This window comes from Magallana gigas, chromosome 5 (assembly GCF_963853765.1).
Source record: "Magallana gigas chromosome 5, xbMagGiga1.1, whole genome shotgun sequence".
Classification (NCBI taxonomy): domain Eukaryota; kingdom Metazoa; phylum Mollusca; class Bivalvia; order Ostreida; family Ostreidae; genus Magallana; species Magallana gigas.
Genome location: NC_088857.1, coordinates 4,199,518 through 4,271,606, shown reverse-complemented (window position 1 = coordinate 4,271,606; position 72,089 = coordinate 4,199,518). Strand labels below are relative to the sequence as shown.

Genomic DNA, 72,089 nt, shown 5'->3' with positions numbered 1-72,089 from the left:
CATAGATACAGGGGGACCAAGCGGGATAGGATGCCGTGTCGGCTGAAGCCTTGCTCATTTCTATAAGAGCACGTAAAACAGCAACATGGCGACGTCATGAAGGAACATACAAGAAAGCTCGTAATGTTCAAATCGAAACTTTTGGTCGTAAACTATCCCTGCGCATGAAACCTGTGTCGCTCAAAAAATTATTATTTTAATTCGCAATACATACAAAACGGTCCCACGCAAACCACAAAGATCTAAAGAACAAAAGACCATGTTGTCTTAGTGAATTTCGCTGCACAAATTCATTCATTACTGCTTTAGTTTATCAAAAAATTAACATACTGCTTATTAAGTCGTGAAATAGGAAATAAATCTACTTCACCACATGAATTGAATTGTATTCCAAATTCCAGGATAAGAAAAGTTACTCAGATGGATTGTGATCAAATATTTTGGAAGCGAGATGGATTTGTATTTGAAATGATAGTCATCTTCAATTTGGTCAATACACCAAGGCGCACATTATATTTACATTCTGTTACAAAGTCGGTGAGGCTTGTGGTTTTATATTTCAATAGCTGTTTGCAGTGAAGGAGTGTAAATTAACCCCCAATGGTGCATACATACTTTATCTTGATTCTGTTGTAGTTTCTTGGGTATCTTTCGATTTAACATCCATTTACTTAAAATGTACACTTAACGAATTCCTTCAATGAAAGAAAAATCGAACTGGTATCTTTATGCATATTAATACCCCCCCCCCCTAATTTGTTGAATTTCAAAAATAACGCAACCAAACAACAAGAAAACTGAATAGGGTCTCTCCAAACATAAGAAATGGTTCTTTGGTGTACGTTTCGTTTTATATGCAACTGCATGATACAAGATATACAAGCGTGTCATATTTCTGAACACTCAAGCACCTATCAGTTACAACAAGAAGCTCCTCATAACAATATCAGTTTTAATGCAACAGAAGACATTTGGCATGAGGCTCTTGACAAAAGGACTTGTACATCTTGTGTATACATACTTAATGACGTTTATTTTTCGCCAGAGATAAATATAGTAAAGCAGGGGGGAAGAAGAGATGGTCTTCAATGTTTATCAATCAAGTTTCCGGGTCATGCAGAGGCCATAATGAAATGAATATATATAATAGCAACAGTATCAATCAAAGTAGCAACACGTATTATATGGTGTCCATTACCCATCAAGCTTCTCGTGCAAGATCTAAGAGGAATAGCACCACTTTCAAACATGTTCTGACCAATTGCTCTACCAGTGGGGTCCGCCTGATATATTTTTTGTAATCACCCAATGTGACATATACTAGTGGCATTATTTACTGACGGACTGTTCCTTAGATGTTCCGCCGATCGAGGTCCAATAAAGCCGCCATCATAACCGGTAATAGAGACGTGCCGTGTGTGGTCACATGATGTACGGCCTGGCTAGTGGAGAAGTGTGTAAAACCTACACCGTACATGTAGTGTCGTCCCGGCGACATGTCTGTTACCTCTACTGTGACCCCTGAATGGACTGCCGCCTCTCTCTCTCTCTCTCTCTCTCTCTCCCTCTCTCTCTCTCTCTCTCTCTCTCTCTCTCTCTCTCTCTCTCTCTATCTCTCCGACCACACCTCAAATGGTGATGGAAGAAACCGCGATCGTCACTATTTAAAACCAAAACTAAAAATATTTCATTAATTTAACACTTAAGTTGGTCGTAAAATTTTACAGTTCCCTTTTTATTTCGGAATTAATTTTTTTCTGTAAAAGAATATAAACATGTTATTCAGTCATTAGCGAGTGTTTGTTTTACCATATTGCAAGCAATATACAGATCAAATTACAAAAATACGTGATTTTAAAATTAAATAAGGGTTACAATGTTGAGGTTGAAACAATACAATTAGAGTTTGTGCAAAACTATCATTATAATATCTATTATTCTTTCATGTATTTTTTCACTTGTCGTCCAAATTTGAATTTAAGAAATATGCTTGCTTGCAGAAGGTGTTTTATTTTTTTTTTTTTTTTAGAATAATACATGGCTTTAAACATAATTATAAGACAAGAATTTAAGAATAAAGGGATAGATTGTATAAACTAATAATAACTTTTCAAAAGCTGTCAAATTTTGCACGCAATGCATGTTGTTATTTTTTTTTGTAAAAAATATTACAAATTTAAAAACGATATTTACGGAAGATATACTTGTATATCTACGGCTTTTTTTTTGGTCAATCAAAAACGCTGAATTGATTTTATACAGATTAGTTTTTGTGAGTCATATTCTACAAATTTAAGTAAAAAAGAAAATAGTTTATATTTATCATAGTGACCTATGTATCTTTTACAATAACAAATATATGTATACATTTACATGTACATAAATCCAATACCCGGCCCATTGGACTGTTTACACCAAGTTATAATTTTTAATGCACTTTAAAATCTCTAAATTTTCTTTTTTATAAAACAAAAGTGTTAATGTAAATTCAAAAATATGTATACAAATATATAAGTTCAATATTAATATTTTTTTCATTCACGAAAAAAATGATGTTCAATGGGATAACTGTGATTATTATCAAAATTTTACAATAACAATAAAAGAGTGTTTATTGATTAATACTGTGCCAGTACAGTGTGTCAGATTTGTCACCAGTAAATTGTCAATTTTTGTCTCAGTATGTTGGGCTCCTTAATAGATCATTGGTAAAAGCATAGCATACATGGAAAATAACTGCCTCTTGTAGATTTATTAAACTTTATTAACAACTATTTATGACAGTTTAAAAAGAATGAATGTCTGTCAGTTGTATCGCTTTTCCCCCTCAATTGAAAAAATAAAATAAAAATGACTAACGAAGACCGGTAATATGGTCAAAAATACTTCGAAAAAAGTGTTTAAAAATGTTCTTATGAAAAATATTATGTATATTCAATATGGCAAAACTCTGATTTAGATAAAATCTCTTTTTCACAGACGAGAAAGTCGCCAGCTACATGTACCTGTAATATTTTAAAAATGCTGACATCATCCAAATTTCTGCTGAAGTAGCTGCATTTCAAGCATTTGTCCAAAATAATGTCAACGCTTTTGGTCGTGGATTTCGCTTTCTCTGAAATGTAAGTGTTCATGCCTTGTATAATGATCTGTCTTTACTCGGTGTTTACATGTTTTTATCTACCTTTGTGTAACTTGAATATAGACAAAATTAGTTTAAAATGTTAATATTTATTTGAGGAGTAAAATTGAAAATCTTAATTAAATTTTTATTTGATTTTTGCACTGCTGATTTCGTGTTTAATTGTAGATGAAAGACAAAAACGCCATGTTTTGACAGAAAAATCCTATCAAATAAAATCTAAAAAAAATTAGCAAATAATATATTTTGCGATAATTTTTATATGTTAAAAACTATAAATTTCACATTCTAAAAGAATAAAAACTACTGTTTCAGACACAACCATTTATTTTTATTAATGAAACAATAAAATAAACCCGCTCCAAGATATTTTAGTTAAGACGAATGACGTCTCAGTAAACGGTCAGACGGGAATCCCGATTACTGATCACGTGATATGTTTGGTCTCACTGTTATGTCCATCTGTCTATTGCTCACGTGTCTCAGTGCTGTCGACATATCAACTTCTTAAAATCAAGTTAATTTTTCTCTTTGGATTACTGTTAATTAGAGGGATGGGGACTTAACATATTCAAAACTAAGCCTGGGGATTATGGACCCTCTAATCACTTTCTTTCTTACAAATACCAGTCACTCTGAAAAAAAATCGAGCAGAATAAAATTCTTTAAGTTCCCTTTCTTTACAGACTTACAAACGTTTAGAGATCTTCAGTTTCCCGAAAATTAATCATGAGCAATATTGATATCTTTTGCAAGATATCAAACAACTTCAAAAGCCACACCGTGTTTCGCACATCATCAGCTACAAAGCAATTCAAAGAAGCCTGCAAAGGCGTCCTGCAGCCACAGCATATTCCTGGGACGCCTGGATGTTCTTTTTATTCAAGGCCTAAACAGCATTTGTTTCCTGGGCTGTCAGTTAGGTACTTAAACCCAGCTTGGTGTGGATATTTGAACAAGACAATGGATTTTACAGACCTATTAAACAGAAAAAAGGAGATCAGAACAGAAAATTAAAACGAAACAGCACAGACATTTTTAAAATATAAAAATTATAATTATTAGTGATTACGGTTATTAATTAAGGACAGTACAATACGTTTCTATCATGATTGCATAACATTGTAAATAGAACGGAGTGTAAATCTCACTGAATCAATATTTACATAAATTGCCATTTACCTTTCTATTTTACAAATTCTCTGTATTTTTGATTAGTTTGTTTGCGATCACGTCCATCCATCATGCATGTTTGCTGTTATGTTTCAAAGACTATTATCATGACAAATGACTTATCAAAAGCTATGTTAATGTTTTTATTTATAGAAGCTATCTTCTCTTTAATCTGGCTTTGCATTGAGTAAAACCACTACAAACACCAAACAAAAAATGCAAAAATCATAGAACATTAATACGCATAAAATTAATATTAATTTTTACCATGAATAACATTTAAAATTAAATAAATGCATTATAAATTGAATACATGCATTATAATCAAGATTATTTGAATTTATAGTTCTATATAAATACACGAGATAAGACTCAAGTGTTTATAATTTTTGTCTGTTAATATGGAGGCGAACTAATTTGAATCATCTGTGTAAGACGCAACACGTGCGTTCTATTGTCCGCTGGACATAAACGTCAAAGCACGTGATTTACGTGTACAGACCAAAGAGCCCGCTTCCTGGAAGTTGGGCCTCCGGAAATCGAATGCACGGATTTTATTTCTTTTTCTGAAAGGATAATTTCTTCAGTTCGGAAATAGACAGTTTTATGCTGTTTTCATTTCCAGTCAGAAGACACCGTAGACCGAATAAGAAATTATTCCAGAATGTTTAAACATAGTTATGAGGGAACGGCGATGAAAGGGAGGAAACTCCGTAGTTAAGTATGTTATATCCGCAGGAGTTACCCACCCTTACACGAGTAAAACTGGTTCATTGAATAATCAATAGTTGGGGGAAAGAATTGGAGAAAGGAAAATTTAATTTAGAGATAAGTATAGATCATTACTGTGGTTATGATTTATGGAAATACTGATAATAAAACTATCACATCGGGCGATTTCCCAGTGGCCGTAGAAACGGGATCGATTTAAAGTCGGGGTGTTCAGCATGATAAGAGGTCAGTCGGTACTCCTATATTTCCAAAGCTTTACACGACGCTTTGATCGCGCTGAGTACGCTCCAAGAATAGCCATAAATCAGATTAATGCGGGTGATAGGCGAATTCCCAGCTATAACCGCGTATACTGCTTCCAAAATTTTAAAACTGTGGTCAAAGGGAAGCAACTCACGGAATTTCTAGATTTTAAACTTGCATACCCTAATCGTTTTTAACGCAATGGATAATGAATTCAATGGGCCCATTAACATAATAATGCGTTTAGTTTATTTATTTCTATCTTCAATTTTTAAAAAAAATATATTTTTTATTTGTTTGGTGCCTGACCTCTTTCACTGAGTGCAAATACCAAACATCGTCCTTTTTGACTGCTACTTAAGAGGTGTCGGCTTTTTTTGTCAATGGTTCGGGGTGAGACAGGTAATAGACACTTAGTTATCTCAGCATCAACTGTCCTTTGAAGTAGCCTGTAAATTTGTTCGCCCTCGCTGACCCCAAGGTCAGACCTGGCCGCCTCTGTCAATCAAACTCTTCTTACTACCTACCATAGCTTATAGCCATAGATTATGTGCCTGTAAAATGATATTATTATCAAACTTTTATAGGAATAGAAAATCCTATAAGAATTGACCCATCTCTTTTCAGATCCTAAAGTACTGTGACTTACATGTTTTTATAAGTCAACATTCGTTTTAGCGTATTACTGCGCAGACTTTTGTAAGTTTGAATCAATGTAAAAAAAAAATCCAAGTATAAAAATAAATACTTTTTTGAATTGGGAAACATATTTCCTGTTTCTTGATTGCTTTTTTATAATTGCTTTTTTACAATTTGTTTTGCATCTTCTAATATCTACAAAATTTGTTGGACAATGTTCAATCTATCAACTTTTCTGAGAGCCGTAACACGTTCTACACTTCGCCTCAGCGGGTTACATATGCAAACCATTAAAGTGTAGCGGTAACACTCCATCCTGTATATCAATACTGTGCCTGTTGTCGACTTGTATTAAAGCAGAAAAGAAAAGCTCTTGAAAAAATACATCAATTGTAACCTAATGAAATAATATTCCAGATTCCGCGGCGTATTGCCAAGTGCCGTCGGCAAACTTCCAAGGTCACGTGAGTTGTCAGTGTCGATCAAGGTCAGTAGACGACAATTCCGTTGACGTCATTGACATTTCACGTTCATTTTTTTTTTCAATTATATATTTCAAATTGTGACGCAAGTTTGGTAAGATCATATATATAACTTAATTTTTAAAAATGATATTCAGTAAACAAATGCTTTTCTAAAATTAGGAAAATTATCCATTTGTAACCTCGTGACATTCACGTTGTTATGACATCATGATATGCAGTTTACACCAACTGAAAACAAGAACGGGTTTTTCCACCTCTTCATTACATAGTTTGAAAAAATAAAATGATTTTATTTAAAAAAAAAACAGTTTACAAACAAAATTAAAAAAAAAAAACAAATACAAAGCAAAAAGACAAACAATTAATTATAACCCACCCCCTTAAAAATCAAATCCAATCCCAAAAAACACTCCAAAATCTAATCATTGAATTTTCCCATAGGCATGTTTGTCAAACCTCATTACTTGATCCCCATCACTTCACAAGTTTCTGTGTTAATTCACAGATAACACACAATATCTTTATTAATTATAAAAAACAATAACGTTAGGATTTAAAACCGGCGAGCTGTACTCCTTATAGGCAAGAATTTGGCTCATTGGAATAAGATATGTAGTAGATTTTAAGGTATGAACAAAGATTTGTATTTTTTTTAATTAGTTAAGAAATAGTTAAATAAACAGTTTAAGAATAAAATGATACATAAATATATACACAAATTATACCTTTTCGAAAACGTTATACGGTTGCATAACCTTCCCCTTGCTAAAGGATGCACATGTACATATGCATTATATATGTGGTTTAACCGTGGCCATCTGGTTAAATTCATCACATAAACGTTTTGTTGTTAAACGACAATATATCATGTTTAAATACATTTACAAAGAAATCATTTCTGTATTCAAACATGCATTTCATCCCTATAAAAAGTTTCTTCTCCCAATATATTTTGCATTCAAAGAATATATCAATACGTCAACAAAACTACCATTAAGATGACGCGATAGTACATCTAGTTGTTCGTAAATCACGCGGAGGATCTAGAACTACTCAATCATTTTAAAATTCAATTTGAAGCAGGTTTTTTCTTGGTCATTGAAAATCAAATAGTGGGCTCTTTGATGCTGTTTTTATAACTTTGAACACTATTGCATTTTTCATTTGATATCAATTGGGTCGTCTGATGTCGAGGCTATCTATACTATTTCCTCCGTAAGTTGAATAGAAAGATTTGAATCGGTTACCCAATATATCGGCAATGAGTGAGTGATCCAGTCGGTGAATCCGTTTGCTTGTCTGAACTGGGTTTCTGTTCTATATATATTTTTACTGTACGCTGTCATTCAGTACAAGCAACTCTTCTGGAGCTATGGATTTCTTCCATATGACAAATTTCCATTGCAAGTAGTTGCTTTCCCCCAATATACCATGATGTAGATAAGGATAGCGACATATGTACGATACTTGTACAAAGAAGGACCCAGCACCATTGTGTCAGAACCTCACAACAGCCGCTATTGATTTGTGAGTGAAGGATGGGGTCTCGTACAGCAACATCCTCAGATTTGCGTTTTTTATTAATTTCCCTCTTTACTTTTTTTAAGCGGTAACAATCCATCAGCATGGGAGTGATTAGACGTTGATGGTTATTGGTAATTGAAAGGAGCTGATCTATATGCTGTTACCATTGTTCTACCGTCTCTTCACTCCTGTCAAGAGTTCGGTAAAACAAGCAAAAGTAGATAATCAAAATCCGTGGGTGCAAAAAACTTCATAACACCCAAAATGTGTTATCTATAAATGTGTGATATGTAAGACCTTGTTATCAAGAAATTGAAAGAATTCGGTGTAAGTTTAGGTGAATTCACTGACTTTGTTTTTTATGCAGATATACTCAACTCAAGAGTCAAAATCTTATTTCGTGCATTTCCTGCAAATCACTACATGTAAATGAAGTAAAAGTGTTATAAATCGATGTAACCTATGATATCTCAAGCAATTTATAAGCGTTTCATTAAATAAATGAGTCTTTTATATTAAATACAATGTCTCGACAGTTACATATAAGTAAACGCCTTAAAAGTTCAAGTTTCTTCATGGCATTGTATTTTACTTGATTCTTTATGCGGTAGATAATAGGTTTCTTGTATACAAATGGACAATAAGTCAAAAAAGCTACTTGTTCACTAGTCCCAAGACACTAAAATATCAATCTATTACCATTAGGATCTGATATGGACATGTATATGGAATAGAGACTGATGGACGCATGGTTACAACAAACATTGATGATGTCAGTTGGTATCTATTAAACACTTAAGACAAAGAACTACTTGTTTTCAGCTCGAAAATGGAAATGATGAATCTTACTTTCGTCTGAGTATGAGGGTGAAGTATTAAGAAGATCGTGACTTTCAATATGCTCGCTGTGACGAGCACCATCCTTAAAGCAACGTTCCAGTTCAAGAAAGAATGTGTTGATGTTTCGGCACATCCATATAAAAGAGTCCCTCTTTTGATCAAATTTTCAAGCTATATGTACATGTTTCATGCGGGTATGAAGTTAGTGAGCCTTGCAGAAAGAACAATTTACCCGCGTTAGCGGATCATTATTTTTCTCTGCAATGATTGCTACCCTCATCGACCATACAACAAAGAAGGAATTTACTGTTTTTAAAATCATTTATCTTTATCTAACAATAGAAAATGAGTAAAGGTGCGTACATCGTTGTACGACCAATCAACACTATTAACTGATGAAAGCCTTGGGTCAATGCGTGAAAGTTCTTGAGTTGTTGTATCTTAAATTATAATCATTCCCCAAATATTACAAGCATTGTAAACGTAAAAAGTCCAGAACAGAAACCAATGAAAGATGTGACCATTATTCATTATAGGTATTTAAATAAACTTTGAGATTAAATTAACTAAACAACGCATTCAAAACTAGTTTAAAAAGTAATGAGAACTCTTACCTATTAATAAGCTGACGAATTGATTTAAGAGAGTCAGTTTTGATTGCTATTTGAAACACAATCGACTTTCTTAAGAGCATTGTAATTAGAGCATTTATATATAAAAATAAAATAATTTATCTGGTTTATATGACGTCATAAACAAATGCATTTTCTACATTTTTCAACCAAATTAGCATTTATTTCGTCTATTAAATTTCAGAAATCATGATCTGCATGCGTCGACCAACATGAAAAATACATATCGTTTTGGTTTATTAAACTATTAAAAACCGTAGTCGACCCAATCGTCGATTGTTTTCATTTCAAGAAGATGACCTTCACTTAGCTGATATTCATCGCAATTTTTTACGGATAAATTGTCCATATTGATGGCGGCATCTTGTCAATGCAAGTATTAAACTTGGTAGTTTTATTCTCAGTTCTATTTTTTGTTGTTGCGAAACTAACTCTGTGGTTACCTAATTTAACTGATGAATTAAATGATGTTCAAATTTCAAGGCCAAAAAGGTTATTACAGTACATATTTCTTCGGGAATCATTTTTAGTTGGCCTTGTCCTACTCAATAAATTCCTAATTTATAATCGGGGCTGAATTTCGAAATGACATGCATTTTTCAACAAAGGATCCATGCGTAACACTTAAAAAACCGATCCAAACCGTTGATCATCGAACTGATATGAAAACTGATCCTGCATATTGAGTTATTAAATTATAAAGAATTACACGTTTTGAACAGGTCAGCATCAATAGGAGGCTTAAATGTCTTAAATATCGAAAATCGTTTTTAGAATATAATGTTTGTGCATTAATGTTTTTTTAAGTTTATCAAATGCATAGTTTGATTTCTTTTAAAACGAAAAATCATCAAATGCCCTTACAGAGACCATAAAATACTATTGGTTCCTCGGATTACTGTGTGAGTTATGAGGATCGTGCTGTGCGTTTTAATCCATTAACCAATGACAGAGATGCAGACATGTAATTGCGCACGGAAAACAAAAATCACACTACCTGTATCACGCTAAAAGTACTCGATTTCGTCATTTCCAATAAAAAAAAAACTGTCGCCCACAGTACATGAATCCCACATGGAATGCATGTGGGCTAATATAGGTTGCAAGTACCGAAGTAAAATCCTGCTATTACTAAAACATTTGTAATCAGCCCAACTTGTAGGCAGTAAGGTTTAAGAACACGGTTTTTCTTGAACGTTAAGAGTGTTCCAATATCCGTTAATCAATTTAACTAAACCTTTCTCACTTGTGAATTTCGTGCTTCCGGTTATAGAGCCCGTATGTACGACCACTTAATTTTTTGGCATCCGGTCTGTTACCCTTTTTTGAGATGGAATTTGAAGATTACTGGAAGGGATGATAGGTCGAGACCCAACCTTCTTGTTCAACTTCCTTTGCAGTGAATTATATGTGATGATAAAAAAAATTTGGCGCTAACTTTTAGATTAATTATTGACTCATAATCTGATAATTGACATAACATAAAAAATTGACCCATAACATTGATATTTTGATTCAAACAGGACAGAGGACCCTTGTATTGTTATATAGTTGTATGTAAGTATCTATAACCGTACCTCGTTATATTATTGTATACTTTAATCAGCAGGTGTTGTAGGTTGATTTTACGTCTTTTGTGACTGGCAGAGACCGTTTCCTGGTTGCAGAGTTTTGTATTGTTTTTTCTATCATTGTGGATTTAATTGTAAATGGAATGCAAATTGGGTCTGTCTTGACATAACAAGGTTGCCCATACCTCTCAAAACGTGAGAGACGGACTAAAACTTAATGAAGTGCTGGTATCAGCAGAACAAGAAACCAATAGTTAATGGAATTAGATAGTTTGCATGCATATCAGAAAATTAATTAATCACTGATGTAATACATACTATTTTTCAAGCGTTCAGACGACTGTGACAACTTGGATTGCACACAATCGCAACTTCTCGGGCCTTTCCGGCAAGCTCGGAAAAACACCTCGAATGTATTAACATCACCGGATGTTAGAATTTTATACAAAATGGAGTCGCTTCCCATTAAAATAAGTATCGGCTAGTCAGTCTTGTATGTCGCTTCTGTGTTATATTTTAGTGTATATCGTTTACTTTAATGAAGTATAGCTCACATCTCAACAGATCGTAAAATGTGTTCTATTTATTTTAAGTTTTACAAAAAGGGGGGTTGTCATGGACGCCTAGTTAATACATTCGAGGTGTTTTTCCGAGCTTGCCGGAAAGGCCCGAGAAGTTGCGATTGGGATTGCACACTGACTTTTCTGGCAAACCAAAAACCAGAACGTCCAACCTGTATGATAAGGACAAGAACAAGGAGACTACTTACTCGGTAGAACAATAGAATTATCATCTTATTACATGTAGTTATGAATTTCTTATTGTGAATATTACTTTTTCACTAGTACCCATTTGAAGCTTACCCTACTGGAAAAGTTTACTGTAGTGGCTATTAATAGAATATCTCAGTAGAGTGGCAGTTCTAAACTCAACATCAATTTGTGCCCGTGGTTTGCATAAAGTACACAAGTAACTTACAAAACGGGACTTATCTATTAAAATAATTTCCAGATTACGTAAATGTAATCGCATTGAATATTAGATTAATATATCCGGTTAACATTGCAATACATATCAAACATTGTCAGATCAAATGATATTCAGGAAATATCTATACTTTCATTTCTTTACAACGCACAAACACTGCTTGTTATACCGGGAATCTTACAACGAGCGTGTCGAAAACAACAAATGTAGGCAATGTTCACCATGCATATCGCCGTAAAAAATATCGAAGTACATTTATAAATTGAATATCAGTCCGTTATCTGATAATGGTCCAAACGTTTTCCTATATTTGTATGTACAAAAAGACATGCATGTGTGTGAGTGTGAGTGCGAGTGGAGTGGTAAGGGATGGGGCTGGTTTTGAGGCTTAGGAAAACGATGTTTAGGTCCTATCTTAAATTTACCATATATGCATTTCCTAGGTCTGAAGTTTTTCCCTGAACCCCCCCCCCTCCACCCCCAGGCTTCAACCAACCGTCTCGCCCTTTGTAGAAATGCGCACGGTGACACTCCAATGAATAGAAAGTGTTTGTTAAAGTTTATCTTCAATATTCAGATTTTTTTACTCATTAATTTCTTGGGGTTTTTTTCCGTTACCTAATGATGCGAAAGAACAGATGCCTGGGTTTTACCCCGTCTAAGACAAATCAAATTGGCCATAAATCGATGGGCGCGGTTTGGCAGATATTTGTAAAAACAATTTATTGCGAAACCCTTTCTATACATATACTGATCCTATACATTTGCGCAAAAAACATCTATTCTTTGATATATATATAATAGAATTAAACTTGCTGATAAAAAGTATTATGGGATTTAACAAATAAGAATGAAGGCATACACAGCAAAGTATGACACGTACGTTTTACATTTGTTAGAACTTAATACATACGTATTTCACATGCTATTATAATACAAAATTACATATGTGGCACATTTTGCTGTGCATATTTTAATAGAGCATTTTAACTTGAGTTTCCTTTTTTAATTAAAAAACACCACTTAAATAAATCACTCTCCCTTTATTGTCTCTATATTAAACGTATATAATACCTATTATTTGATTAGAAAAATTTACGAACGAGATAACAAAAATACACTTTTTGGCTAAAATTCAGTGTCATGGCACAAACATGTTGCGTAATTACGCGTTATATTTACAAACCGTCGTCTGCATGTTTTTTTTTCATCCATATCAGATTAACTCCTTTTTGTTGAAATGTATATATAAAGGTATATTAATGCATATAACTGCTGCAATTTAATAAAGTCAAATATTAATTTAATGTAATAAAAGAATTTATTTCAAGAATTGCATGTACTGTATGTCAAATATAGAATTAATTATAATTAGCTGTATTTAAATGATATGCTTCTATCAATAAATAATAATTGCTGTTACATATATATGTACATTCTTGAACGATTATCCTATTAATTCAATATGTTATTAGAATTTGCACTTCAATAGACATTTAATTTCGTGGATCAACTAAAGAGGCAAATCTCTCAAAACTGGTATTCAACGAAAATTGATAAAATTATGGTATCACGGTACTTGTAAATAGTCAGAAAGTGGTATCACTACTTCACTATCTACGAGAAATAAAGTTAACTTTATTTTAGAAACTGATTTTAATAACTTTATATAATTATTAAATATAAGCATTAAATCATTTACTTTTGACGTCACTGTAATATATGATACCAAATATGTAGCAAAGTATTAGTAATAACAGGAAAGATACGTTTTTATTCGCGAAAGTTATGCAATAAAACGTGTTTAATTATACTAATTAATTGTGCAAACATTAGCTCTTTGGGCTTTACTCTGTTCTATCTCATCGTGTCTTTTGAATTCGTCTCGCTGTCTTGTTGTTGAAAATGTCCATTGATTTTGTTTGGTTTCTTTCTTAAAGCTAGATCTTTTTTGGTCATTTACTGATGGAGCTGATATACATAATGATACATTATCTGAATCTTCATTATGTTAAAGTGTGTGAAATAATGTTCCAAAATGGTCCTTACTGTTTGTTATACTCCTTTAATTAGTGCAATAAGTTTAATTAATTTTTACACATCTGTTGACGCAGATTTCTTATAAAAACTCTGATATCTTGCTAAACGATGACAAGTAGAATGGTTGACATACTAATCACGCCCAACCTTTGACAAACAAAACTACTTCCCTTATTCATCAGTGTCTACCGAGTTTTGTCTCACTTCTACTAAGGACATACAGTTGACAACATTTAAATATTCATCAGAACCAAAAAAAGAGTTGAATTATTTTTACATGACATATAGACTGCTGATTTACCGACTTTATATTTAACAGCATATTTTGACCGAATCTTTACATGCACATAAATTAACAATTCTACAAATAGGTTCAATAGATGTCAGGTAATTGCTTTTCACGGAATTTCAGATAGCCAATTTAAAGGACGAAAGCTTAAAGTGATTTCACTGCAAAGGATGAAGCAGTCCGACTGACCGGATGTGACGTCAGTAGTATCCGGTGCTGGACTGCGAGCAACTAGTTCCGCTTCATTCTCGGAAACTGTGCGCATTCTGGCAGATAATTAGCGGTGTACCACAACAAAGATCTTCAATTTCTTTTATATAATATATGCAAGTCTTTTAATAATTCGATCTCTTTGATCAACAATTACTTTTATCATTCACTCCAAATTTCAAAGAGTACATCTAATTAAAAACAAAAACTGCATACAAAACACCTGCTGGTCTATGTCTTTGGAATCAACATCCTATTTTGGGTTTGTCACTACCTGGTACCATTCCAAATGAAGGGTTTGACGCTGTGACATTTACAAGGATGGTGGTATTCATTGACTTTGGCATTTTGTCTCTTGAAATTACGAATTACAACGTTACTTCACACTTAATTCTAGAATACAATACAATGCTATTAAGAGAATAGATTCTGTGTCTAAAATTACACTATCGTAACCTTTTGATATTCAATACATAAGTACTATATTATATTTAAGCTTAATGTATACTATTTGATGATCTTTAGATAGGAAGTCTCCTTAATAATTTTTTATTCAAGTACGAATATAAACATTTTCTTTTTTAAAGAATAATAGTGACAATGATCGACTTTATGTATTGCTTAGAACATAACATTACGCAGCACTTAAACATTATCTGTTCACCAGTTAACCACGTGTTTATTCTTTTCCCATAAATTTGACATTTGTTTTAGCATGCAAATGGGGATATAAAATATGTATCTTGAAGTAATTAAGTAGTTTATTTATAATTAGTTATTTATTATCTTAATTCCAATTTGTCATTATTTGCAATAAACTTGATTCAATATTATACGACAGTGCTTAGAGTGCTTCTCACAATTTCTGATCAAATTTTTTTTTCATAAATGCCAGAAGTGAACTAATATTTAAAAAGGTGTACAAAATATACATCATGATATGGTTTTAATAGTAATATACGTTTAGCTAGAAATTAGTAGAAGCCATACAATGCCATACGTTCCAGTTTCGTGTTAAAGAAATTAATCTATTGTACTATTCTTAGGTCTCGGCTTTAGAGGTCGTATCTGAAGTCTTTATAGTACAGTATATTGATATTCAAACCACTCTTTTCAATCCACAATTATCATATTTTTTTTTACCATGGAATCATTAGAATTCGTAAAGTGTCAAGGATAGCGTTGCTCCCCTTTAAGAACGAATTAACATTCTCAAAACAAAATTAAGACCCAATTTATCAATTTATTTATCAATAGAGAAAGTCAATAAAATTACGTACGTGAAACGAATCTTTGAAATGTTAAAAGCAACAAAAATTGGCCACTACAAAATTAAATGATTTCACAGCTGATAATTATATTTAATTACATTTTTATTCTTATTCCTTTTAATGTCTGTATATACTTACAAATCTTTTCCGTTTTCGCTTTGCTCAGCAATTTTTTTTCTATCATATAACTAATAACTAAGCAATTATTACAATAAACACTTATTACAACTCTATTTGCTGTTCTTAGGAATATTGCATATAAGGCATTTGGTAAAGTCTTTTAAAGTACATGTAGAGTAACTTTACATATGTAGTCCGAGACATATTATCGTTATTTTTTTTTTACGTAACATTAATATTTCAATTTGTTTAGGAAAGTCACCCCGACCCCCCCCCCCCTTCCTCTTTTAAACCCGCGAATGACATATCTAACTGTATCAGATCAGTCAACTCAACAAATGTCGCATCAACTTATCTTCCTATTATTTATTTCACACACTTTTATTTGTAAATGTAACATATTAATCTGTTAATTCAACACATTTATCAATTAATTTGATTTACACATTTTTTCGTAGATTTATTCTTAAGTTTGATCTTACAAATTCAGAATTTCTGTAAATTTTAATTAACATAATGTAAAATGTTGATTTTAGATATTTGATCTCTGAAATAATATGAACAGGTTAAAATAGTTATCACAGGTTTCTAAATTACGAAGCATTTTACCTTTTTTTTTTGTCTTCAGGATCATAAAAACAACTCGCTATTTAGTAAGCCTGTCACTTGGTACTGTGACGTCATATGCGACCTTCTTCGATCAGCTGATTGCTAACAAATAGTAGGATTATCTTCTTTAAATCTTTGACATTTAGTCGCCATGGACGGCTTTTGTTTTTTATTTTGACTAAATTAAAATGGGGGAATAAATATAAAAAGTGCAGCGCTTGTACGTTTATATACTGACATTATAGCTGATATCTTTCATTTTATCATTGATTATTTACGACCGCGCATCTTATAGGCCACACAGTAGTTCTTCTACTGGATGTTCCTTAATCATCTGAATACTTTAGCGACATCGTGATCATTGGTTGATTATCAGATTCTATTTTTAACTGAATTTAAAATTCTAGCTCTGGAGGGAAAATGGCGTGCTAGCAATATCAAGCCTTCATTAAAATCTTACACATATTTATCTCAAAAAGTACATTAACGACGTTATGATTTATAACATTTGTTCAAAGTTGAAATTACTTATATAAGTTCTGTGTAAGGAGAAAAGAGACGTTGATTATTTGACGATTTTAAGTCCATCGTGGGTTTTGCAGAGATTTTTTTTGTAATGCGGAAAGTAAAGATTCTGATATTAAACACGTTAAACTCTTATGAATTACTTACAAACTATTCCAAATGTCCCGCAAACATCTCAGAAACAACAAATTAGACAGGTTTTTATTTTTCTACTTAATGTGATTATAAAACTTTAAAGATATATTATTCATTTGCAAAATATTACGCCTAGTATGATAATATTGTCAACAAATGTTTTCTGTATTTCATACAACAACCATTTCTAAACTAAAGTTAGATTTGGTGTTCTTTTTAAAACCTAAATGCAAACTTTGTCTTTAGGTACTTTCAATACTTTGATTATTTGTCATGTACAAAAAGTGGGGTTGCTCTACGGAAGTGCGGATTGGATTTCAGAGCCATAAAGATTTAAGATGATATAGGTAAAATTATTAAAGGGTTCTTGTATTTCTAGTTTAGCTTCTGTGTAATTCCGGAAGCAGTGAATAATAATCTAGAATAACTACCCAAATATTTCATTCCCACTCTCAATAGACAATTTCGACAGTCAGCGTGTCTTGATTTCACGGAATCCGTAGAACAGGGAGCAATCAGTTTGCGGCATTATCCGAAATAAATACCTCTGCATTTAGTGTATGCGTTCATTTAACGAGTAAACCCATGGAAATAGATTTTGCCGTAAAAAACTATTGGGATATTCTAATCACTTAAACAATATTAATCATATGTTAAGTATTATTCTATCTATTCATTTCAATTTTTGGAACAGGGAGATAAAGAACTTTGTTAATTTTATTTTACTTCGTAATTAAGTTTTTTCTTAATTAAAGCATATATAGGAATCTTTGATGGTAGCCTAATGTTACCAAATACCACAAACAAATAGATCTATATGAAGCATACAATTTACAGAGTGTTCATGTAGTTTGAAGGCTCAAATACGTTAGATATATGTACATGTATATTAGAATATCAGCTGAGTCCAACGTAAACACCAACATATATATCGAACTAAGTATATGTCATTAATGTCCATCTTTTCTTAGTGCTTACTAATAGAATCAACGGTAGGTATGCGGAATTACCAAAAAGCGATATGTTTCCTAAAACGTCCACACATTGCACATCGATTGAGGGAGATTTATGGCCGTTACTCGGCAATATTTTCACACCACAACCTTCAAAAACGCCTTGGTCAGCCCAGGGACAGTTTGATGGCCGCCGTCTGACACCGGCCCAGTTTGGTCATGATGAAGACAAATCAGATTGATATGGAAATAGCTCGTCATCGTCCCGGCTCTGGCCAGGTGGAGCTGCACTCGATGGCCCCCGACATTCCAAGGTAAAGTTTTGTACATCTGTGTGTAAGCTTTGATCTTCTGATCTCCACCGTTATCAACAGTGAAGTATCCCTCACCGCGCGGCTCCTAGGGCAGGGTTCGAGTCAGGGTCCGCTTCGCCTTTCCAGGTAGTCAGATTGCCAAATTGTCTGCACAGTTCCGGGTCAAATTTTATATTTCACTTCTCCACAAGTTCTTAAACTTCACAATTTAAATAAATCAATTAATATGTTCAATCCCCGGTTTGAGTCAGTGACCCGTTTAATAAATGACCTAATCCTTTGGACGCCCAGAGCCAAATCTATGTGACGTCACGACGATATCAACTATTAATGTTTTGCAAATAATTAAAAAATTTTCATAAAATTATGGAGGAAAAAGTTTCCTTTGCTCTTTACATAATGTTTTTTTAAATTGATATCGCGAGCAAGCAACTCTGTGTTACAGTGAACTACGAACAAGGAGGGACAACTCTTACCGTTAACTGAAATAAAATCTAAAACACGTGCAGATTATCTCAGGATATTAATCATGTCTACAGTTTCAAAATAAATGTGAAATAAGAAAGATTAATTGGATCTTGTAATTTATCTGGACCTCGTGGGGCGAGGAGTTAGAGCCAAAATCACATAAATAATTCTTCTGGCGCACCAGAAAACGTCGAAACGTCCTATTTCTGCGCACGTGTTGTCGAACAGAAAGAAAGGATTAAATTCTCAACTAGTAAGTTCAAAATCTCATCCAAAACATTTAATCGAATCCATCCTTGTGTTAGCTTTAAATCTTTTTCGTTTTGATTCAGGATTTTCGGTAAAATGATGTATACAAGAATTTTACTTTTGCACGCAAAACCAAAAAAAAAAAAAGATATAAGGAATCTTAAATGTTTGCTGATACAGCCTTTACACGTAAATCGACAGTTTGGAGACTGGTGAAATTAAGTTCTACTTGATCATAGTGTCACAGGACATCATTTGGGTATTTCCTCGACACACCCGTACATTTACCCGACAAAAGCCGACCACCGGGGATTAATCCAGATAAATGTTTACAGAAAACACACCCTGTTGTCGTCCGAGACCGTTCTATTATTATTCAATATCAAGATGAACAAAATGGTCAATTGTCCGTCTCCTTGTGGGCTATCTGTCATCACTGACCATCAATAGGAGAACCTCCGGGTCTTTTTTCTCTCGTGTGGTAAGAAAATTAAACAATTTCAAGGGGACCGAAACCCACCGGGAGTGAGCGAAGGGAATTCATCATTTACTCACAGGTTTACTCTGAATAAAATAATGTTTTTTCCAAGCCTGAACAAATTAAAGTCAAAGGAAATTCTTCTGAAGTGTCCCGTCTTATTTATAAGGATCCGAAAAGAAGGCTTTGGTCGCAACGGACGGATTCCGTGCGAAATTAGCTGCGAAATAAAATTTGAACAAGTCGTAAACATTTCACTTCTAGAAAGAAAGTCAGCGCAAATGGGCATTAAACACCCATTTTAACTATTCTTTTGTCTTTTAATGGACGATAAAACTTCAGGGACACTTTTGTCCCTCACGTCTGACCAAGGCAATGACAAACCCAGATCCCGGGATCAGGCGGTGGCGGTTTTGTTTCTAGACGTTTCTTCCTGGGAAACCGGCCATTATGCTTCACGGGAACTCTTTGAGAGTACTCATAATTTCAACTTTCTCTTTATGAATTTGTCGACTCTTTTCGCCTAAGATTTAATTTACGATCGCCCCAATTCTTGGTTTCCAAGACCGAAGAGGCCATAAATTTGACAGGAAGACATGTGGAAAAGCGGCCTTACTTTGTTTTGAGAGAATTACACTTGCAGAAAATATTTTGAATTCTTCATCTGAAAATCCTATTTTAACAAGAATTTTACTGACATTTTAAGGTGTGACCAACCTATTTTTCGAAATACGGAAACTGACAACATACACATAAAATGGTCAAACTTCCCGGAAAGTTTAATTCGTTCTCTATCCGTCCACGACACATTTACAAATAAATAAATTAATAATTTAATACAGCTATAATGATAATTTTAGTGCAATAATTCGAACGATTTTCAAACAAAATTATTTCAAACAAAATTAAATATTAATACTTGCATACATATACATGTACATATTAACATTTAAAATGAACAATATTTCTTTATTTTTATTATTATTTTTTAAAATTATTTCATTGTCAAAAATTCGATTTCGTTATATTCGTGAATTGCTTAAAAAAATTCAAAGTTTTTCCTCAAGTTAATGATTTAGGCCTTGATTTATTTTCATAGTTAACTCCAAGACAACAGCCTGAATATAACATTAATTTATTTCAATTTTAACTACCTTTTTGTCACCTCGGCGTAAAGAGAATGCGAAAAATGATAAATGATATTATTTTTATTTGCATTTTACTTGATGAGTTGACAAGCCGTTGTTTGGTTCGCCACTATCCTTTCTCTGAAATCATAATTTCTAATTTATCATTATAATGAGTTATTCAAATCTGTTTACACATAGAGCCTAGGTGAGGACCGGTCAGGTTTTATGCTATTTCGGGTTGGGGGTGAAATATTTTCATCGAATCGTCCTGCTGACTTCCTCGCTATATAATAATAGTTGCCCTAATAACAATTCATGCATCGCATGTTCTGGGTTATTATATTTACGTCTTATTAAAATATGTAGAACAAACATTCCGGAGAATAATTGTTGGTTTTTTTTCACTTATTCTTTTTTTATTTAGCTTTTTTATTCTGAATTTCGAAACATGAGGAAACTTTTTTTTATAAATCATTTTATACCGATTGTTTATTTCCATTTCCATTTCTTCTTTTTAAGTCAATTGAAAAAAAGATGTTTTATGCACTTTTAAAAACATGGTTAAACTCAAAAGGCATCAAACTTAATAATTTCCTTAGAATTAATTTGATTTATCCATCCAAATGATAAAATGAAATAATGATATATCACTAGATTGATTTCATTCGATAAAAAGGACTTAATCTCCTGTCGTCAGGATAAGAGATCATCAAATGAAAACTTTTGATTATGGTCTGGTTCTGTTTTAGTGATTCACTCGTCAATTCGAGTCCGATGGAATTCAGGAAGGACTTCAGTAACGACGTAGACCTGTCGTAGGCTGTAGTTTCAGGTAATTAGCCTCCAAGAGATTTGCATAGAATTGTTCACTGCAAATAGACTGCATACTTGCTCCACAAATAAAGTTATACAACTATACAGTCATATATGAATACTTGCTCCACAAATAAAGTTATACAACTGTACAGTCAAATAGCTAGCATATGTAAGGTAAATTGTAGTTTAAGTTTGCTTTTATTTCCGTTAGTTCTCAACATTTTACAATTGAATAAATTCAAAGATCTCGCTGAATAAGATGCTGATGAAAATTGTACTTGTAATATACATATTTTTAGAATAATCCAAAATGCTTAAGGATACACACATGATTTGTTGTAAAGTTTATCTGTATCATGCATTATCATGCATTGAAGAGTCAGTCAGTATTTTAGTTACGTACCAAAATGCCATTATATCCATGTATCAATTTAATGTAACATTATATAATGCGTTCACTACACAATTTTGGCTTTTGTTTATGTACGCTTCATTTTCGCAAATATGTCGCTATATCGAGCTACAACATATATCTAATAGCAAATATGTCGCTATATCGTGCTACAATTTATATCTAATAGCAAATATGTCGCTATATTGAGCTACAATTTCTATCTAAGAGCGTCGTCACTGAATTCCATATTCGCAAACAATATTTTTATATATAATTACAGACTTCGCTTTAACAAGCTATCGGTATATAGGACGAAAGACGTCATAATGATTATTTCATATAATGTGTTCTATGTCCGTGCTTTTCCACTAAGATCATTGCTGAAATTTTGCGATCCGTGCATAAAATACCATTCCAGAGTATTCATATCAAATTGATTTTATATTTGTATATATACATACTGTACATACAGCAAATTTAACTTTTTTTCATTGTAGTAAAAGTCTTGGATATAGAGTGCCAATTACTCTTTGTGACCATATATAAATGCATTAGGCTGAAAACAGAGAGAGAGAGAGAGAGAGAGAGAGAGAGAGAGAGAATTTTATTGATTTATTTTTTGATTTCTTCTCTCCGTCAAAAAGATTTTGACGTTTGACATTTTCTATACAATTACAGACAAGTAGAGACTGCGTTCGTCAATAGCATCTAATTTTGTTAAAGCGATCCACCATCTTCCTAGCTGCGCCATTGGATTGTCATTCCATTTCTGTATATAAGTAGAATCACCCCGAACAATTTATGATGACAGCCGATGGTGTATCAACCTTTGCTTTATTTACAGGTGTTAATTGCAGGTGATTTATTCAGCAACATTTCATTTCGTTTCAGTGACTTCATGAAAGCTGCAATTTGCGTTTTGTCGATGCCCAGTCAGTGAATCGTACAAGACTTTGAAGTTTTCCAGGCCATGAGCCTCCATACACTTAGCGAGGAGATTTCATTAAAGAGCGGGATCCAGTTCCCCCCAACTCACTTCAATCGCGTCCATTCGGATACCGCAGAATACCGGAAATGAAAAAAAAGAAAAAAATATATATTTAATTCTAATGGAAGCATGCATGTACATGTTCAGTAGGGAGAGTAGCTAAAGGGAATCGCGATACAACATGTTTTTAAAATTCCAAAATGATCCTTTCATCAAAGGACCGTCATAGTACAGTAATGTCACAACCTAAATCAGAATCTATATAAGACAAAATATACTGACGCAATCCAAGCTAATTCAAACACTAGTCAAATCTATGTCAAGATATCTGCCCTACATTGATTAATGCGTTTTCTCTGAAGAAAAATAATTAAATAAGGCATATCGGTTTACACACCTGACAACAGTTTAAGGAGAGGCCAGTTTATGTGCCGGGAACACTAATAAATCACAGGCGCTTCTCAAAGACTCATTTTTCTCATTTATTCATTTTTTATTTTTAGGTTGGAAGGGGTGTTGGGGATCGGAAAAATTCCTGTCACCATTTCCCGTTTGCGGCATTGCTCTATATCTAACTTATAGAGTACAACTGATCTTTATGAATGAATCGCTGCTGTTTGACGAGTGTCGATTACTATTTATTGTTTCTCGGTACAAAAAGAAGCTCCCCTTGCATCTTTTGATAAGAGGGATCGGAGCATTGAGCGTGTTTTCTGGGCGGAGTTTGTTAATGTTTATGAGATGTGGGAGTATTAACGCATCGTAAAAACGACACATTAGCATCGTAAAATTCATAAATGATGAAATTATCTCTATAGTCATAAATTAAAAATGTTTATTGCTTTTATTCAGTTATTTCCCTTTGAACGCAAAAAAATAGCGGCATGGTAAAAACCAAGTGTTTTGTTTTTTTTGTTAGTAAAAATATTTTTCTCTATTACTGTTTGTTTTGGAAAAAATTTCATTCGCCTTTTAAATAAAAAACTAACAAGATATTTCAGACTTTGAAAGCTATATATCTTTTATTATTCTTTGGAAGCTAAAAACGGTAAACATGAGTATACGGACCATTGTTTTAAGGTTTGCCATGAGTTATCTCTCTTGTTGCTTTAGAAAAAAAAATTTCTATAAGAAATTAACACGGCAATCCGACAAAAATACTTTCTTATGTAAATTTCTTTTTAAAAATCTTCGACTTTCCTTGGTAAGCCGTTCTTTCTTGAGATTTAAAATTGAAATGGCGTAATACTTGGGCGCTAGTTCTCGTGTTCTTGAATTATGTAACGGAAGCTCCACATACACCCCAAATCAGATCCGAATAGCATTGCCGTCACGCATTCCACACTTTTATTACATCCTCACTTGGAAAATACATCATTTATCATTTTTACGCCAATAAGCCCTCAAATGAGAAGTTTATGCATTCTTTAAAATAACTAGCCCATCGATCGCCACAGAGGGTTTTTAAGGTCCATTCATTCCCAACAAATGAAGACCATGCATGTAGTGAATTTCTGATGTCTTTGGATTCGATACAGCTCCAAATAACATTTCTTAAGAATATAAAAATAAGAATATTTCCAAGTCGTGATAAATGAATATGAGTGTACAAATACAAAACTTAAAAATATGCCTTAAGGAAATAAACATGTATAGATACAGTACTGTATTTCTATGTGTATTTCATCGTAAGATCTAATTTTTTCATGTCAGAAAAAACCCTTTTATTTCCATAAAAATGTTCAAATCCACCTAAGTCCCGAGCCAAGAATTCGTGCTGATTCTGTAAGAACAAGTGTAAATCCCATACATAATTCTTGAAAGTGTTCTAGAAATGGAAACGTGCTAAGGTCATTTGCTTGCAAACTGATACTACAAATACTCAAGGAATTTTAGGCTCCAAGGTGCGGTAAACAGAATCCATAAAACATCTGATCGTGTTCAAGGTAAATCCAAAGATCAGCTGACTCTCTCTCTCTCTCTCTCTCTGTCTCTGTATGTCTGTCTCTCTCTCTCTAAAAAAAACACCAAAAAACAAAAAACAAAAAAAAACAAAAACAAAACAAAAAAACCCAAAAACAAAACAAAAAAACAAGGCGGCTCAGCTTCAATGATGGTGTAAAGACCATTGAAATATCAATAGAAATGAAAGTAGATGTACATGTATATCATGATTATAATACAATCATTGTTTTAAAATTTTTAATTTACAATAATTCACGAATAAATGTTTTTTAACAATAAATTACATATGAAAAAGTATAAGAGCCTCAGCATATTTGCAACTTTAAGAATCAAGATTTTTATATTAAGAATACATAAAGTTATAATTCATTTTATAACTTATTTTGAAAAAAACCACCACTGAACACGGTTTTTCCCAGTTTCTCCTTAAGAGATGTGTAGCCCCAATAAAACAATTCAGTGTGCGTTTAGAATAGGTTGAAATTTTAATAATGGGGACACACATGAACCAGTATATTGAAAAGAATATGTACGTGAGTGTCGCCTGAAATCAACCATTAAACGACAAAATGGTATCGCCAAGATGGAACTTTTGGAGGACCAAGGGATTGAACCAAAAAGCGACATATCTATATCCATGAAAATACTGAAGTTGCCAATATCGACATTTTATCTTCTGGAAGCGAGTTACTAGTGTCATCAGGGATAGAGCCACTTGACATATCGAAGTATAGGAAAGGGGGGGGGGGGGTCGGGAGGATTTACACAATAAAATTTATCGTACATGTACACCTCTCTGGCAATATCCATAAGAACCCCCCCCCCCCATCTTGGAAAATATTTTCTGGATCTGCGCATGAAGCGCATGAGGCGATCTGCCAGGATTTTTTTTAACGTCCTGTCAAGCTGATTCGTTTGCTTCAAAATCTGCTACAATTGGCTGTTCTTATTTTTACTTATATCTACGTTCGTTTTCACCACTATTGAAGGCGATGTATCTCTATATGATAATCCCTTACAAGGAAAACCGATTTCACGATCTGTTTCGATGGCAAGCCAGCGTCATTCCGCGATCCTCTTGTATTTAATACAATGACTTTAGAGCGGAAGCTTAAACCTTCGTTCCATTACCGAGACACTAGGAGCGGATCTACAATCTAATCCCCGCTCTATCAACGCGACACCAGGAGCGGATCTATATTTCAATCTCCGCGCCAAACTCCCCGCGCGGATGTACAATTCGATGTATTTAGGGGAGCTGATCAGCCAAATGGACGTTTTAATCAGAACGCAATCATTGGGTGATAACTATTTTTCTTAGCATTTTCAAATCTTCTTGAATGCAAATGAAAGTATTTTTGAAATCCATCAGCCATTATTATAAAGATTACACAACAACTCATATGCTAGGACAATACGATTGTGCGGCATAATGTACAGGAGAAATTTTAAATCAAAGCACAAACACAAAGAACCATTTCGTTTCAGTTTTATATATGTTTTCTTGTTGTTGTTTTGTTGTTTTTTTTTTGTTTTTTTGTAAAACGCAATAAATAATGTTAAGCTTTTTTGCCTTTTTGCCAATTTTAGTAATTAGAGTACGCACAATAACTCCTCAAGTAAAGAAATAAAATGCATGTATATATTAAGAAATGAGAGAAAATATGACGATAAAAATAATTTTCAATGGAAATAATTCATTCGTTTATCTTTACAAACCTATACCTCAGGTTTAAATTTACACAACTTAAAACATTGTGAGCATTACGCCATGGAAATAATTACACATTATGTCCATGGAAGTATATAATATAAGTTCCTGCTTTATCAAGGGGACCATTCCCCAAAGATAAAACTTTATTTTAAAAAAGTATCTTTTTTTTTACATCTTACATTGTTGTCGATCCAAGTCTCAGTAGCGTGATATGTTGTCTGGCGTTAATTGTATATAAATGATATTGTTTTAGAAATCCATATTATCTCTACAATATTGAAGTATTACAAGTAGAGCAAATAAATGGTGTCAATGTGCCATTGTTCAAGTGGAACAGGTAACTGAATCTATACTCCGTACAAAAATCTATTCTCCCAGTGATACAGTGGAAGGGTCAATAGTTCTTAATTTGGAAGTATTCTTTTCTTTGCCAAGCAAGATAGCGAAATCAGGAAAGAAAATATTGATTAAACTTTACACCTCAATGATTTTGACAGACACTGCAATTTTTATTATTTAAATTAATCAAAACGAAATACTATATTTTTTATCATTTAGAAATTGGTGAAATCTTTTTTGATAATTGAAAAACTGTAATTATTCTATATTGTGATTTATAGCACTGGTAATGTCGAAAATCGATGAATAGGGAAAACATAAAACATCTAACAATATGCACAAGTGTATATCCTAAAGGATTAGCACTACTTACATGCATATAAGAGACACAAGAAACATATTGGCGAAAGCGTAAAAATAAGTAAAAAGATCGAAAAACGAGGATTTGAAATTAACCATGTGAATTTAAACTTCAAGAAAATGTCATTGAACATTTCTGTATGATAAGTTAAAATTTGAACTACATGTAAATAACGTGTAACTTGTGATTTGATCACTTAATAAAATAAATATTTGTTATAAGGTACGTGTCATGTTGTTTTTATTCATCAGTCAGAATTTTCTAGGTTTTAAATCAATTTGTTCGAGAAAAATATCCGTTGGGAACAGAAATTCTCCACATACTGGAATATTCTGAATTTTATAGATGTAGCTATTCATATCGATAGTTTGAAAGTTGTTTACCGGTAACTTCAAAAGTGATGATAGAGTCCTGTGTTTAGTATTATTTTGGTACATGTACAACATATCGTTTTCATGGGGAAAAGATAAAGAAACATTTTAAGAAAACTTGACAAAAAACTATTTATGCAGGAGAATGTGCATATAGATTCTTGCTGTTGTTTTTATAAGACTTACATGTTTTACTTTTAATTCATAAGTTAAATGAAATCATTTTGAGAAATAGTATAATTTTTTTGTGCAGGAATTGGCTTGATACAAAATCATCAAAGTAAATAATTAATGTAATGGCTGTAATCTTCTACAATGTAATTTTTTCATTCCATGCGCATTTTTCTTCAATTTTTTCATCCGAATTGAAACATTTAATTATTTTTACATTTAAAAAAAATATTATTTTGAGTCTAAATAAAACACTAAATAGTTCGTATGGTTCCGCAATTACCCCTGCTTCTCCGTTGGAGACAGTCTTTGTTTTAGATTATGCCATATTTAAGCATTCGCTAACTACATAAGGTAAGTGTACTTGACAATACTTTACATTAAATAAAATATTTATTCACTTCTATTTGTATCCAAATATTTTATGTATATTTTTCTAAAGAAACACCAATACCACAATTGAAACGTATGGATTTTTAGTTTAAACATATATTAATATTCTTAATTTATAATAACGCTGCATAAACATAGATAAACAGTTACGACAATCGGCTGCCTTTTTAACAAATTCTAACAAATGATTGGAACGATAGCGTTATTACATATGCTAGGTATTAGAAATCAAATCCATAATCAAAGACCTCACGTTTTTATTTTGTTCAAATCAGATGAAATAAGATGTTTGGTTTATAAGTGTATGATTTTTTGGTTTATTAGTTTATCAATTCATTTTCTTTACACTAATACCAGCCTATAAACGTATGTGGTTGAATTTATAATGAATGCTATTGTTTATAACTTTAGCAAAGTAATGAGTAATTCAGCAAAATATTGGGAGACAGATTTCAAATATTCGTTATCTAACAAGTTATCAAAACCTGAAGAATTGTTGAATAAACAATCCAGCATGTTTATAAACTACGTTCCGACTCGTTATCACGTGATCGTCCATCGTTAATTGTGAATATCTTCAAAAATCCCATACAATTGCACATATATACACACGATTTGCAAGAAATCGGCAATCAACGGTCAAACTCCAAATAATATCTTGTTAATCAACGACGGATTATCGCTGTTAATCTTTCAATCCACAACACTTTACCACTAATCATGATTTGCGTGTGGAGTTTATGAATCCGAAGGAAATACAATGAATTTCGTTTTAGGAAGATTTAGGAAGAATATTGGAAATACATGTAAATCAAAACCAAACAAATGGTAATTCCCTCTATGCCCGCAACATCACAAAGATTAACACTGAATTCAATATTTATTTTGTAAACAGATTGATAATTTGCTTTTGACTATTTAACAATTTTACTAATGGTACATGCATATGTACATGTATGTATCTGTATTGTTTTATACCAAAATAAAACCATGCCCAATGACCATATATTACTTTGTTAATACTAGAGACCCGCTTGTACATTGTGAGGAAAGTTCATGATCTTTTAGATGAAACTAATTGTTTGTTGTTGTTTTTTTCAACACACTGCCCATATGTTGACGATGCATCATTTCGATCTGTATTTCCTCCTTAAAAAGATTGTAAATAACCAGTTTGTCTAATTAAAATGAATTATTTCTACATGTTTAATTCCGAACAATTTGATAAGAGTAAATATTTATTTGTTTCATTAATATATATATATATATACATATATAACATACATATACAAATGGTTATGACAAAAGTTCTAATAAGAGGTCTTCGCCATTAAAATTGAAAAATTGTTCAAAACTAACATGATACGTAATTACGAAATAGCAAAATACGTTATATAGTTAAGACTATGCATAAGAAAGAATGATTTGGACAAAGAATGAAAAAGAATAACAATACATAAAAAATGTACACACGGAAGAAGGGACGCTGACTTTAAAAAAAACGAACCAGTCTTACTAGTAATGAAATATTTACATTACGGATACAGGAAGCAAATCTATTTAACGCCACAAACGTCATTGCCCAAACACTGTGTCGTCATAAATAACGCTTGATTACGTTCTCGTCTTTTCAAGTAACATTTGACAGTGTTCATTTTGGGTCAGCAATCATCCCAAATTGAGGCTAGTTTCTCCCAGTTCTCGCCGACCACTTCCTGGTTACTCTACCAGACGCTATCTTTAGAGAATAAAAACTAAAAAACAAAAATCCAAAACGCAAATGAGGCGATTATGCATAGTGTACATTTGAAGGTCGCTCTCAATTAAGTCGTAAATAGCAATTACCTCTGATTATCGCTGATGGCTGGGTATTGTATACCAATCAGTCTGTACGTGGGAGAGGTAACGATGGCGTAGACACGGGCCTCCTGGATCCGTGGACCCACTCCCCTTGTCATACAACACCTTATCTCAGTCACGCTTTTTACCCCATGTACCTATATTCCAATTTTCAAAATCTACATTTTTATCGAAACCTTTTTGTCTGGTCGCCGATTTAATAGGTAACAAAAATGCATGATTTAGGGGGAAATATTTCAAAGGAAAACAGACACATACTAAAATAATCCCTGCATTGTTATCATTATATGGATAATAACAAAGCCAATCATAGGAAATCGAAATTGGGATTTACTTTCTGAATGGATCTAAAAATTGTACTTGTTGATTAAGAAGTCAAAATCGAAAATTGTTCATGATTTTCCGATAAATTTGGAAAACATTATTAAAATATTAATAGGATTAAACTATTTCGTATGACGACAATATATATATATATATATATATATATATATATATATATATATATATATATATATATATATATATATATATATATATATATATATATATATATATATATATATGTATATATATATATATATATTTAATATCTGAAATCACCAAATTTTAATTGTAGAACAAATTGCCAGTTAAGTGACTTTTATCCTGTTCTTTCCCTCTTTATGAGCATTCCGCATTCATAAACTACTAATAAATTTGATAATCAAAATAGTAAGTAACTTTATTTTTTTATTATCATGTGTTCATTCATAATCTGATATTTTAACACCTTGTATGCTCAATAAGAAAGAAACTTTATATTGATAGACCAGCGAATTCTTATACAAAAATACTTGTACATGTTTAAGCATTTTATTCATTCTGATCAAAATTCTATCATCTTTAATCCCATTAGATGGCCTTTACCCTTTCTGTACAAATGATAAAATCTGTGTGATTTTTTTACCTTGCTTAATCACACATTGACTTTGTTACATTTCCCATATTAATCAAAATTAAACGGTAAAGAAAATATAAACAGTTAAATGCATTTCAACTCCTGATATTTATGATTATTTTGCAGTGATTAGGGAGTTTGTTGTGGAGAGATTAAAATATATTATACACAAGGGTTCGATTCCACCACTGTGGTTCAATATTATTGCCCCTGTCGATTATTTACAAATCAAAATGACACTGGGGAGGAAACATTTTTTATTTTAAAAATTATATCAATACAAGAAATGTTCAATTGTAGGAATTAAAAAAAACTCACAAGTGAAATACACAATACGAACTTTACTTTTGGATATTTACTATAATATGGAAGTAGAGTGGTTTTTAACCAACCAAAATAATCAAAAATTACATTAATATTTTAGATTGAAAAAATTACACGTATTACATTACATGTATGTTCAAATGTTTATATTTATAAACTATAAGAGTAGTTCACGATTAAAATTGTCCAATTGATAGACATAGCATTGATGCAACACCTTATTATATCATCCTCAGACAGGGAATCTATAAAAAATCTATTTTAAAAAATCAGAAAACACGGTCCAATCCACCCTAAGAGAGTACTCTCTCTCTCTCTCTCTCACAGAAAAAACCTGGATTTTTTTTTCGCGGCATGACAACAGAAAACCAGAAAACGCCATATATTTCCTTCTAATCTAATTAGATGTTTGTCTTAGATAAAAAGGGATAGGGAGATACGTGGTCAGACGGATGCCAATTCTCGGCTGGTAATTGACCACTATCGGCTATCTCCGCCATGGGCCATCTTCTCTCATACAATGACTTCAAAACCCTATCGAATTCGGGATGCTTTTGTACATTATGGCATAAGCAGTTAATCATAGCCTGGATTGATTTTCGGACAAAAGGTCCGTAGCATGTATGACCCCCATCGAGGAGAGAGCCGGACAACTGCGTCATCTGAGAGATCGGTTAACTTCTATAACGCGACAGAAATTCTAGGGAGATACCGGTATACGATAAAGACGGCGGATAAAAGAGTTGAAAGATATATCGTAATTCGTGCGGGTCTTTCAAAATTTGATCATTGATTAATTATTAAATGAATAGATATTATTAAATAAAATTAAAGAATACTGACACATCTTCATTAAAAAATGTTGATGCGTGTATGTGAAAAATTGCAAAATTATTGCAATATGTTAATATACATACACCACAAAAATATAGATGCATGACCATATAAAAATCACTAACAACACCATTTACTATACATAGGAAATCTAATATGGATTCAACACTTAGAATTTTAGTTTTTGTAATGTTTCTAAAAGGTTAAAAATTAATTATAACATTTTGTTTTATTTTGTTTGATATTTTAAGAACAATGATGATGTATTCGTTCGATAAGATAGTCCAATTTCCTTTCCAATTTTCGTTGAAAAATCACAAGTTCAAATAACTTAGATTATTTTCTTCTCAATTCATTTATTATATTTACACTGCTTTACAAATAAAAATTCATACCAATTATAGTACTAGTGGCAGAGAAATAAAATATTTACTTTAAATTACTGTAAAATTGTGGCAGAAGTTAAATATAGTCTTATAGGAAGAAATGCAAAAATCAAAAGAAGTAATTAATAAAAAAAAATTACTATAAAAAAATCATAACTATGCGCTGAATTTTATGTGTCAAATAATTTATTTATTTTTCAAACAAGATATTACCAGCAATTAAAGAAAATAGTATTTAAAAAAAACGACAATACAAAGAGCATTGCGGACGTCACTGAACTGTGTACTTATCAGTTCATACCGATTATATATTAATGACAAATAATTAACTTATTAATAAGGTAACGAGAATGCCTTTTTTTTCTTAATATAAAATCAAATCATAATCAACCAAGTGATAAAGTGCTTTAATAGTTCACACCGTACATTAAATTTAAGAAATTTGAAACATACAACATCAAAAAGTAGAAGAAAAGTTAGTTTCTTACGAATTTATCATTTTCCGTGTTCCCCCAAAATGCTCGTAAATAATATCTCTTTATGGGTCAAACAAATATTATTTTTTTCATGTTTATGCAGTTCTTGTTATTACTGGAGTTTAAGCCCCGCCCACTTGTCTATCAGGACATGACGAATTTCATCATGAATATTCATCAGTTATAAGGAGAAGACAACTCGGGAAATGAAAACTCTTCGTGAATTCGCTACGTTCCAATCTGATAAAATGTATATTAATGTCGATAATTTCTAATTAGAATAACTGAAAGGTAACTGAATATTACATATTATATATTTGATTTGTTTACTCTAAAGCCGTAGAGCGTCAATTTAAAAAAAAAACCAGAACACAACCCAGAGCGTATACATATGTACATATTATGTTTATGTCTTGTTCGTTGTGTATAAATGTTAACCTGTCTTAAGCAAATGTAAATCGTCTCTGTCGTGATGATATCTTTTTATTTTATAAAATGCAAACATTATCTAATGAAACGCATTCAGTTACATCTATTAATCGATGCATCAATCCTACAAAGTCAATGCACATGTACCTACAGACAAGCTCAGACTGAGAGAACGATCACATCAGCAACTGTTCGCAACAAAAATGGATTGTCTATGTATACTTCTCTGTAATCTGTTCCCAGGTGAGCTTATTAAAGCAAGGTCAAAATACATGTTACACGGGTTACCTAGTATATAGCAATCAATCAAAATCCACTTAAAAATTTTGAACTTGACAGAAAAGTGACTTTTTGCCTGTTTGTTTATTTTTCCGCTTGAGATGTGTTATAAAACCGCGGTCTGATCTCCGCATAGATACAAACATTCCGGTTGCTCCCTGGTCCTCAGTCTGTCGTACACAGGTGCTTAAAGTGGTCTGCTTCGCTTCACCAGTCAAATGTAGAAGATAACTTTTCTAGCTCCAAAACCACGTCAACCGGAGAAAACTGAAATAAAAAGCAAGCGGGCCAAATATATCGCATCTCCAGATAATAGTTGATTTATGAATAATGTTTTGTTAAAATTTGTCCTTTGTAACGCGAAGATCTTTCTTGCGAGTCTGAATTATCATACCGGCTGTCCTGATCAAAAACGCCGTGAATTTTAATGAAAAGATATCTGGCTGCAAAAATTTATATCATATTTATGAATAAATCTTCTTTAATAAAGCCAGTGCTGTCCAAAAAACATAAATTTGAAACTGAGAAGACGATTTATCATTTGGTCACATAACCAAAATCATAAATTATACCCCAATTTGATACTGACATACGAGAGAGAGAGAGAGAGAGAGAGAGAGAGAGAGAGAGAGAGAGAGAGAGAGAGAGAGAGGAGTTGTGATACTTTTTCTAACAGAAAGAGTGTAAATTGCCTCTCAAGTATTACGATGAGAGAGAAAGAATACGTCCACCGAACCACGGCGACAAAATGGGAAATTATGACAAGTACAGGATGTTGTAAACAGGTAAAATTGCGAACCTTTTTAAAACTTTAAAAATAACACAGCAGTCATAAAACTCTAGAATAAAGGCAGCAGTTTCACCCTATCAAGTGTCTGCCATCAAGCGCCTCATCTGTATTAACAGCATAAGAGGTGTAAGGCCTGTGAGATTTTGTGCCATAATTCACCATTAGGGTTGTCTTTCTAGCGATTTGTGATTATTTGGACATAAAAGCTGTCGTGTATAGTTTTTTATCTTGATGAAAAGGCTATAAAATTGTTTATATTACCCTCATAACCATACATCTTTGTCTCTTAGTTTGCCTTCGTTCAGGCAGAATTTATGGAGCTTAATGATTGGTGGAAAATAAAACAATTATTATTTTACTTATCTCGCCTAATTGATTTGATGCTACCGCCATTAAAATTTCATAGTTTTATCATAGGAACAGTGAACATTTATGACTACATAAGAACATTTATAGCTCATAAAAACAGCAGCTTTGCCGAGGGATAGAGACGACGTAAAGGTGTCTGCATGATGAAGGACTACGATAAAGCACAATAAGCTCTCTGCAGCTGCAGCTACCTGGATGTGCATATCAAAGCGCTCATTTCACGTGTATCTGAGAGAACACAGCACCAGTAAGGCAGCATTCACGAGAACACTGTCCCTCTCCTGCACTGGAATAATGAAGGCCGAAAAAGCCGGTCATGTACGAGTTTAGATAATCAATTGCTTATGGATGTCTGCAATAAAATCAAGAAACCAAGTGGATTCCGAGCTGATGGCCAATGTCATTTGGTCTCGAAATTGGATTTGTTTGATTCATTTGTCATTTAGTGATACATACTGCCTCTTACAACTCGGTCCTGAACGCACCCAGCTGGAGATTTTCACCGGTGACAATGGACCGATTACGCTCACCGTCCTTCTTTAAGATAGCTGTCAGCCATTTTGTGTCTAAATAAATAGTTTTTTTTCATGCAGGATATATTTTGACAGATCCACTTCTATTTTCTACATCTGGTAATAGCATTACCGTTTCAAGCATTTGAAACAAATTGAGTGTGAAAAGAGATCTTTCAAACTCTTTTTTTCAACGGTTTTCCATCACTTTGTGGCAATTGATGTTTCGTCGGATGCAAGCGATATCAGCTGCTAAAGATTTCGTGTTGCGTTCATTTTTATTAGATTTTCTTACAAATGTAACATAATTGTATAATTATCGCAAAGGCATAGAAATACCATATTGCAGTCGATCGATCCCGGATTGTTGAACATGCACCCTAAAGATCAGTCTCTCCAGCAAGGTGTCTGAAATATGCAAATTTATTTCCTATCTTTGTTTCCCCGTCCACGGTACAATCTACTCCGGACGTTTGATATTAAATTTTGAATGACTTGGTTTTGTTGATATAGAAGTACTCATGATTTCTGACGAATATGCAATCATAACAGACAAAATATTCCCGAGAATGGCACATTTGTCAATATCGGACTAACCCAACTCGTCCTGGGTATCATAAATCTACAATAATGTTTGATTAATACAACCAATGAATTAGAAACTTAATTTGATATGCAAAAGCAATTAGTAACTGTAAATTAGGGGCGACAACTCGCCGGTGTTATTCCCTGGCCTCTGGACGGAGAGTGACCCTCGAATCAGGGTTAATGTTCTTGAAATTCTTGTCCAAGGAATGATAAGTGACGTCATTGTTCTAGATGAGCAGTTTGACGTCCATTAAAATATGCATTTACATAAAAACATAGACGTTTACCTTATAACTGTTTCTCTTAGATTCGAGCATAAAAGTTCCGATACCAAAGTATCAACAACTATTTGAATTTGAATTTCACTTTTTTCTGTTTTTTTTCTTAATAAGTTTTGATTGAGATTATAAGTTCGATCCGACTGCAATAATTTGTGTGTGATTTGATTGGTAGGTTCTGGTACGGCATATCTACATGACTGCATTAAAATGTTCATCTTATGGGATTAGCTAACAGTATATCAAATGACAGGATTTGACTTCACACAATAAAGAGGAAAATGATCTGGTTTCCATACCCGTAAACTAGTACACCGAAACGCCATTAGCGGTCCGTCACGCCTGGATGATGACAGGGGAATGACGTCACATACATTTCACAAATTGTGACAAATGAGCCCGGGAACGCCAAGTTTGACATCCTTGTTCAATGGTTTAAAATATCAGCAAATTAGTTCTAGCATTTACTCACAATGCTTCGAACTCGATCCAATTAAAGCCATTCAAATAAGGTGCAGAAATAATGATTGCATAACAGATGCTACATCTCTATGTGTTTGTCCTCCAGTTTTAATTAATTGGTACCAAAAATGCATGTACAGCATTCGTGAATAAAAGATATCAAGCAAAACGCCAGTGTTGTCGCAATCATATAGAATAATTCGTATATAGGACAATGGACCCAATAATCACAACTCAAGTAAAACGCATGCCATTAGATAAGGAGAATCAATTTAATGCGACTCTGTTCTAATTACAACACTCCGAGCGTCAGAAATGAATAAACAGAGGGATTGATAAATAAATATGTTGTAATTCATACAGTTTAATCATAAAAGTGTACAAGTATTTAGTTGTTTTTTTTCATATATATTACAGTATTTATAACAGTCTTTTATATGCAGTTGAAATTTTCGGTGCAAAAGCTTTTACTTCAACTTTGTCCGGGCTAGCTCAGTGGTGTCTTTAAAAAAATTAGATTTCGTAAAATCTAATTTTTCTTTAGTTGATTTCAAATTTTTGTTAAGGAAAGTAGTTTTGAATAAGTTTTCAACGAAGAAATTGCTCTGGAGCGGGGTGTTTTCTATTGTTATGTAGCCAGTTTATACTGGGAACAGAAAGGAATTCATAATCACGGTTTGGTTCTGTTTAAAGGGTGACTAAATGATTTAGATTTTTTAAGATTTCGTAATCAATACAACTATTGTTTGAAGTGTAAAAGACACGATGCAAAAACGGATGACAACATGGTTGTTCTGTTGGAGGAGGCAAGAATGCAAAGAATTAGAGAAAACATCCCCGATGCATGCTATTGATTTTGTAAACAAATGCGTATTGTTCTTTTTTAAGATGAACAAAAAGACAACAAATTCACACCAAGTTTTCGTGTTTCTTTAATCAAGATGCTCATTGCTCTCTTCAGTATGACCCCGGGGTAAGTCCAGAAATCTGAAATTGATAATGACTAGCGTACAGTTTGATGATTGTTACAGAAAAGTTATTCTCCGTTCACTTGGAATGTCCTTCCACTGTAAGTCTGTGCGAGAGCTTTGTTGATATCCCATTAAACCAAAGTAGACCTATATTCCTCCACCTTCTGTTTCTGGTTTGTCAATTGTTCGTGTATGCACTCCTCTGCAACATCACGAAGCAAGGTTTACTTATTCAAATTCTGGGACAAGTTTCTTGTTTCTATTACCCCTACGCAATACGCGTATTTGCGATTTAATTAGAACAAACTAGCACCCAAGACACAGAGCGAGAGCTTAGTGTCAGTAATGCCTGAACGTAAGATGATTGTGTTTGATGTCTAACGACCAGTCTTTGATGAGCAGAAGTAAGCGTTAGGAGAACAAATATACCAGTGTTAAATGACGTGTTAGGGTGGAATCAAAGAGTTCAGATCTAGTGTTTTACGAAATTGATATATATTCATGTTTCTAAAAGATGCATTAAGTTTCAAGTCTATCTGCTAACATCATACATTGATAAATGGGCGATTACAATTATCTTATTAGATTCTATACTTTTAAGCTGAGTAGTTTCTCAGTTTACAGAATTACGGAGTAAAGGCATTCCACAAGGGTATCCCGGAGATCGCCAAGGCCATTATCCACCGAGGCTAAGGGTCAAGGATCAATCATAAGTGCAAAAAGATAACTGTATGATGTCACGACCCTTTCGAGTACTTTAGTATCTCCTCACATTTTTCAACCATGAGAAAATATATGACGTTTTCGCGACCTACTTACCATTTGTTTACTGTCACTATGACGTCACCACGACCCAAATAGCGTGATATTAATGCAAACCGTCCAAAATCGCTTCCAAGGAATTCTTTCCTAAATGTGTAATCAAATTCCTATTCCATCATTGACGCGAAATGTAATATTTGAAGGATGTATTTGTAAGAGATTCAAAAACATCCAACTGGGGCTAGATTGGTTCCCAGCGGGGATCTGTGGAATCTTTAAAATGTAGATTTACGAGAATAGTTCTTGAAATCTTACACATAATAACAAAAATCACCGATAACTAAATACTGCCTTCAAAATATTAAAGTTGCATTAATTTCTACCGAGTTGTGTATCTCTATCGAATAAAATGAATTTTGATATTGGTTTTGTTAGAGTAGAGTATACAGTTATAATGATAAGCCTTATATTTATTGATCCGGTTTTGAAATAATCATCAAAGAAAAAAAAATCAAAACTGAAAGATGTAAAATAATGTGTAAATCGGTTAAAAATGTTGCTAGTTATGTTTTATATATGAATCCCAACAGTAATTTCTTTTACAGGTGTAGGGACGATTATATATTTTGGATTTGGTTAAAACTTGTTTTTATATTTTACTAGTATATCGAAACTAATAACTTTCATAAATTACAGCCGAAAGAATCTCTTTTAAAATGAATACAGAGCATGAATTTTGTTTTACAATAAAGCTAAAACAGAATAACATCCGTGACTTAAAAAGATGTTTTACATGCACAGGAAACTTTTTGCAGATATTTTCGTCATACAAAAACGCACGCATAAAAAAACAACAGCAACAAAAAAAACTTACCAAAACAAAAAACAAAAAATACCCAACAACAAAAACAAAATACAAAAAGACCAAAATCAAAAATCAAACGAAACAACAAAATATTGAAAACAAAAAAAAAAATAAAGAAAATAAAGAAACTTATAAGTAAAGATATGTATAAAATTATATAACTTTTGATTAAATTTTGTAGTTTGTTCAAAAATAAAAGTTGTTTGTTTTTGCATGTTATTTAAGGGCATTACCAGAAAGAGCGTACAAAAAAGCCATACATATGTAATTTGCAACATACAACCTTTTTGTTTGCTTACTCGGTTAATCGGAAGATTATTGTTTATTTATTTTTAAAGGTTTTAGCTGCTGTTTAAAGGAAAATATATGAAGTTGGAATTTTTGGAAATTCTTTAAAGTGAATAAAATATGAAAGTACCTGTTAAACATGATTGTCAGTTTTAAACGAAAAACAATTTAATTTAGAATTGTCAAGTTTGGATGATTTTTAATTAGTGAACTCCTATAGTATTCAAGCACCGTGTACGGGTTTTATCCTTGTTGTCGCTCTCTTTGTTTTTGTTGTCCATATTGTTGTATCATCTATTGTCAAAGACGGCTTGTCTAACAGCATTACATGTAAATATTTGGGACATTTTCTAAATATATTGATACACAAACCCTTTTGTGGAAAATAACAAATAATTTAATTAAAATTTGCACATTTAATCGAATAGAACATAATTTATAAATTATTAAAAAGAGCAAAACATTAATAAAAAACCAAAATAATTAGCACAACATATTTTCATCTACAGGTGACAATGGATAAATTAGAAATGAGTCAATATATCGTCGATACCTGTACGTCTATTGCCTTTGATGTTCTACAGTTGCAACACGTGTCAAACTGTCTACTTAAATTAATCATATAGAGAGGAAAAATTCATTTGTTCAATGCCTTGGATTAAAAAGTGCAGAGGGAAAATATTAACAGAGAAAATTATGAAACTTTTATTTCAAATGATAAAGTCTATGAATACTGTCTGTTTTGTTTGTAAATTACAACATTTTTTAAAAAACACATTATTTCAGTATATTACTGCTTCTACAAATATTAATTTCTGTACATATAAATTCCTTTTCTGTTGTGAAAATTGGGTCAGAAGAAGGAGAAAAAAAAACACACGAAAAAAGGACATTTATGTGGTTATTTATGCAAAACATAAAATCTTTGTAGATAAAATGTTTAATATTTTTGTGCGACATAGCTAGTATAATGTTTCACTGCCCTTCCTAACAAAAATCCGTAAAGCAATGCGATAGCTCACCACAATCTTGAAAGTCTCTTGTAAATTGAAACAGGACACGTTGAATATGTTTTTTTTCTTTGATCGTTTTTTAAAATATCAAAAGTTACTTATAAATGCCAAAAAAGTTCTGCATCTTCAATTCTTTTTTTGTTCATGTTTTTATTTATTTATTTTTTTTCAATTTTTTCATTAGACGTCCATTAGGAACATGCTATTTCAGATTTATAAATGTTTTTGTGTCCCATATTTACATTTATTTTGGTCAAAAATTTATCATAGCAAATTCATTATGTAATAATGAAAAAATCCTACATATCTAACGCTTTATATAAAAAAGTAAAACATGCTAAATAATAATAGAAAAAAAAAATCAAAAAAAAAATTCTGTTGCATATTTTTCAACAAATAATTTAGGCCATCATAGTTGGAATATGTTTTGAAAGTATATTAACAATGTGCATTGATGAATTGATGCCAATATAAACACCATTTAAGATCACCAATATCTAAAACTTTGCGGCAAAAGTGTTGTTGCAAAAAACACTGATGATACGATTGTAGTTATGAGGAAATGAATGATGTAGGAGAGGACTGTAGAAACGGACTGATGACTGATCCTAGTACTTGATACACCCGCTCACACATACAGACTTGATTAAAAAGAATGTCTTGTTGCCTTCTTTACAACCGAGAAAGTAGGTTAGTGCTATAAGAAAAATACGGAAAATATTGTACAGGGTTTTAATTTATTTTATATGTGCATTTAGATTATTTGGGTGGTGTTTTTTTGTTGTTATAAAGTAGCATGTCAAATAATATTATAATTTTATAAAAGCACACACACAACAACAAAAAATCAAACTCAAATTTACATTTTCTCTAGTAATTTAGGGACAGATATTACAAAACGTAAAATCATAAAAGCGATACAATACAAGCAATTGGGGTTTTTTTTTCATGCAGGTTTTGTAAAAAAAATAATTACTGCAACATTGATGTTCCGTTCCGCTCAGGAGAAATATTTGTTTAAAAAAATATACGAAGCATTTATCAAAATATTAAATAGTATTTTTATTGGGGTTTTGAACAGAAATTTAAAAATTATTAGTTCCAGTACAGAGCTGAATCATTTCACAAAGTTACATCTATCTCGCCGCAATCTGCCTATAGATAAAATCTGAGTATATAGTGAAATACAAAGGTGTGTGTGACAATGGCGTCCAGTGGCGAGGACACTATGAATGTCCTGGCCCCATACAATGAAATCAAGCACGTCTTCCCTCTTCCAGCGTCTGATCTTACCACTACATCTCCGATTTTAATTATACTTAGGACATGACAAAGATGTCCCCCCTTTTTCGGACCCTGGTCGGTTCGTTTGTAGATGGAGACTGGGCAGAGACCGTGTTCCCCAGATCAAACAACCAAAACTGATGTTTCATTAAAAGAAATTCTTAATTGATTACAAAATAATGGGAGAAGTGTGACGGAGCGTCTGGGGATCTGTACTGAAGTCGCCGACCGTAGACTCAAACTTTTTTTTTACTTGAACGCTTTTATTTACATCTATCTCTGTAAACTTTCAATTTATTTAATTTTTTCAGACTGTCTTTAATTTCGATTGATTTGAAATAAATAATGTGTCTATTGTTGTAGAAGCTGACACCAGGTTGTATCGTCTGATACAATATATTAGTTCCAGATGGTGAGGTTACATTGATTTTAAATAACATAAAAATGTAGGTCATAATGCAATCTGTTAAGAATACTTTCACTTTTTAAGATGTTTTATTTACCTGCAGATAAAAAAAATCAAATAACAAAAAACCCGACTAAATAGATAAAATTACACAAATTTCGAAGAACTGTTTTAATCTATCGTAAAGTTAAGTAAGGCACTTTAATTAAGATTTGTTAATTTAAATCAATTTTCATCGTTATATAGTACAACGTAAGAACATAAGTAAATGAACATGTACATAAACATTAATCCATTAAAATATTTGAGAGCAAATTGTTTATTTACTAATAAGACGACAAAAACTTGCAGTAAATAGCTTGCAGTTAACAGGAAAAATGATTCAATTCATTCAAAACAAGCTGACATATTGATAAATGTGCGTTTTTTCATTAATCATAGTCTTTAATTAGGCAGATCTCGTAGAAAGGTGGATTAGATAGTGACCCCAAGTTATTGCGGGCCCGCGGAAAATCAGGCCGTTATCTCACACAGAAATCGTGTTTTTTGGGGTAAAATCAGGTGATCAGTAAAAGAGAAACCAAGATAAATGAAGTTTCAATATGGACGTGCCCAGGTGTGAATTGTCTCAAGTCCAGCGGCCATTTTGACACTGTAAACATATAATTCATACACGTGATCAATTCAACCCTTATACCCAGTTACAAAGAATTATAACGCCTGTTAAATAGCGATAATGTCTTCGTTTTTAAAATGGTTGTGGTTGGCGTTTTGTTGTGTCTCATGTAAGGAAAGCATAGTGCAATGACTAGTGCTGTTTCCGTAGATGAACTACGTGACTCTCCAGTTTTTATTAATCAATAATAAACACAAGCATAATATCAATTTCAAATAGCGTGCTCCACGTGATTGCTCGATAGGAGCGCAATGTCTGGTTTGGCCTTGGTTACTGTTAGAGTTGACATATTCTCTCAGTGAAAAAAAAGCAACTGCAATAATGGACATGACCTCCTTACTACTATAACATAGTCCTTGTTTCCTACAAGACTAGTTGACTGGGATTGATAGCTGAAGAAAATATTACTTATTTTATAATACTTTTACTAGAAATTTACATTTACTTCTTTTCTGAGATAGCACGTTTTCTCCCTATCCCCTGTTTTCACACATAGATTAAAAAGTTTGAGATAAAAGCGGAAAAGGCAATCTAGGAAAGACATCACACGCAATTATTAAATTAAACATTACTGCAACCTACATCCATTCTCTGATTTTTTCTATCACTCAATTAAACACAGACACTCGATAGCATATAAGCGGTGCAAAGCTTCGGCGAGGAAAATCAATACCCCACAGCTTCCATTCATTGGTCCTCAATACAGAAAATAAATCCCCAGAGACCATGGGGAACAATTCATGAACCTCCATCACCACTGGGAGATGTCTGTTTCAATTACGGAGTGGATAAGGTAAAAAAAAAACTGACAGTACGTCAAGCAAGAGAAAGGGAGCACAAAGCTACGCCACGGCCCGCGCTTCTTAAATTGTTTCTATGCGAGATTTGTCAATAAAAAGATACAAGATATATTTTTATGTTTGTATGCCAACTTCTATTTTACTCTCCTACAAGCACTCTTTAACTCCTGCAAGTAAAGAAAAAAAACAAACCCCGCAAGACTTCTGCGTTGTTTTTATGGAGGAACATAAGCGAGTCGAGTGCTCTCAGACGTACAGAAATTTCAACACATATAAATCAAGTGTATGCAGAATCACTGGACGAAGCAAATAGCCATTTTTCACTGAATAGTAGACTTAACATGGCTATGAGAATGTCCTAATGATTTCGGCTGTCAAAATTGGAATTTATGGGCCGGGTTATAGAGCGGTTGTCCACCCTTAGAACCGCTGAGTTCCGTCGCGTGTCTCACGACAGTGTTGACAAATTAGCATATTAATAACACGACCTGTAGTTTTATTAATTTATAGCTACACAAAATTACTACGTGTTTACCGGCGAAACATTGTGATACTACTAGTTAAGATATCAAAAAGAGCGCCGCTAGAATATAAACTCAACAACAAAAATTAATTAAGTGCTGCTCATTTGTGTAATAGTCGGCGGGGAAAACCTTGTTTGGCCCTACTGGACACGAATCTTTGTAGGTGTAGTATACAGGGAGATATACGTTCCTTTCCATAGGTATAACCTAAAATACAGCCGAAACCCTGACTCGAGCTCGTGTTGAACTAGACTCCGTTGTTACATGTATGTTCACAGCTATTCTGGAACATGTATAGTCCTACACAGAATGCCATTCTATTATCAAACGTTTTGAGTTTAGTATACACGACGTACATTCTCTGTACATGTATCAGATCTGTGGGCCTTTATACACTGTACAAGAACTAAAACGTTACAGAACGAGCTCCAAGGAGTCCAAAATCTGCGTAACAATAATTCGGCTAAAGTTAATCCATTGAGACCCCTCTTCACCAACTGCTTTTTTATGATATTGATGATCATAATAGAATTAGGCGAAAAAATCTTTAATATTTATGGAGCTATTTTCATTAACATCGACTAGTAGTGTGTGCATGGTGAAACAGATTGTAGCTCACGTCTAATGGAAAATAGCAAAGTCTGTATCTGATAAGCAAAAAACCTTATGCATTTTGTATAGAACGTTTAGTGGAAGAAGTCTGTTAAGTTAAAAATAATCAAAGGACTATTTATAGAGTCTGTCTTGATGTTCTGTTAGCGACACGTTTAAAACATGGACTGTAATATAGGAATCTTTTCTCCAATTGATGCTTAGGATTAGTTATACCCATGTATCTTCTGCAATCTGATGCTTCATCTGGCTACAAGTCTTTTTTTATATTGATTGTTAATACAAAAATCTGATATATGAAAGTAAGTGGTTTTCCCGTAGATGTCTACACAATGAAAGGGAAGGTTCAATGTCGTAGCTGTTTGAACAGAGCAGTCTAGTTCATTCGTGTGCATGTCCGATAAAAGTGTATAATACCTGAAAAAAATCTTGATTGAAGTATTTTTATGTTTTACAGAAGGTTGAAGGATGTGTCGGAAACTTTATTATAAGTACATGGATCTCTTTTTGCCGACCCACAGAATATAGTACAGAAGATAAGTAAACCATACAATAACTCGCATGCAATATTGCATCGGTACAGTTACAAGAGAAATGTAGAATAGAGTTGTTTGTGGTGTGGATATGGTTGTTTAGGAGGCGACAAACCGTTAACTGTGTGAGATAGAGGTGAGGAAACCCTGATCCCTCAAACCTTGTTCCCGACTTGTGAAACCAGTAGTTCGCCGGAGTATCGGGCCGGCGACCAAAGTCAGCCTGTCTGGCGCTGACTTTGATCTCCCCATGTTAACATGTTCACACATAAAGTTACACACAATACAATACAAAAAAATAAACAAGACAGTCGAGTCCCTTCATCCTACCCCCGGGCATCCACTAACACCGAACAACAATGAGGCTATCACCGGGATATCAAAACAAAGAAAATCAACATCCCAATATTACAACTCATGAAAACTTTTTCTTTAACTTGATTCTCATATATATAGCTTAAATCTCTGTCGATCAAAATAAAAATATGGATATCCAATTTCTTTATTTCAACCAATTCACGTTAATGGGAGTTTCAATACACATTGTTTTGCATATCCTCATATTTAAAAAAAAACGATCTTATCTTTGTCTAATTTAACGTAATAGCTATGGATTATATTTATATTCAAATCTTGCCAATAGGTTATTGGATTTTATTATCTTTACTCAGGGGCGAACACTTTAACGTTTGAAAGTGTGAAGTAAAACTGGTTAAGTAATTTGATTTGTGGTTTGAAACATCTCATTGATTACAAAAGTAATAATTTTGTGATAAAGATAGACTATATATTTAATATAAGTTCCCAATAAAATAAGGAAACTCTGGGGAAAGTAGTAGATAATTAATAGTTATAATCAAGGTATGAAGGGGCCCATAAAATGAACAAACGGGGGAAACAAATCACTTCTGTCCTTAGCATCCCTGGAAGTAATTAAAATTACTTGATTTACTGCGCTCGATGAAAGAAGCAACATGAATAAATTATCAATGCCATTGAAGGATCCCTCTCCACGTTCATGTTGCTTAGAAAATACGAAAACAAATTTGTGCTGGTTTCACGGAACCTTCAAAGGAACAGTTGGACAAATGTTCTCTGCAAAAATCTTTACAAATATGAAATTCTTCTGGAAGAGATGGCCTTCGGTGATATATGAGGGAACCGTCTGACGAACACATTTAAAGGGGTTTTGAACAAGATAAATTTCTTTGCGTTATTTAGTCAAACTCTACAAAGATCAATTACTTCTTGGTTTCTTTCTATAAGATTTTTTTTTAGAAAGCTAGAAAGCCTGTTGATGCTTGTTTGTAAGCACCTAGTCTCTAAAAAGGCTTCAATCAACACGGAATGCATTTGTTCCGGCTTGGTTCCTTTAGTAGAAGATGTGTATGTATCGCCATTCTCCTCCACACAAGTTAAAAATAACAGTCTCTCTCTCTCTCTCTCTCTCTCTCTCTCTCTCTCTCTCTCTCTCTCTCTCTCTCTCTCTCTCTCCATAAACACACTCAAATAAAGATTTTAATTCAATAAAGTAATTCAATATTCCTATTGATATTCAAAATGAATACATACATAACAATCTTTTATCTGCAATGTCAAATAAACACATGCAAAGTTAGAGGATTTCTTGTGTAAACAAAGTTATACTTATTCAGGTCATTTGTTACACATTGCCAAAATATGGACTGTTTTAGAGATTTAAAGCATATTCACAAGTTACATCTTTTTAAACTAAATAAAAAAAGAAAAGCTTCGTTAAATATCCTATTTAATTATTAAATGATTTTTATGAATGTTAAATATTTATTATAGAAAAAAATATTTTACAAATAAAAACAAATACATGGCTAACTAAGTGCAAATGGGTATCTATGAATAATTTAGCTTATTCATCCAGTTTTACACACAAACACCGTTACAATATGCTTATATAACTTAGATCTAATAATCATATTTATGTAAACAAAATTATAAATAGAATCCATTTGACATGGTTTTGAAAGATAAACATTTTATTTTATTAGTAAACACTTACACTGTATATAACCCTTTATATTCACTTTCTGTTCTCAACTAATTTCTTTCAAATCTAATCCTTCAAATTAATGTTTCCAAAATTAATGAATAGTGTAAACTTAAATTGTTTCTTATAAAAATTACATCGTTTACGCCGATAAATCAATTAAAGTTTTTTCAACTTTCATATGTATATTTTCGTGTTCAGAATGCGTATGGTTTTTTCCTTACCAACAAATATAAATAAATATTAAATTATTTAAAAAAGTGATTGCTAGCCCTTTTAAAGGTTTTTTTTTAAATTTTCATTAAACATTTAAATTTAGTTTATTGAATTTGTTTTAGTCATTGTCTACATTAAAAAATTCCATATCCACATTTTTTCTTGTTATTATGTTAAACACTCGTGTTACCCATTATATATCACGTGACTGCTATGCATCTTGTAAAGTCCGAAGAGACCATAAATTTTATTTACAGTTAAAACATAAAAATTAAACACCATGTTTCCCATTATTATCAGCGATTAAGTGCTCATCTTATTTAATTACTAACCCATTGGAGGGTCATAAAAATGTAGTGTGTATTAGGAAGAATCTTAGGAGAGTTAAGGGTCTATAAATCTGTATTAATGAGCCCCGAATATCACAGGTTCCAGTGTGTATATTATGCATGACTGGTATTAGTGTAAATGGGATAGCAACAAGTTAGAACATTTTTATTGCACTTTGCAGTCAAAACAAACCATAAAATAAACAATTAGGCATCGACTTAGTAACCAAAGTTTACGATTCCCGCGCGGTCCAATGGATTATCAAAGCGAAGAGTTTAATTTTTTTTAAAGTTCATTTTAACATTTTCAAAGAAAAACCAACAGGGATATTTACGCACAATATTGGATACAAAGTCTATTTCTCCTTTCCCTTTATTTCTCGTCTAGAAGCGGGCAACAAGATTGATGACAGGTTTTAGGAAAACAAACAAGAAGATCTTCAGCTAAATTTCAATTACAGAATGTAAACTTTTGATCATTCAACAGATAAATGTCCAATTTTCTCGGGGTTTTGTAGAATTACCCGGTCAGTGCGACTTTTCGGTAGACTACAAACACCTTGTGGTTTACAAAGAAACGTCTTGAGGAGATACGGACCGCGATAATAGGTAAATGATAAGCTAGTATTGTCCGGTTTCGAACAATTGCTTCGGGTTCACACCTTTGGTGTAAAAAGTGTGCCCTATACAATTTAAAAAATGGAATGAAAATACAGAATGTTTAAAGTTTAAATAAATCCAGTATATAAATTTAACTATATATCAACTATACATTAACTTGCAATTCTCGAAAATGCAAAGAGTCAAAACTATATTTTTCTAAAATTTGTACTTAAATTTGTGTCAACAAAACGAAATATATTTATTTCATTTTTTAATCAAACAGCAGACCCAACAAGATTTCTTAATGTTTATGTTCGTTATTTATCAGAATTCCTTTTGAAAATAAAGAAATAAGATAACACAACTGATTGAATTAAAATGAAATATAGATATTCTATGTACAATCACGTTACACTTCACTGCAGATCAATCTAGCGTAAACAACCAAGACCTGCCCACCGGCACTAAATCATTAATATATAAACAGGTAAACTTGATTAACTTCAAACTATCAGCACACACTTACAGAGATCTTACCGGAAAAACGAAAGAGTCCCATTACGGAAAAATCATCTTAAAATTGTAATTCATAATTTTGGAACATTTAAATCTGCGAGTGAAATTTATTTTAAGTTTCAGTGAAACATAACACAGGTGGGAAAATTGTGTGATGAATATTGTTATCACGTGACGGCTTTCTTTTTTCTGATTGGTAGCGAGATTCCATCACATGCGTTTTCCTCTCACGAGAGCTGGTTTTAGCCTATAGTGGGGGTGGCTTCAGAAACATTATATGACCGAGGTTAGGTCTTAATGTTCCGAATACAAATCAAACAGGACTAGATAAAGCGGTCATATTTGAGTGATACTATGAGTTCTTACTATAGCAGTATAATGCCTGCTCATATGCCCGGGTCGGGCGGACCAGGCCCCACGGATGTGTATTATCCCCGGACAGAGAAACATTTGGAGGGAGGGGGATTTCATTCCGCGCCCCATAATATGTGTTTTGAAAACAGTGACAATTCATACGGGATGTCTGGATATTCTTGCTATCCTATGTATGACAGACTAGAGTCCCACGGCCCCAATCAGCCGATGAACCTTGTATCCAAGCAGCCCGGATTTTGTGCGGGCAGCAATGGTTCCATTTACCAGTCTTACCAAAACTCACAGAACTTTAATCATGGACAATCCTACTCAGACGATAGATCGAACTGTGTAAAAAGCGAGGATTCCTGTGTACCCACCCCTCCCCCTAACTACCCTGTCCACGAGCAACCCCATCACCCCGCGGTCTCCCAAATGCACGGGGCAGAGCTTGGTCATCTAGCCACAAATCCAGCCGCCCGGATGAACGGCCTTTCTCCGGCACCAAATATGCAAGTGTTTCCGTGGATGGGTTCGACCATTAATGGAGGTACGTCTCGGGTTTTTGATCCCCCTTTTTCACATTTTGTGTGTCAGTGTGAGTGATAGATATTTTATGTCACATGTAAAGTAAGGCCAGGCTTGTAAACATTAAATCAGTTTTAATGTGGGGTTTTAATGGCAAGCTGCTTCTTCGCGCAGCGGTCTCCGAACAAAATGGCTTTCCGACGAAATACGGATGGCGCTAGTACGCGGTGTTTAACGCATCAACGAACTCCAATTCGTTCAACAACTTTACGACTTTGATTTATATTTTCATTCCTTTAGATCTTTTTTATCTTCTCATTCAAAATGTATATATTCTGTGTAAATATTTTGAGCTCTTAAAACATTTGATAGGGCTTTTTTGTCATCTTTCTGAGTATCTTTCAATGGCGTTGTAAAACGTCCAACATATTTTTTCACTATCTCCGCATTTTCCCATTTTAAAATATAACTAGGGGAAATCCATTCATGCAAGTTGACCGTTGGAATGAATGTGTCATTTTGGGTCTCTTTGCTGAGATATAAACGTCCATTTGGTCATAAATTTATCACTGTTTGGTCCAATCAGTCATAGTGTAGTTTGTTCACATATAATGAACGTGTAGAAGGCCAGTTTTAATGGCGGAAGGACAGCTAAGTCCTTAACGTTAGGGTTCACAACACGGTCTGACCATCATCGCCAGCTCCTCACGGCCTTCTTGATATTTCCTCATATATTTCCTTTTATCATCATATTTTTTAGTATATCATTGGTTTGTATAGTTTAACCTAAAATTTCTCAACTACTTCTTGCAAAATTCAGTTTTAAGACTATACTTTCTAACAGAAAATCAAAATATAATATAACCGTGGTTGTAATATTTTTATATAATTTTTCAACAATCTCGCGGGAATCTTATATAGTATAATATACACTTTAAAATATGTAAATAATTGTAATTAAACGTATATAATTGTAAACATTAACGTAAAAATTACAAATACACATATATAACTGTAAACAGTTTCTATAAAATTTATAATTAATGTTTCTTTCATCAAAAAAGGACTGAATTTTTTTGTAAATAAATAAAATAGAAATAATACTTTCATTCTATGGATTTATCGAAACTTTTAAAGAGCGTAAAAAAAACCATTCACAAAACAAAATTAGGAAAGGCTTCCAAATTAATTAATTCCTTTAAATCAAAATTAATGATATAATGAATAAATTGGAAATGAACCATGAGTCATATTTTTGTTGCTGATAATTAAAAATAAATAGCCGTCGTAAGACCCAGCTAAGAAGGAATTTGATTTCGCCATGGTATGACCGCGGTCTGTTGTTTTTAATGTATTTTTAATTCAAAATGTTATTAGAATATGACAAGACTAAGTTTTGATTTAATTTTTATTCTTTGCAAGGAAAAAAAAACTTGTGAAAGAACCGCACGCATAAACACAACAAAAATTAATAGAAGAGATTGGGAGGCAAAACTAGATATAAGAATAATAAATAAAAAAAAAAATATAGGATAAAATTAAAACCCTGGATTGAAAATGATGAGTATTTTCTACTTATTAAGTCATTTAATTCAATATTCCGGTCGCCATAATGAAAATAAAGAACGAAATTCTACAAATAATCACTAGTAAAAAAAAATGTAAGATAAATCAAGTCACCTGTGGCAATGTTTCACTGCCTGCATCATGTATAGCCATGTCAGCAGAATGTATTTAATGACCATAAAATTATTACTGGATTAGTGATGAATTTTAATGTTTATAACTAAACGCCCGAAAGTAACATTATATCCTTGTATTTCTATTTCTTAAATTTCCTTTCCCGGGGCTTTCGATTTCTTCCGTCACCGCGACCATTTTTTATGTAAATTGTCTAATGTAAACAAAACAAAACGATTCATATCTAATTATGCATATTCATAATTCTAAAGTTAAAAAAATATTAAATCATCAGATCGAAATAACGGATGGGTATCAATGCGATAATTTTGATTGAATAAAATTATCGATATATAAATGAATAAAATAAAAACTCTAAAGGAATGGAAAGTTAATATCTAATATGATAGACAAACAAAAGTGACAGATAAAATTTACACAATTTATTTCTATACAAATTTTTCGACCTCTGCACCTAAAGATGACCCCCAATTATAAGGTGCTTACGACTGTCAAAATTAAACGAATCTGGTGATGGATTGGAGAGAATCGTATGAAGGAGAGTTTGCCAAAAATATTTCTGTCTTTTCTCGTTGATTTCGTCCCTTGCCATTGTACAAACTGAGCCGAATTCTACACCCGTCTCGTCCGAAAAAAGACATTCGAATGCCCGTCTTAGGTTTCCATTTTATCTTGAAATGTCATCACTCTTGTTCGCACGGTTGTTCTCGAGCTTATTTCTAAAAGAAAATAAACGACAAGAGAACGATTTTCTTACACCTGTAGTTCATAAAAGCTAGAAATTTACACCTTTCTTTTCAACACATGGCCGAAGGTAAAACGGGGATGATGCTTGAAAAGATAGAGCTACATTTATGGAATATTTTGTCAATCATGATGAATGTCCTACAATCTCAAATAAATATATAGCACAAGGACAGAAGCCCGAATAAAAGATTTAGGCAACACGGAAACTGAGGATACCACTCATAAATAACAAAAATACAAAGTGCGATCTGCACTCATTCAATTAGCAGAGCGAGTCTTACAGTCACATAAAAATGGAGAACGTATGCAACAGCACACAAAAATCTTAGTCATAAATTGATAACAAAAGCTAAAAACTAAAAACATTTTGTCGTCAGCAAGATTGTAACCCTTGGATCGCATGATTTACATCATGGAATCCGGGAGCACTTCGCATGCACGTACACGTACATGCAGGGGTTTGCTTACGCGGGATGTTTATTAGGACAGATTTGCACTATCAAGTGACTTCACTACCCTAAAAACAATAAGTCTCCTTTTATATGTTATAAATAATACCTGTGACATAATTCATGTCCTCCTACAAGATAGGGAGGTTGCGAACGGTTTTACGACTTTTATCAGATGTAATGCACTCTATGTAAGCGAAGACGCGCGCATGAAAACATTTGTATCTCTCAAGAAATGAATCATAAAATGTATCGGGTTTCATACATTTTAATAAACACAAAAGAGAACTCGCTCCCCGGCACTATAATACACGGCTGTTAAAAACGCACACACTTCAGCTGTTTGTAAAAACAAGAAGTTTCCGGGGGATTCTGCGCTCCAGCCTCTCTCTCAGATTGCGAGGCAAGGATCTGAAGGCCGAAGTAAAGATCAAACACAGGCCCAAAAGAGTGTTTTCTTGTAACATCATTTAAACTGAAATCAAAGTGTCTAATGCACATAAAAATAACACGGTCGTAGCTAAATGTAATATCATATTACACTAACTTGCTACTTCTCCACGGTGTATCATAAACAATTCAAAAAATCTTATGTGGAAATATTTATTAGATTTCGCACCAGGATACAATTTAGCTTAGAACATAGAGGGGTATCGAGTGTCGGAGAGGTGCACATGATACCAATTAGCTAAAACACATTATCCCTTAGTCTAGGTGCTTTTTTATTTCGAGCACTTCTCGTTTTTCTCTGAGAACCTGTCGACTGCGCTACAAGCCGGGATGTGTCCCGGACTCTTCTAAATTCCAAAGATAGTGGGAGAAAGAGGGAGCGATGGTGAAAGTAATTAAACTAATTACAGATGCCGAATGCTTTAGTTACTTCACAAAAATCCCCAATTGTTCTCTTACGAGCGCTCCTGACTTCAAACGAGAAATGAATATCATTCGAAAAATTTCACAAAACATTAAAAACATTCTTCGTCCATAGTTTTCTATTTTATACCAGTCTTATAAAGATGAATTTCCTAATTTTTTTCACTTAACTTTCTTTGTTTAATGAAAACAGAAGATGTTTTTTATAGTGCAGAAGGCAAAATAAAGTAGCATAGGATAATTTAAAAAAAACACAACATTGATATTAGTATAATAACTAAATAGATAACGATACACTTTAATGAATGGCCGAATGACAAAAAAGAAAAAAAACATGTTCATTTTATCAAAATTAGTTATAAAGAATTCATCCAAAACCCTTAAAAAAATAAATCCAAAAATGAAGATATTCTTATGTCGCCTTGTAAATTGGTCGTTGTTTTTATTGAAATAAAAATAAGCCGCATGCGTTCATAAAAATTCATGTCCCGTTCATAAAGTTACTGTGAGCAAGTTTTAGATAAAAAAAAAAAACTTGAGAAGCAAAACGCGTTGTTTTAGATGCAGTTTTTATTTTACAGTTTTGGCTCACTGCATTCTCCGCTTGGCTCCCTGCGAAGTGATAAGAAATTTTCGTTTAATCTTTGAATGTTAAATAAGGGCTACATTACCTAGGCAGAAAACTGATCTGTATCTTTACCACATTAAACCATGTACATGAAATCAATCTGTTATTGAAAAAGATAAATTCAGTACAAAACATGGGCGCTTTTTTCTGTGTTGTATTACTCTGAAATGCACCAAGGGATCAGGTTGCCTATTTACCAATTGTGAAAGCTATTACTGAATGTTGAGCTCATAATCATTATAATGGCAAATATAATTTGACATTAATGTGATTTTTTATAGGATGCTTTTTATGCAGTGTGAAGAATTCACAGTTAATGATAATGTAAATATTATCATATTGGTAACACAATCTATTTTAAACAATGTTCACAGAGTATGTGTGGAATAAAACTAAACTAGGATTTACAATTAGAGCAACTCGTTTCAATTATAACAATATAAATTGTATGTCAGAAAAGTCTTGGAAGATTTGGCAAAATATATGTATTTTTCACAGATAGGTTTTTCTAAATATTATTTAACAGATGCACATAAAATAGGATTTATTAAGATTTGTTGAACCAGGTTCGTTTTAACCCTAACCTCCTTGGACAATACAAATGTATACCACGTGGTCAAACAGAGCTTGACTCTTGACATCTGACGTAACGAATTGCCCGGATGGTCCTGTCTGTGGGGACGTGGTGTGACATGCTGGTCTTAATCTGTCAGAAAATCAAAACAAAGATATCAAAGACAACAAACAAAAGTTAAATGAAAAGTGAAAAATCTTAATGTCCATTAAGGTCGAATAGCAGGCAATAGCCCTAGGTTAGAGCGTTGTTTGCCAATACGATGTGTTCGTTTCACGTTGACCAGGCCGGAGTAAACAATTGATTTATGGCGACATTACACAAAACATACCCATTAATTATCATACCATGTTTGTTTATCAAAGGAACATGTGTAACTTTGGGCAACTTGTTAATTATTTTTTTGTCTAATTAAGCAATACAACTATCACCTCTGTGTGTTATATATATAGGAGCGGGTTTGTCTATGAATTTATATTAAATAAAATATATAATATATCACTATCAACACTTCGACAGAAAAACAATGCCTCAAAATAAAAGTGATAAAAAGGCTTCGTTAATTGCATCAATATTTCTTTGGCATCAATCTTTAATTGATTTGGTAACGCTAGGTCGCACAATTGATTTTTATTTTCCTTCGTTCCCGCACGAGACTGAAGGCGATGGTTTGATTTTTTTTTCAATATTCCATGTGAACCGAGTACCAGGCCTTATCTTGCAGGCATAATTTGCAGAATCACTGTATCATTGTTTAGCAATATGACGTACATTCTGGCGGAAACAAAGCCTTGCCCCCGTAGCACGCTCGGCGGTTTCCAGGGAAATTGGTGCTACAGTTTTTCCCTTCTTATTGTACCCGTTTGCGAGGTTTCATAACTCCCAACCTTTTTAAAGAATTATATGCAATTTATTGTGGGAAATCGATCATGTGCAACAAGCGTAACTTGATACAACAAACAGGAATTCTAAATAATTCATATTTACATTAGTCTAGCTTCATTTCACTAAATTTGTGCAATTGCGTACAATTTACAAGTATTTGGAGAATAGCTATTAAATGGAAAATCTAAGCATAGAAAACCAATGTTTTCGTTATTTATTATGTGGAGTTTTACGCAATTGCTCGGCATATAAAATATTAAGTTGATTCTACAATGCAGATTTTTAAATCAGGGTTTTAACTTTTAATGAGAATACGAATTATGCAGTGTTTTATTCGCCATAAAATACGTTTCTGCGTAGTCGCCCCTCTATCTCTATATGATAAACTAGAGACAAAAATGAATAAATATTTATAAATTAATGGAGGATATAATAAAATAATACAACTATATATATACATGAAATGATTTCGTGTAACATGATATAAAAGACCGATGATTAAGTAGAATTTATAAAACAGATGGTCTTTGATCAGAAACAATCAACAAAGATACCATTGATTCAATAAAGTGCGCAAAAAACCCTGACAAAACCCATATGGTTATTGTATTCGATATTTGCAGCACTGTTCGTGGACCTAATCAATATATTGTATTGTTTCTGCATCCAGACAATTGTACCAAAATTCTAATTTATACCGGACCATCTGTATTATTTAGCATAAATATGATAAAAAATAATTGTTGATATTAAAAATTGAGCATGGTTTTAAAGTTTTATGATAAATAATTTGCAGTATAGAGCGGTAAAAAATAAAAAAAAAATAAACAGAAGCTGTTTGTCGGATTGGCCGGGGTCCCGGAACGCGTGTTACTTCCCTTTAACATGTGTTTGAGGGGACATAGCGCGGGGCCGAGCGCGGATACACGCCCGTCGTCTAGACTCCAGCTCTGTAGAAACCAACTCGGAAAATGTTTTTTGTTCAATATATTCCTCTTCTGAACAGTAAAAACGTCGTTAAATTCTTAGGACGCGGGGAGGGCTGAAGTGATCAAAGGGAACAAGCGCTAACATGCCCGCGCGAGACATGCAAAGTTGTATGATGTAACGAACGGTTTGTTTTGACAGGCAACACATGTAACTTTTGATCAGGTCAAGAAAAAAAAATAAAGTACATTAAAATATCTGCAACAAAGAGACACCAGAAACCTCTAATCATCGACAGAATTTACCTCCCAAAACAATGCAAATGTCCGAGGTAACCATCCTCTACAAATAAAAAAAAACGCTGAATAAGTTTAAACTTTTTCATTAAAAAACACGAAATTCAAAAATATATCAATTTGCGCGATTCATGTTCTATTAAGTGTGAGTTGCGTAATGAGATTTGACCCTTGCCTAGCCATTACACTCGGGGGAAACACAATTTCATCAAGTAATGTCGTGTTGACAAAATCTAGATTACTATCTGTGCACCGGGACTGGGTGATGTTTCATTACGGTATATTGACAATTTCCTTTCTCTTTTTCAGCTGAAGTGACATATGAACAAAAACGAACTAGGCAAACCTACACACGATACCAAACACTGGAGCTAGAGAAAGAATTTCATTTTAACCGCTACCTCACGAGGCGGAGAAGGATAGAAATCGCTCATCTTCTCGGATTAACAGAACGTCAAATTAAAATCTGGTTCCAAAACAGGCGGATGAAATGGAAAAAAGACAATAATATACCCAAATTGACTGGCCCCGACAGATCTAAGCCAGAGAATGATTCGGAACGAGGAATGACGTCATTGGCCAGTCCCGGATCAGACGACAATTTTTCTAGTTGAGAAAGTACATATTGCAAACTCTTGTGTCTCAGGGTAAAACTATCGATTGAAAGAAACTTTGCTGGTGAACGTGTTCCAGATTTTTCGAGTCTGTTGATATGATGTAGACGCCCGAGCCCGATGTTCGGGTCCCCGGAGGTCAGTGATGGGTCGGGCTCAAGGTACGGACCCGTCAGTGTCATTGAGTGGATGTTATGTGGACTGTCATTATTCTAACTTGCTTCAGAAAAAAGGAGATCCCATAATTCCTTTATCTGCATAATTTTTGGATCACAACCGGTGAAAAATTTTAAAAATGGAGTTTAAAGAATTGACCAAAAACTGAAAACAAAAAAACTGTGAATCAATCTACACCCGAAAAAGGAAAACATGTGAAAATCTCCTCGAATAGTTGTAAATTACAAATCAAGTATTCCATAGCGCCAGTCCCAATTTTGTGACCGTGTCTCCCAACACGAGATATGTCGGTCGCATGTATACAAACGTTGAATACTAGTGTTAGTTGTCTGAAATATTAAATATATAAATATTACAGCTTTTGTCTTTATTTTTGTAATAAAACACAGGAATGAAATAATTTCTAGACGTTTTAACGAAATGGAGTACTCAGTAACATTTGACAACTATATGTTGTTTTGTATCTATAAACGGATTTTGAAAACTTTAAAAAAGAAACAATTTTAATTCAATAGCAAGATACATGTAATTATGTTTGTGATATTGTTTACTATAGGGAAACCAAAAATACACAACGTGAGCTTTATAGTATTACATCTGCTACACTGAAATTGCAAATTGATGAAAAAAAACCCTTTGCGCATGAAAATTGAAACACACGAGTACTGGTTCTATTTTAATAAATTCAAATTAAATTTGATTCAAGCTAGAAAAAAAATGGTTGACACTGGTAACAAACGAGCACTAGCTATGAATATCTAAGATTCTTTACTAAAATGTTATAAAAATATTGAGTATAAAAGCCAAAATAAACGTTTTAAAAAATGAATTATTTGCGGGTGATAAAAGTTTTTTAAAAGTTTGTTAATGTACGTTTTATATGATATTTTTTTACCTTAGAAATTTCCGATATTTTTTTTTCTTGCTTAGTTGCGATATTTATTACTATGAATCTTTTAGCTCAGTTGCGATATTTAATACTATGAATTTAAAAAAAAAATAAAATTTAATCGTTACCTATACCAAGAATCTATTCGTTTATTTATCATAAAAATTAATACATACACGATACTCTTTCTCGCGGATGTTTATTGTCAGATCACTTACTTTGTTTATTATAATAAATACACTTCTTACATTCGGAGAATAGGCGATTTCTTTTTTTCTATGGAACGAATTTGTTTGCAAGATGAATGTATGCACAATCCTTCTTCTAATGAAAAATTTTCTCTGTTAGAAAGGTTACGTAGATTGCTTTTCTTTCGAAATATTGTTTACTTACGTAATTAAATTTCTAAAAAAAATTTCAAACAATTATGCCGAAAAAAATATATTGGACAGCAAACCGGGTTAACAATATACCTCCCATATAAAATAGAAGCTAATTTTTATTTTTGATAAAAAAATTATTTACAAACAAAAAATAATTTTTTATGTGCATACATAAAGGTTAATGTTGGAAAAATAAACAAATATAAATATATGGATATTTTCAACTCCCAAAAGGACGAGAAAAGAATTAACTTTGCAGCGTAGTGTTTTTGAATATCTTTATGATATGTTACATACAAAAAAATATTTTGGAATTAACAATGTAAAACGGTCACAGATTTACATTTCATTAAAAATGAAAATAAGCGAAAACAAAGCGCATATCTTCATATCTTCGCGCTACATGTATAAATTTTTAAGCTTATATATTTTCCTTTCATTCAAATGAAACAGGTTTGAGTTGATGAACTTTAACAGCTGTAAGAACTATTTTTAATTAAAATTAAAACCAACAATGAATTGACGGCAACATATTGTTTTCTGTGTAACTTTTTAATAAATTTCACTGACTCTTCTCTGTCGACCTATATCTTTTAGAAGTTCAAGACGGGTGAACACTTGATGCTGTCCTACTTTACAACACCAACATTATACAATTACTTCTCAGGTTTAACTTTGTAATAATTTTGTATATTATAATAATTCATATGTATGAGATCTTGATTCGTAAAGTTCACAGCAATTATTTAAATTGGAGTATATTAGAATGAAAATATTTCCACGAAGACAATTGGAACCAAGGACCAGGCAAAAATAAATTTGCATAGAATATTCAACAATTTAGTAGTAGTAACCTTGTTTACAACATTGTTAATTCCTCAAAACCCCCTGATCCCGAACTTGCTTAAAACCAGTAGCAGACTTTAAGTCAGTGATGAAACAAGCTGCCCCTCCTGTCCACGGCAGCCCCTGACGCCCAGATATATAGGAGATGTGTAATCATCACTGTGATAAGACCTGTCCTAGTGACCCAAAACTCCCCGTGTCTGTGCGTGCCAATCGCCGTGTCTCTCTACTGACACAAGAAACATTAAAACATTTAGTAAACCATTCATTAACAGCTGACAATCCTGCACATAAAAAATGTTCGAGTAGTCTTCCTTGTCTTTGAACACGAGTTATCTACCCCTGTAATTCGTTTATGGGTAACAGAGTTGTCTTTCTTCGTCTGATATGGCAATTTTTTGAAAAATAAAATGAAAGGCAATAATGACCATAATTTAAAAATCACCCCCCCCCCCCCCAAAAAAAAAATAAATTCGAATTTAAAAAATAACACAACCCCCCCCCCCCCCCAAAAAAAAACCCCAACAACAACAACAAAATACTCAAAAGAATACAAAATAAGACACGACCAAAAAAAAAAAAACCAAACAAACATACATTTCTAAACAAAATTCCAAATAAATGAAATAAAATCAAAACACCCTTTTATCTTTCTTCCCTCCAAAAATCTAAGAAACTTCAAAAATTATACAAGGGTTATTTAAATTTGGATCAACCATTTTGCGTTATATAACGTATTTTCACAATTTCTTTTTTTAAATTTTAGTTAATCATAAACAAGAAATGAAAATGGCAGTTTTGAGAATGTTCCCGATGAAAAACTGTTAAAACTTTTAAAACAATAATACTCTTACACTAATTTCCTATTTGTTTGTGAAAGCAGACTCAATGGTTCATTCCACAAAAATCCAAAACAAAATAAAAAGACATCCAATCTTCAACATAAGAAATTAAAAAAAAATAATAACCTCCCCCCTCCCGGTTACCTACACTAGTTTCTCATTCACAACTGCAAACGAACAATACTAAAAACAAGTATTCCTTTTAAAGGAATGATCGGCAATAATGATATATTGATAGCAAGAAGCATTCAACATGATCAGTTTGATGTAAAATAATTTAAAAAGTACTGTATTTTTAAAACATATAGAATATTTTGAATCTGTACACCATAATTTCATCATTATACACTGTCAACAAATTTAATTTTGAAATAAATTTGGGGAAAGCCGTTCGTAAACTCCTTGTCTAGTTTTTTATTTTTAACGTAATTATTAAATGTTAATGTATATTCTTCTTCAGAATACTGAGTAGGGCTCTAAAAGAGCATTAACACGTATACAAAGAAAGAGTTGTATTAAAATAATTTAATGCGATTGAAAATCATAACTTGCTATTGAGGTCGCATTAGAACGTAACCTTGTTTATAAATCAAGCCGTCTTCCTAGCTACTATTATGCAACATCAATAGATCGAGGTCAGTTCATGGAGCATCTTCTTATGATTGAGGTCAGTTCATCGACGTCAACTGCATTACTGAATGAAACTTTCGATCGAAATTCTTACGCGTGAGACAAAATGTGCATTCTTGAATTAACAGGTCGAACTGTATTTTATGTATGTTTTCATCTCTTAAGGTAAATGAATAGAAATAAAACTGAGTAAAATGTTACATAAATACTAAACCAAACTTCAAGTTTTTATAAGAACTACTTATGCAAGCGGAATGTGTGCAAACATGGAAGCATTTGCCGGATGCCTCATATGGACACAATAGTGATCGGCCGAAGCCGATCTCAAAAATCGTAATATATAAAATATGTTTATCGCTTCAGAATCCTTGCATTTTTTAAAATTTCATTTGAGGTGAGGATATTTATCCAATCATGTGCAAAGCAGTTGTGGAACACAAAAGTGACTTGATTTTCCAATAATGCATTTTGAACCTCATTTTACCCTGGCCGTAGGCAATTTCTGTCCCAAACGAGCAAGGACTGCTTATAACACGAACCATATCAAACATCCAAATGTACATAAGCCCGTCAAAAATTTTTTTTTTTTGAAATAGTATAGCTTAAGTTGGTTTCTGATGATCCTGGTGTAACATTGCTATAATCAATGATCGTTTATTTCACTCTCGGTTGGAAGTATTTTTGATATGCACTTTCATTTCCCTTTTTAATAGGGGAACTTTTTTCAGCAAAATCTTCATTAACTAGTGAATATAGTTTATAAGCTAATTGAGACTACTGACACAGCACAAAACAAGAATAGCAATAGCCAGAACCCTGATGAAATCAGCTTTAATGTATTAAATACAAAATATCTGGACAATTTAGTAGGGTAGATATTCTTTAACGAAATTTCAAATTTTTCTCCATATATTCATAAAATAAACATTATGTCCCTTCTGTTGTTTCGGCTTTTGATTTTGAGGGAAGATTTCTAGTTTTTTTGTATTAATTACTACATGTATGTAACACTCCCTTCCCCAACTGGGGCCACACATCTTTATTGTTGGTTATTTTTTTTTTTTTTTTTTTTTTATAACAAATTTATTTGTGGAATACCAGGAGTGGTTTAAGATAAAGTAACATATGCATACTTACAAATGCAGATAATATTTATGAAAGATATTAAGGGAGGTCAAAGTCAAGTTAACAGTTGTTAAATATACTCGATTAATTTTCGTGATTACAAGTTAAATGATTAGATTAAGAACAAAAACCAAACTTCGGTGGCAACGCTTAGTCCCCGGTTTTGTTTATGTTCCATAATTTGATACGGTTTGGTTAATAAAGATTTAAGGCAACCATAAACGGTTACCATGTAAAAGAAGCAAGCAATTTTAAAAAACAACCATTACAAGCTATTTTGAAGACAAATTGAAGGTAATCATAGCTAAAATACTAAAATGATCCTTTACGAAACTTCGTAAATTTTTAAATAATAGAAAATTATTTATAAACAAATAAACAATTTAAAAGTGTTATCATGGTAATTAAATATCACTTCTAATAACACTTTTTTTTTCACTTTAATCAAACATAAAAGGTTTTAAATGGAAATCTTTACAATAGCTGCTATTTTAGTTTGGCAACAAAAATCTGGGCTGCGTTCAAGATTGTAGCTGCCACGTAGAGCGAAGTAGTTGAACGATAAGCTAGCCTAGCCGCTACGTAGATATTCGTAGCCTAAATATTTTATGCTAAGCATCAAATTCAAGATGGCCACCTTAGTTACCACTTTATAACAAACATGAAATCTATTTATTTACTGTAGATTCCTAATTAACCGCGAGGAATCAATATCCGCGTAAAATCGCGAGAAGCACCCTTCGCGGATTTTAAAATCTCGCTATTATTTTCTATGAGTTAAAAACTATAAGAAATAATTATGGAAATTCCGTGTTCGCGATTTTAAATTCTCGTGATTTGATCCGAAACCGCGAGATCACGGAATTAAGTACTCGCGTAATATAAGGAATTTACAGTAGTGATATTTTGTTCATCCTTTAAGTTATAATAAATTGTAATATTTCCGCTTGAAATTAACAAACTATGTCGATGTAATTAGTCTTTCGCTGAATATTTCCAACTTCAAATCAGACACTTAGCGGCTAACCTAGAGGTCCGTTCAATAGACCTAGATATCCACGACCTAGCGGCTAGGCTAGCTGCCACGATCTTGAATGCAGCCCTGATATATACAAATTGAAATCCGTAGCTATGGTAACAACCCTACAAATCGTCGCTTGAGAACCATAATGTTCTATGTGCCATTTTTGAGAAAAATGAGTTCTATACATCACTGTTATCCTTACAATCAGCTCTTTCTTAACGCAATACAAAGTTATAGAGAAAATGATCAAATACAAAGGTATAAACAATTCTTTTCTGTTCTATCTCCAAAACCCTTAAATTGATCAGAACCAAAATGTTCTATGTCCATTGACCAATGGCATTGTGTCTTGACCACATGTGGCTATGTGTTTTCAATGCAGATGGACGACAACAAGATTGGGTCAGTATAATTCTATTATTTTTAATGTTTTTTTCATTGTTTATCATAATTCTTATAATATTATGACACATAAGGAGTATCAGCGTTAAATAATATTCACATAATGTTCAAAATATTAATAAAAAGCAATATTAACAGGCAACAAACTACCAAATGGAGATAGAACATTCTGACTTTAAACATCTTTATCTTTTATTAGAAATTAGAACATTAAACCAACATTGTGATGCTTTTTCATTTTTATCGATTTGAAGCAAACGAGGGATTTTTAAACAATATCTGATATAACTTAATACATTTATGTATTTCTGTTATAGGTTAAAGTTGACGGAACTCCCAGACAACATATTAGTGTCTATATTCAAATTATTTGATCTACAATTTTTACTCCAAGTAGGCAATAGAACATGTAAGCGGCTAGATTCACTTATTGAAGAGAATTCAATACTGTGGCGTTTCTTTGAATTTGACATAGAACTTGCTCTAAAATCATCGGATCTTGAAAGAATTTTGCAACATTCGAGCTGCTTCAGAAGATTTTTATTACCACGCTCCAATTTTGAAATCCAGATTCCAAACACAATAATTGAGGGTTCCCTGGAGAGGTGTAGGTACTTATATTGGTTGGATCTATCTGACAGTACACTTACTTCGCTCTCATTCCTTCGGAAGACCCCAGAACTAGAGGTGTTAGACTTAACAGACTGCAAACTTCTGCATGACAGTGAATTTCTTGAAATTCATAACTGCACAAAATTGGACCACTTATTCTTATCATTTACAAATATAACGCCATATACATTTGTTGCAGTAGCATCAAAACAGAATCTTATTACTCTGGATGGGTGTGGAATAGAATTGAATGTGTCACAGTGTAAAAGGATTCTAAAAGAAAATTTCAGACACCTTCAAGACTTTTCTTTATCTCTAGCTGCTTCAGTTACCCATTATTTGTTTGAAAGTGAGATTACATCAGGTTTTTGTGACTGTCAATTTAACATTTACAAAATATGAATGATGAAGAAGCTTTGATTTTGCTTGATCGCTTATGTGAAAATGACAACTCATGCAATCAGACCTACGAAGATGACCCTGTCATTGCTTTGTCTTCTGATGACACATTATCTCTAAGCAACTTGAATTCAAATCCAGATAAGCAAACAAAAGATTTTAATTCTGATAGTCACATTGAAAGTACTATTGATAGCAACAACAATTCGTTTAACATCGAGGAGCCTGAAAACTTATTTGAAAGTCTTGAAGAAGAAAGCTCTATTGAAGATCCAAACGATCCAGACTTAAACATAAATGAGGAGAATGGCGATTCATCAGATGGAGAAGCCAATAACTTGGATGCATTTGTGGCGTCAACAGCCACTAAGGAAGAAAGCCTTTCAGAAAATGTTCAGTCAGTAGACACCACTGGGGATGATACTGAAGAAAATACTCTTATTGGTGATAGCAGTTCAGGAGAGGATATAGGTGCAAGAAAAAGCAGAAAGCGGACACGAAACGAAGATCAATGGCAAAAGAATATAAGAAAGAGACAACGTCAATCAGGGAAAGAATACAAGGACTCGAAAGGAAATATCCAGCGAAAAAGAGAAATAAAGAACAGAAAAGATTGTAATGGAAAATGTAAATTTCGATGTAGCTTAAACATTACATCCGAGGAAAGGAACCTTATATTTACCAAGTTTTGGAATTTATCAGATGATGGCAAGAACGCATTTTATGCAAAAAACAGAGCGCACGGTGAAAGAACGTGTGAGAACTACAGCTGCTAAATCGAGACGCAAATACTCATATAGATACTTTTTTGTAAAAGGGGAGGAAAAAGTGAGAGTTTGTAAGGAATTTTACTTAAGTTCCATTGACATAAGTCAAAAAAAAATTGAGTGGTTTCATGACAAGGCATCTAGAAATGAGTTCACAGACAAAAGAGGTAAACACACAAAATCACGAACTACAGATGATGCACGGACCTTTATAAGAGAGCATATTGAGTCCTTCCCTAGGATGCCATCTCATTACTGTAGAGCATCCTCTTCAAAGGAATACCTTGCTTCAGATCTTAATTTGTCTAAAATGTATAATCTCTACGTTGAGAAGAGTGCTGAGAATGATGTTGTACCTGTGAAGTCTCACATGCATTGCAATATCTTTAATACAGAATTTAACCTAGGCTTCCATGTACCAAAAAAAAAGATAGGTGTGATCAGTGTATGGAGTATCAGGCGGAAACAGATGCAAACAAGGTTACAAGAACATTGCAAAAAAAGTTCGATCAAAAAGATAAATTTGAAACACGTGAAGAACAAGAAAGTGACAGAAAATCAACTAACAAAACAGAGGCCTTGCATAATGTCCTGACTTGTCCGAGAGCAAATGTTTCTAATTTTTTCTACAAGCGAAAACTGAATGTTTTCAATTTAACTGCCCACTGTTCATTAGATAAAAAAGCATATAATGCAATATGGGCAGAATGCATTGCCGGCAGAGGCGCAAATGAAATTGCAAGTGCCCTCCAAGTTATCCTTAGTGCTGTCTTGAAGGACCATCCACAAGTCAACTCGATAACTAGTTGGTATTGTTTTTTTTTTTTTTTTTACAAAAAAACACATGTCTCCCCTTCTCCCCAAGGATTGAAATATGGGGCAAATTTAATAAGTGAAAAAGAATGATGTCAGCTATATGTAATATATCATCCATATATGATACAAGTCATTATTGTAAGGAATATTTTCATGATAATTGACCCCGAAATCTAAAAAGGTCAAGGTCAGAAAGTTGGGTTTGGTTCACTTTTTCGCTAGATCATCTAACTGTTATAAGTTCAAAGTCTCTCTGTCAAAGAATTCTGAAGTTATGGTCTGGAAAACAAAAATGATTTTTTTCCTTAATTTTGGTAGGTTCCATCTAGGTAACTTACTATCTATATGTGATACAAGTTTAAAATCTGTATGTGTAAGGAATATCATGTTATAATTCATACAATATTTTTTAGAAAATGAATCAACTTGAGATAAAAGATTGGTCAAGGTCAAAAATTATGGTTCTGTGCACTCTTACTCAATACCATCTACCTATGTTCCAAGTTTGAAGTCTTAATGTCAAATGGTATTCAAGTTACAACCCAGACAAAATTTTATTATTTTTTCTTAATTTGACCTTGAGTAAAACAAGGTCAAGGTCAAATATTAATCTATAGAACACCTCAGTGTATTATTATTGTTCTTTGTTTAAGTCCTTCTGTCAAAGTATATTTAGGAGTTGAATAATGACGTTTTTATCCAATTTGACCTTGATATAAAAAAATAAGGTCAAGGTCACACATTTTGGTAAGGTTCAACTTGGTTATATACCATCTATCTATGATACAAATTAAAAGTATGTATGTTGAAGGAGTCTTATGTTATGGTCCAGGCAATATTTTTTATGAAACGCTTGACCTTGAAGAAAAAAATAAGTCAAGGTCAAAAAGTTTGGTGGCGTGCACTCCTTCTCAATACCATCTACCTTTATTACAAGTTTGAAGTCTTAATGTCAAAAGTATTCAAGTTACAACCCAGACAAAATTTTATTATTTTTTCTTAATTTGACCTTGGGTAAAACAAGGTCAAGGTCAAATATTAATCAATAGTACACCTCAGTGTATTATTAGTGTTCTTTGTTTTAAATTTGAAGTCCTTCTGTCAAAGTATGTTTAGGAGTTGAACAATGAAGTTTTTTCTAATGTGACCTTGAAATAAAAATTTTGCATCAAGGTCAAAAATTATGGTTGGGTTCAGCTTGGTTATATACCATCTATCTATGGTAAAAGTTTTAAGTCTGTATGTTGAAGGGGTCTTGTGTTATGGTCTGGGCAATATTTTTTATAAAATGCTTGACCTTGAAGAACAAAATAAGCCAAGGTCAAAAAGTTTGGTGGCGTGCACTCCTTCTCAATACCATCTACCTATATTTCAAGTTTGAAGTCTTAATGTCAAAGGGTATTTAAGTTACGGCCTGGACAAATTTGGATGAAGAAGAATAAGAAGAAGAAGAAGAAGAAGAAAGTCGACAAAAACAATATGTCTCCCATTGGAAAGGGGAGACATAATTCTTTGGTCTGATTCCTGTGTCCCACAGAATCGTAATTCTGTGATGTCTCTAGCTTTAAAGATCTTTATGTCCCAAAACCCCAGCATAAATAAGATAGCTCAAAAGTTCCGTACACCTGGACACTCTTCCATCCAGGAAGTTGACAACATTCATAGTCACCTGGAATATCTGAAATTTACAGTCCTGTTTCTTTGCTACGAGTTTTAAGAAACATCAGGCCTAAGCACTCAAAGGTTATACAATTACAAAAATCCCACTTCTACAATTTTCAGAGAGTTTCATCAACTTTGAAATTTAGTAACGTGCCATCCTCAAAAGTAAAGCATATCCAGTATGTATCAGGGAAACCTTTTCATGTGCAATTCAAAATGTCCTTTGCAGACATAGAGTTTACAGATGTTTCCATAAGAAGTCAGACTACGAGAAGCAAGGACCCATGTCCAGTTATCTTCCTTTGCCAAAGAATATCACAAAGTCTCCTGTTCTTTCCAAAGAAAAGAAAAATGATTTCGAATCTATGTTAAGATTCATGCCCCTTCAAGACCGTGAATTCTTTGAGGTATTTTGCCATTTGAAAAGGAAGTAATAGCTACCTACATATATTTCAAGCAGAAAAACATTGAATTGTTTCTACTTAGAAATTAGTTATGAGAAAATGTTGCATTTTTGAGTTTTGCAATTTTGCATCATTTAGATGTTCAAACTTATGTTTAATGTTGAGAAAAGCAACTCATTGTTCTGAGCATTACTATTAAAGTAGAAGAAAACATTGTTGTGATTCTTTTTCAATTATTTTTGCATCCATATTATCCCCCCCCCCCCCCGACTTTAAATAAAAAATAGAAAACTAAGCTATATAACCTAACTGCATACCATTCTCCAGTTATGAAAATATATTGGTTTCTTAAAAATAAAAGTATTATTTATTAATTAGTCACTTTTTATTTTCATATAATATGGTGTATCTCCAAATGTATTTTTTATTTTGATATAATACATAATACCAATTTGTGCTATTTCCAAATACAATATAACCATCAATAGATATGCAAAAAGGTTATGTAACAGTGTTCTATCTCCAAATGAACAACGTCGAATTTGATATTTTTGGAACCCTTACAACCCACTACAGTGTCTATTTTAACAGAAATAACTCCTACAAATATAAATGTTAAAGGTTTAATTCAATTGGACATATGCATTAAAAGATATAGGATCTCAAACTTTGAGTAAAATTTTCTCAAAATCAACTTTTTGGTGATAGAACAGTCTGGTTCTCATGCGACGAAATCACAATAATCTGTAAACTTTGAGGCTCATTTGAAGAAATTTTACTTATACTTTTAAAGGTGCATAGTCACGATTTTGGTAAAAAATTATTTTTCCGATTTAAATATATGCAATACTTTAGAAAGGCATTTTAATAGACAACCGGAATTTGAGTGTCATTTGTTGAGTTATAAGCGAGTTATAGAGCTTACAATTCTTCTCTATGTATACAAAGCGTTTGTTTAAATTTGAACGTTGAAGTAAAACCTAAAACAAATGTGTTCGAACTTGCATAAATGACCTTGGGTCAAAATCTTGCCAACCCTTAGGTATATAACAATCTTTGTGTAAAGTAAGAACGAATTACTGCCTTGTAGAGAAATTGACATCGGTTTCTTTTGATTGTCTACAAAAAAATAGCAGTAGCTGGACAGAGAAAATTTGTTTCTATGACCACTAACGGTAGCTATGTCACGGGACTCAAACCCACAGTGGGAAAGAAGGTTATCAGTTGTAGATTTTATGCAGTGTTTTTTTTTTTATTTCCGTTAAAATCCAGCAGATATATGAGCAGATTGTCCGGGGTATATCTCTTGACCCAATATGGCTTACAATTCATACACACAGTCCCTTTGGGTGAAAAGCGTGCAGTGAATGTGAACCAAGTTTTGAGCTCACCTGAGTTGAAAGCTCAAGTGAGCTTTTCTGATCAAAATCTGTCCGTTGTCTGTTGTCGTTGTAAACTTTTCACATTTTCATCATCTTCTCCAGAACCACTGCGCAGATTTCAACTAAACTTGGCACGAAGCGTAACTGGGTGAAGGGAATTCAAGTTTGTTTAAATGAAGGGCCACATCCTCTTTGAAGGGGAGATAATTTAGAGTTATTGAAAATTTGTTGGTATTTTTCAAAAATCTTCTAAAGAACTGTTAGGTCAGAAAAGTTTAAACTTGTGTGGAAGCATCCTCTGGTAGTGTAGATATAACTTTCTTCAAATCATGGTCCCAAGGGGTAGGGTAGGGCCACAATGGGCGGATCAAGTTTAACTTGGGAATAAATAGAAAAAAATCTTTAAAAATTCTTCTTTTTAAAAACTATTAGACCCATAAATGCTTAAACTTGTGTGGAGGCATCGTCAGACAGTATAGATTCAAAATTGTTCAAATCATGATCCTCGGGGGTAGGGCGGGGCCACTATGTGCGATGAATTTTTACATAGAAATATACATGTATAGTAAAAATCTTTAAAAATCATCTTCTCAAAAACTATTAGGGCAGAAATGCTCAAATTTGAGTGGAAGCATCCTCAGATAGTGTAGATTCTGGTTTATTTAAATCATGGCCCCGGGTGAAGGACGAGGCCACAATGGGGCAGGAATTTTACATTTAATTGTAATTTTAGAGAAAATCTTTATTAATATTCTTTGAAAGTTTTCAAACCAAAAAGCAGTAACTTATGAGAAAGCAAGGGAAAGCAGATTAAAGTTTGATCAAACCATGATTCCCTCGAGAAAAGTGGGACCACAAGCGGAGGGAAGGTTATATAAGAATAAAGGAAAATCTTCTTACAGATTGAACAACAAAAGGGGCTTGGCATTTACCATAAAAATCCGCAGATATTTTAAATTTGTTGAGCAAGATCTACTGTACTTAGTTGTCAAGAAATATCGATTTTGATACCATAATGCTAATTTGATCAGTTAAGGCCTTTGTTGCTCAGGTGAGCGATGTGGCCCCTGGGCCTCTTGTTAGTTCTGTGGTTAAGGTAAAACAGATTTTAGGTCAAAAGAGGTTTTTAGGTGTGATGTGAAGGTAAAACAGATTTTAAGGTCTGACGTTAAGGTCAAACAGATTTTCTGTCTAAAAACTGGCCAAGCTCTTTTTCGGCATAATATGATTACGCTACATAAAACCTGTGTATACTATGCGATAATAGTTGAGTATTGACATAAAGATTTCTAACAGTCAACCAAAATTCGTGTGTCAGTGGTCGAGATATATGAGAAACAGAGCTTACACTTCATTGGTACGTAAACAAAGCTCAGTTCATGTTTTGGATTATACATGTATTTTTATTGTTGAAAAGAAAATTCCAGGTTTAGACTTTGACAAATTAGCAGATAATAATAAAGCAGCATGAAAAGGAACTTAATCGGTATATTGAACCAGTATACGCGTTACCCATATGGAGAAATGGTGTACATTTTACTAATTTGCATAACGGCCATATTGTTATCACCATGGCGATTTTCAGTACAATAGAATATACATGTATAGAAAGGAATGCATCACAAATATTAAAAAATAAGTATTTCGGAAATATTTTCTCCTCATTTGATTTTGTCATTTACTACATCGGGATTGGAATGTGCTTTTTTTGTTTACATTAGATATTGAGATGGCGGTTCCTTTTGAATCTGAAAAATGGAAACGAGGCGGTGTAGGAATAAAGTGTTCTGGTGATGAAACACGTCATGACGGGATTTTTAAAACTGTTTAATATATACTTATTTACTCATTTTAGCCGTTATAGTCCTATTTTAGATATTCTAAAGGTTGAATAGGGAGGCATTTCAAGGAATTTGAAGTGTGAATCACTGATT

General features: G+C 33.0%; 1 protein-coding gene and 3 long non-coding RNA genes across 7 annotated transcripts in view; 3 read left to right on the top strand and 1 right to left on the bottom strand.

Annotated features, from left to right (window-relative positions):
• Positions 1-4,329, top strand: part of LOC117691994 (uncharacterized) — a 41,894-nt gene extending 37,565 nt beyond the window's left edge. For 3 of the 4 annotated variants that reach the window (XR_010714170.1, XR_010714169.1, XR_004603574.2), the window contains exons 3-4: positions 2,980-3,122; positions 3,829-4,329. This is a non-coding gene — a long non-coding RNA (uncharacterized lncRNA). Of the gene's footprint in view, positions 1-2,979; positions 3,123-3,310 lie in introns of all 4 variants that reach the window. The other variant, XR_004603641.2, reaches the window with a different exon arrangement.
• A 14,603-nt stretch (positions 4,330-18,932) lies between these two features.
• LOC105340019 (uncharacterized) lies at positions 18,933-24,945 on the top strand. Its single transcript, XR_902101.4, has 3 exons — positions 18,933-19,155; positions 21,509-21,591; positions 22,861-24,945. It is a non-coding gene; the product is annotated as an uncharacterized lncRNA (long non-coding RNA).
• A 4,642-nt stretch (positions 24,946-29,587) lies between these two features.
• On the bottom strand, positions 29,588-33,189 carry LOC105340020 (uncharacterized). Its single transcript, XR_902102.4, has 3 exons — positions 33,104-33,189; positions 30,117-30,268; positions 29,588-30,025 (listed from the first exon to the last, which is right to left on the bottom strand). It is a non-coding gene; the product is annotated as an uncharacterized lncRNA (long non-coding RNA).
• A 16,024-nt stretch (positions 33,190-49,213) lies between these two features.
• LOC105340021 (homeobox protein Hox-B7) lies at positions 49,214-58,327 on the top strand. Its single transcript, XM_011445848.4, has 2 exons — positions 49,214-50,123; positions 57,491-58,327. Exons 1-2 carry the CDS (start codon positions 49,574-49,576, stop codon positions 57,793-57,795), a joined length of 855 nt encoding a protein of 284 aa, XP_011444150.1. The 5' UTR covers positions 49,214-49,573; the 3' UTR covers positions 57,796-58,327.
• Positions 58,328-72,089: the final 13,762 nt, after the last annotated feature.

Coding starts and splice junctions, on each gene's coding strand:
- LOC105340021 (XM_011445848.4), top strand. CDS start 49,574: ATGAGTTCTTACTATAGCAGTATAATGCCTGCTCATATGCCCGGGTCG. Junction 50,124..57,490: donor GGGTTCGACCATTAATGGAG/GTACGTCTCGGG, acceptor TCTCTTTTTCAG/CTGAAGTGACATATGAACAA.